At 43.4% G+C, this 72,089-nt stretch overlaps 4 protein-coding genes across 5 annotated transcripts in view; 1 reads left to right on the top strand and 3 right to left on the bottom strand.

The window, feature by feature from the left end:
- The window catches only part of LOC114510942 (zinc finger protein 235-like), a 20,297-nt gene extending 1,362 nt beyond the window's left edge, over positions 1–18,935 (bottom strand). Inside the window, exons 1-3 of one of the 2 annotated variants that reach the window (XM_036012992.1) lie at positions 18,896–18,925; positions 12,810–12,936; positions 5,562–6,273 (exon numbers count right to left, since the gene is read on the bottom strand). In XM_036012992.1, the coding sequence (XP_035868885.1) occupies positions 5,562–6,273; positions 12,810–12,936; positions 18,896–18,910 (854 nt within the window). In that variant the 5' untranslated portion in view covers positions 18,911–18,925. Of the gene's footprint in view, positions 1–2,119; positions 6,274–12,809; positions 12,937–18,895 lie in introns of those variants that run through there. The other variant, XM_028529482.2, reaches the window with a different exon arrangement.
- On the top strand, positions 13,786–14,230 carry LOC114510949 (60S ribosomal protein L32-like). The gene has a single exon (XM_036013026.1). The coding sequence runs from the start codon at positions 13,801–13,803 to the stop codon at positions 14,206–14,208; it is 408 nt and encodes a 135-aa protein (XP_035868919.1). The 5' UTR covers positions 13,786–13,800; the 3' UTR covers positions 14,209–14,230.
- A 10,908-nt stretch (positions 18,936–29,843) lies between the features above and the next one.
- On the bottom strand, positions 29,844–44,444 carry LOC114510944 (zinc finger protein 2 homolog). The gene is made up of 4 exons (XM_036012793.1): positions 44,349–44,444; positions 38,552–38,678; positions 30,590–32,023; positions 29,844–30,505 (listed from the first exon to the last, which is right to left on the bottom strand). Exons 1-4 carry the CDS (start codon positions 44,361–44,363, stop codon positions 29,844–29,846), a joined length of 2,238 nt encoding a protein of 745 aa, XP_035868686.1. The 5' UTR covers positions 44,364–44,444.
- Positions 44,445–54,261: 9,817 nt separating this feature from the next.
- On the bottom strand, positions 54,262–70,136 carry LOC114511414 (zinc finger protein 2 homolog). Its single transcript, XM_028530109.2, has 3 exons — positions 69,974–70,136; positions 64,504–64,630; positions 54,262–57,678 (listed from the first exon to the last, which is right to left on the bottom strand). The coding sequence occupies exons 1-3, from the start codon at positions 69,986–69,988 to the stop codon at positions 55,388–55,390; spliced, it is 2,433 nt and encodes an 810-aa protein (XP_028385910.2). The 5' UTR covers positions 69,989–70,136; the 3' UTR covers positions 54,262–55,387.
- Between the last annotated feature and the right edge of the window lie 1,953 nt (positions 70,137–72,089).

The following is a 72,089-nucleotide window of genomic DNA, read 5'->3' as shown; positions in this document are numbered from 1 at the left end:
CATGGCTCAGTTTTGTCCATGACATTCAGCAAGATCCTTCTGCTACACCATTTTATTTCAGAATACTGTCACACCTGGAAGGCCCAATTTCCCTTTTTTTCTTTAACACAGATTTTATTTATTTTCAGAGAAGTGGGGAGGGAGGAAGAGAGGGAGATAAATATCGATATTTGAGAGAAACATCAGTTAGCTGCGTATGACATGCTCTCGGCCAGGTACCCAGATCCCAACACAGAGATGTACCCTGACTAGGAATTGAACTGGCAACCTTTCAGTTCACTTGTCACTGCTCAACCCACTTACCCACACCATCCAGGATCATCCCTTTATTTTCCTAGAGAACTTTCACCTGTACTTCCAAACCCTCCTGAGTTGTTGCCTCCAAGAAGTCTTCAGTCATTCTCCTTGGATATCTTATTCATTAAATTTCTTTATGGCCTTAGAGGTGATGAATTCTTACTCCCTTCCTATGGCGAGTCCCTCAAACCCATGAAGGGCAGAATGCACAACTGGAAGAATGAACAAACCCACCACTGGACAGGTGTGGTGTGGTCTATGTGACAATGGAGGTTCCCAGGTCAGGGGACTTGGGCAGCAGCAGTTTCACTTTCTGAGCACTTCTTCTGGGCCTCTGACCTTACCTACTGTTCTCAGGCACCTGCAGGACATTCCTGGCATGACACTGCAGACAGCAGGCATTTCCTGCTGAAGCCCTGCTTGGCTGCCTCCCCCTCCCCGCCTTCTCTCCCACACATTCCCTCCTAGCTCTTCCTGTCCTGCCTTATGAAGAAAAGCACTTTCTGGTTCAATGGGCAGCACTTGCAGATTCTCAAATGGGAGCATCCTCCCTAACACAAGTCTTTTTGAATGCAGTCTCCCCTTATCAAGGTCCAAGTGTGTTTTGATCCCACAGACAGGGCTCCCAAGTTAGAAATTCGATCAGTGTGTGTGTTTAGTGTCCACCAGCTCAGGTTCAGATGATGCCACCAGACAATAAGCCCTTTATGGGGTGCTTCCAGGGCACCCACTGAACCCAGCTGCATCCATGATGGGTTATTTTTCCACTAATCTTCTTGCAGGTTTATTTGCCATAGGACATTTCGTTCAAGGGGTACAGCTTATTGATTTGATACATTTCTTACAATGTGATTGGCATTAGAGACTTAGCTAGTATTGCTGTTCATCCCAAAGTTTTCTTCATGCATTGCAATAATTAAGGTCTAGCCTCTTAGGAAACTTAATGTTTCTCAAGTTTGGTTGTGTATAATCACAATACCATGCAGTAGGTCTCCAGGACTTAATTATCTAGTAGTCACAAGTTTGTGCCCTTTAATCTCTCTCCCATTTCCCCACTTCCTGGTCACCACCATTACTCTCTTTTTGTGCCCTTTTAAAAATATTCCACATAAACACATATCATTAGGTATTTGTCTCTGTCTTATCTCACTTAGCATAACGCCAGTAGCATGTTGTTGCAAATGGCAGAATTTCCTTCTTTCTCGGGGCTGAATACTGTCCCATTATATATATATGAACTTCATCTTGATCCAGGATACACTTTCACATCGTTTCCATTTCTTGGCTCCAGGGAACATGAGGGTGTAGATATCTCTTTGGTAACATGTTTTCATTTCCTCCAAACATGCACCCACAAGTAGGAGCTAAATCCACAGTACTGACACTGTCTCAACCAGTTTCTTCAGGGAAGCATCTGACCCCATTGCAATTCAGCACAGCATGAGGGGGGACTGAAACAGCTCAGGCAGAATCTGGGATCAGCTTAAAAACAGATTCAGGACACTAGGATCTGTGATGCTAGAATTTAAAAAACAGCTGCAACCTGCCAGACAGCTGTGATCCCAGTCCAAACTCACAAAACAGTCACCTGGATGTAAAGAGCAGCACAGGTAATATAGTCAGTAATGTGGCACTAACTATGCATGGTGCCAGGGGCACACGGATGTACGAGGGGATCACTTCAAAAGCTATATACATGTCGAATCACTATGCTGTACACCTGAAACTAACACAATATTGTCAACTGTTAACTACAAATAAAATTTTGAGGAAAAACATGCTAGACATACACAAATGGCTCAAAGTCAGTCACCTATTTTTCCAAGAGTTCAGTAGCAACTAAAAACTGCTTTTGAAAACTCCAAAAGTGACCCTAGATGGCGTGCCTCAGTGGACTGAATGTTGGCCTGGCAACCGAAAAGACCAGCTGTTCAATTCCCATTCAGGGCACAAGCGTGGGTTGTGGGCCAGGTCCCCAACTGGGGGTGCATGAGAGGCAATAACATACTGCTGCTTCTCTCACTCTCTTCCCCCGCCTTCCTGTCTAAAAATAAAATAAAATCTCCAAAAGTGTATCTCCATTTCTAGATGGACTCTGTATTTATGTTGCCTCTGTTTATTCACAGGGAATCAGCAAAAATCATCAGTTATACAGACATCTCCTGTTCCTAAAACTCAAAGTTTAAGTATTTTCCTCACTGGAAGCACGATCCCAGGGAGCTGTGGCTCTGACACTCTCCACTGCAGCTTTCCCTCTTGGGGATCCCTCCAGTGTTTATGAAGTTGTGAGCATATAAACATTTATATCAATTTCTTATCATGCATCCAGGAGAAAAGGAACAAAACACAAAGCTACATTTTTAAAAGTCCCTTTCCCTTGCCCTGACAGATATGGTTCAATTGGTTGGGTGTTGTCCTCAGATGGAAAGATGGCCAGTTATGGGTTCGTTCCCTAATTGGGCTACATGAGGGAGAAAACCAATCTGTTTCTCTCCGTCTCTTTCTCCCTCCCTTCCCCTCTCTAAAAATGAAATAAAAGCTGTATTTTCCCTAATGTTTTATTTATTTTTCAGAGGAAAAGGGAGGGAGAATGAGAGGGAGACAAATATCCATGTGTGGTTCTCTCACACACCCCTCACTGCAAACCTCGCCCACAACACAGGCATGTGTCCAACACTGGGAATCACTTTCCTGTGCAGGGTGGCGCTAAATCCACTGAGCCAAACCAGCCAGGGATCCTTGAATTAAGTTTTAAGTTTCTTACACAAATCATTTTCCTACTACAACTTATTATTACTAGTTGAGGTTGGACTCATGAGAATTTTTGTCTAGTTACCCTATTTTTCACAGTTTTTCCTCTCCCTCATGTGAGACACTTCCAGGCACTTACTATTACTAAGGCACTGGTTTGCTGTCATGGACTAGCAGCAGTGAACAAACTCCCTGCTTCCAGGAAGCTGACATTCTCCTGAATGTCAATTTTGTCAAATCCATCAATCTACCTTTGTTAAGGTCCTAGGGGTCTTCACTTTTAAGTCTCTCTTCCATAGACTTTAGAAAGTGTGAAGGTTCTGACAAACTCATAGTATTGTTCTCATAGAGTTTCTCTGTTGTGCGTTTTCTGGATTTTGTGACATTTTCAAGTCAGCTGGAACACTGACCACAGTGATGTAAGATGGAGGTTTTTTCCAATGGAATTCACATGACTGTAGAAAACTAAGCTTATGCTGAATTCTTAACACACAACACTGTATAAACCATCTCATCTGTGTAGGTTCTCTAATGAAAGTCAAAAGTCTAAGCTCTGAAGAACACTTATACCACACACCCATCAGGAATGATGTGCTTACCAGCATTATGTATTCTCTCATCCACCTGCAGCTATAAATTCTCACTAAAGCCCTCATGGGAAATGAAACATGTGTAGACTTTCTGCCCAGTATGGACCCTATGATCACCTGGAAGACTTGAAACCTGGGTGAAGCCTTTACCAGATTTGCTACACTTATCACATATCTATATGTGGATCTCCTGATAAGCTTGAATTCCTAAGGTCCAATTGAAGCTCTTACCACACACAGCCCATTTGTAGAGCTTCCTTCCAGTGTGGACTTGCTGATGAACGTTAAGATGTGAACTTCGACTAAAGCTCTTCCCACACAGCACATTTGTAGGGTTTCTCTCCAGTGTGAACTCGCTGATGAACTTGAAGTCCGGAGTTGTAACGGAAACTCTTGCCACACACAGCACATTTGTAGGGTTTCTCTGCAGTATGGACTCGCTGATGAACTTGAAGTCCAGAGCTCTGACTGAAGCTTTTCCCACACAGAGCACAGTTGTATGGTTTCTCTCCACTGTGAACACGCTGATGAGCATGAAGACTGGAGGTATGACTGAAGCTCTTTCCACACACAGCACATATGTAGGGTTTCTCTCCAGTGTGGACTCGGTGATGAATTTTAAGATATGAACGCCTACTGAAGTTCTTACCACACACAACACATTTGTAGGATTTCTCTCCAGTGTGGATTCGGTGATGATCTTTAAGACATGAGCGCCTACTGAAGCTCTTCCCACACACATCACATTTGTAGGGTTTCTCTCCAGTGTGGACTCTCTGATGAGCATGAAGACTGGAGGTATGACTGAAGCTCTTCCCACACACAGCACATTTGTAGGGTTTCTCTCCAGTGTGAACTCGTTGATGAACTTGAAGATATGAACTCTGACTGAAACTGTTCCCACATGCAGCACATTTGTAAGGTTTCTCTCCACTGTGAACTCGCATATGAACTTGAAGAGTGGAGTAGTAAGTGAAGCTCTTCCCACACTCAGCACATTTGTTGATTTTCTCTCCATTGTGGACTCGCTGATGATATTGAAGTTTGGAGGAATGACTGAAGCTCTTCTCACACACAGCACATTTGAAGCGTTTCTCTCCAGTGTGCTTTTGCTGATGAACTTGAAGGTATGAAGTCCGACTAAAGCTCTTCTGACACACTGTACATTTGTAGGGTTTCTCTCCAGTGTGTACTCGCTGATGAGCTTGAAGACTGGAGTTCTGGCTGAAGGTCTTCCCACACACAGTACATTTGCACGGTTTCTCTACAGTGTGGTTTCGCTGATGAACTTGAAGGTATGAATTACGTTTGAAGTTCTTCCCACACACAGTACATTTGTAGGGTTTCTCTCCAGTGTGCACTCGCTGATGAGCCTGAAGACTAGAATTCTGACTGAAGCTCTTCCCACAAACAGCACATTTGTAGGGTTTTTCTCCGGTGTGGACTCGCTGGTGAACTTTAAGGTTTGAATTCCGACTGAAGCTCTTCCCACACTCAGCACATTTGTTGATCTTCTCTCCAGTGTGGATTCGCTGATAAGCTTGAAGACTACACATCCAACCGAAACTCCTGCAACAACCGGCACATTTGTAAAGTTTCTGTCCAGTGTGAACCTGCTGATAATCTTGAAGAAATGAACTACAACTGAAGTTCTTTCCACACACAGCACATTTGTAGCGTTTCTGTCCCACACGGACTCGCTGATGAGTGTGAAGACTGGAGGCATAAATGAAGCACTTCCCACACACAGCACATTTGCACGGATTCCCTCCAGTGTGAACTCGCTGATGGTCTAGAAGATATGAACTCCGACTGAACCTCCTACCACAAAAAGCACATTTGTAGGGCTTCTCTGCAGTGTGCGTTCGCTGGTGAACTTGAAGCTGTGAACTCTGACTGAAGTTTCTCCCACACACAACACACTTGTAGGGTTTCTCTCCAGTGTGGACTTGCTGATGAATTTGCTGATGTGAACCTTGACTGACATGCTCACCACACTCATCACTCCTTTTGCATTTCTCCTCTGTGTGAACACTTTGAGCAGTGCAAAGCTCTGAGCTATAACTCTCACCCTCCCCAAACTCATGATGTATATGAGTTTCTGCTCCCAGGTGCAATTGCTGATGGAGCTCAAGTCTGGGGCTTAGGCTGATGCCTTTTCCATTTTCGGTAGAGGTGTACTCTTCTGAGTGGATTACAGTATACTGCAATGATTCCTTCACGAAGTCTTTCCCACAATTATTGTGGCTATAAAATGTCTCAAGTTCCTGCACTTCCTGATCATCACTGTGGAGACCAGAGGTCCTTCTCCTGACACAATGCTCACACTCGCACACTTTACATCTGCCGTCACCCTCCTGCCACCTACTCTGATCATTGTGTGACTCTCTCAGATACACTTTCTTCATGGGAAACTCTTCTTTTCTTATAGATTCTCCTGGACACAACTGACAGGAGGTATCACCTTGGTTTGGCAAATCCAAAACTTTGCTTCGCAGGTTTATTATCAAGTCTTGCTTTCTGGTTAACTTACTCAGAAGTTGGTTCCATACTTGCCAGCACAAAATGTTTTCCAGTAAAAGGTACCTTAATTGAACTTTGTGAAGAGTCTCTATGTCATTTTGGTTCCAGTGTCCTAGAAAGATAAGGAGAATACAAACATGACAAGTAGGATGAGCAAATGTCTTCTCACACATAAAAAATATCTCAGAGGTCAACCACATTGGAAGACCTGATTCAATCAGCTTGGCTTTCACCACAGGCTTTCTCATGCCTAACGAAACACAGAGGAGATGAGTAGGCTCCTGTCCACTCAGTGTTAAGTTTGGAACTATACAAAGACTTATAATTAGGTCAAAAGTAGAAATACACGACTACAAAGAAGGTGACTTTCTCAGCAAAATGGTGAACGTTCTAAATGGAACAAACTAGAAAACTCATACCCGTGACTCACAAATCTCATGGCAGTAAAATGTCCCATGGTAACTGCTGTCATTTAATTTGGCTAAATGTTTGGATGATGACCAATGACTGACAACATCTTCCAGGTTTTGCACACTAGATATACATTTATACACATAAAACTATGCCATGGTAACCAGCATACAGAACAGTGTCCAATAATCCTGCCTGCTGATGTCCATATGGTATCAACCACCTTCCTGCAATGTGTGAAGATTACTCTGTGAAGCCAGCAGAATACGGCAGAAGTGCCATTGCCAGGTGGCTCAGTTGGTTGCAGCATCATCCCATACACCGAGATGCTGTGGGTTTGATCCCCACTCCAGGCACATACTGGAGGCAACACAGTGATGTTTTTTTCTCTCTCTCCCTAAAATTAATAAACGTATGCTCCTGAAAAGATTTTTAAAATTTCAAGAAGTGAAAATACATCACCTCCAAGGTTATCCCATAAGACATTGTGGTTTCTGCCTTCCACTATCTTGGGTCAAAGAAACCACCTGCCATGCCATGCTTTGAGGACAGCCATGAAGCCCATGGGACAGTCCCACTGGCAAGGAACTGAGGCCTTCTGCCAACACCCATGTGAATGAGTCCATCCTGGAAGCCAATACTTCAGTGCTATTAACCCTGCAAAGACATGGAGCTCTCGGGCACTCCTTAACATCAACTTGATGAGATCGTGACACACAATCACCCAGCGAAGCAGCCTCCAGATTTCTGACTGAAAGAATTATGAATACATGCTTGTTCTTGTAAGCTGCTAAGGTAAAGAGTAGTTTGTTACACAGGTAGAGATAGCTGCTGAAAGTACCATAAAAATTATAACTAGGGCAGACGTTCATCAGACGGCTACCAAGGTTCTCAAATAATTCTTCAGTGACACTGGCTTTTTCCTCCACTTGTGGCCTGTTTCCAGAAGGAGTGAAGACAGTGAGACCCACCTAGGACCATTCTCTTGATGGGTTGTTTACAAGACTCCTGGACGGAGAAGAAACCCTGTACTGTGAGCATCTGTGCAGTGTAACAAGGCCGCAAGGATATTCATGACAAGTGGAGCAAGGCAAGAAGGTAGACAGAACCCACAAAAGCTGGGGCTGTTCAGATGTTGCCAAAAGAACTTTCAAGAAGAGACATGTAGTTATGACACATCAAATGGCATACTAGCGATGTGTGTCTGTAAACGTTACCTGAATAAAAAGAACTGAAATATAAAGTCATTTTACTCCCTGAAAATTCATGAAGGTGTACTGCAGTCTTTTGTATATATTTCAATAATAACCTGGCCCTAAATTGCAAAACAAAAAACTTATTAAAAAACACAGAACAGCCATGACCAGGGAATTCAGTAGGTAGAGTGTTGTCCCGGAATGAAGGCAGAGGGTTCAATGCCCACTGAGGGCACACACAACAATCAACCAGTGAATTCATACATAAGGAACAAAACAGCATTGTCTTAATGTCTCTCTCCTTCTCAAATCAACCAATAAATAACAACAAAATAACAACAATTTCTTTTTCTTAAAGAAAAACAAAAAGAAAAACAACAACAAAAACACCCAACATGGCTGGGTCGCTCAGGTGGTTGGAATGACATCCTGAAACGGACAGGTTGTAGGATTGATTCCCAGTCAGAACACATACCAAGGTTGAGGGTTCAATCCTCGATTCATGGCCCGGATATGCATGGGAGGCCACTAAATGATGCTTCTCTCTGTCATCGATGTTTCCCACTCTAAAAGCAATGAAAAAATGTCCTCGGGTGAGGATAAAAAAAAAAAAAAAAAAAGGAAAAACACAAAGCCCTTGGAAAGCTTCTGGTAAGAAAAATCAGACACCAATTGGAACTGGGTTCATAATTCCCAAGGAAGGCAAGTCTGCACCAAAAAAAAAAGGAGCCAATCAAATGGAGCTGGCATCCAGCCTTCCTGAAAGTTTTCCACAGAACCTTCCTATAGCATGAAGACACCAGAACAGCAATTACAAAACAACAGAGAAAGCTAACCCCACTATTCACAACAGGCAGACCCTCATCTAGATTTTCCTGGGGTTTTTATCTGATACACTTCTTGATTTTTGGTACTTATATCCCATAGAGATGACTACAATGACTATTTTAGGCTGGGTTTACCTGAGGGATGTACACAATTAAGACAAATGTAGGAAGGAGGGAGTGAATAAAGGGACAATGAAGGAAAGGAGGAGAAAAGAGGCTGGCAGGGACGATGTTCCCAGGTAAATGGATGCAGCAGAGTTCACAATGGCAACACAGAGACCACTGGTTAGGATAAGCTGTGAGGGAGCATTGTCCCTACAATTGAAATGGTACACCAATCCATCCGTCCGTCCGTCCATCCATCCATCCATCCCCTCCTTCATCAAACAAGGAGTGAATGAACATACCCTATGCATTAAGTCTCTCAGAGGCACCTGGTACATAGCAATAAAGAAAACAGTTACAGCCCTGGTTCTCCGAACCTTACACAGTAATGGAGAGAGAAGCCATAAACAAGTGAACAAAATAGAATCCATTATTATATCAGCTGGTAATTAATGATGAGTCAGAAAACAAGGCAGAGGAGGGGGCTGGACTTTTTAAGCAGCCTGGTCAGAGCTGGCATCTGAGATGAGATGACATCGGAGCAGACATGACAGAGGCGGGAACCAGGACAGCCCACAGGGCAAAATATGGACGAGCAAGCGAGAGGACATGAGGCAGACGCACAGTCCCTAGGTCAGAAACACAGAAAGCGGCAAGATAGTGTCACGGGAAGGCTGAGGACAGGAAATCTCAACAGAGAGGGCATGGGTGGCCAGATCAGGCAGGACCCTGTGGGCCACAAAACGGATGTTGGACTGTATGAGTGGGATCGGCCATCCTGCAAGGGCAAACTGAGAAGTGACCTGACCTGCCTGCTGTTGGAGAATAGATGATAAGAAGGCACAGGCAGACGCAGGAGGCAGTGAGAAGCTGTTGTGAGTAAGTAGAGTCATGAAATCTGGAGGCATTGGTCAGGGCGGCCACCCTGGTGGCAGGGAGAAGGACAGCACCTGGCCTGGTCCCTGGGATACTTGAAGCTGCCTGCTTCTCAACTGAACACCAACCTCCTTGGGGTCTGACTCTGTCATCTAAAGCTTCTCCTTTCTCCCTTCAAATCCTATCCAATTTGAAGGACCGCTATCCCGTGAAAAATAAATATGGGATATATTTTAAAATTTTTGAATTAAATTACTATAACTGTCATGTGCTGTAAGGAGTGTTTCTTCAAACTCCAACTGCAACCAGCTGTTATGAATACAACAGGGAATCAAATGAGCATCCTTTATGGATTTACTCACCATTTTGGTTGCACGAATGCAGTCCCTACAAGAAAATTTACGCTATGTTATTCCAATAACGTTACAATAATGATGTAACTTACCAACCCATTTTAACACCAAGATATCGCAACTGCAATTTCCAAAAACCAGAAAATGTAAAGACAACACATGCAATACATCCAACAGGAATTAGGACATGTACATCTCCAGGTTTGGGGACATATTTCAAGAGTCCGAAACACTTAAACATTTGAAATCAAAATACTCCTGGGAACTACAGTCAAGATGGTGGCATAGCAGAGCACACCTCACCTCCTCTTGCAACCTCTTACAAAGTTACAACTAAACCATAAAACAAACATTACTCAGAATGATCAGAAATCGAGTTGAATGCAAGTCTGACAACTACAAATTAAAGAAACAATATCCATCCAGACTGCTAGAAAAGGTGGGGATGCAAAAAGGATTCCTCCCACACGAACATGGGAGGGACGAAATGATTTATGACAATCTTGGGAATAAGGAGTCCCACTTCCACTCTAGGCGCCCCCACCCAGGGTTCCTCTGCCAGGAAAATAAGACCCTGTAACTTCACATGCAAATCCCACCAGGGATTGAGTTGGTAGAAAAACTGCTGGATCCCCAATCAGTTCCTCTTCAAGAACCCACACATGACCTTACTCTATCAACTCCCTCTGAGATGTACCAGTGGGGTAGCAGACTCAAAGGCACCACAGGAATACAGGGACGAATGGAAGTGTCTGGCATCAAGGCAAGACCTGCGCCACAGATTTTCCCCCACAACAGAATGGTGGGGAGAGCCACAGAGGCAGCAGGCAGGTGCCATATCATAGACTCCATCAACCTGACTAACACTGTTTGCCCTGCCCTGGAGATCCCCAGAGCCTCGCTCCTTCCCAACTTACTTACAACTATTAACAGTAACTGTTCCATATGAATGGCTCCTCTTGGCTCATCCTTCAGAACTTCCTAAATCCCTTAAAACATGCAACTACTATCTCCAGTGAGCCCCTAGCCCCAGTCCCTTTTGCTAAGAGCCCCAGGCATAGCACCAGCAGCAGCCAGCCTAAATTCACAGCTTGGCTTTGCCTTGGAGTCTCCGAGCACAACACAAGTACTAGCCACCTCAGTCTGTTCCACAGTTCAGGCAGGGAGGCTGGAGGAAAAACACAGGTGTGGACTGACCTTGGCATACATCACCTAGGAAAACCCAGGACCACCACAACCAGTGCACAGCTATAGCCCATGTGGAAGCACCAACACTCCGCCTCTACACAGCTGGTACTCCACAAGTGCAGATGGTAGTGGTCAGTGGTCACAGCCAAACCTTGCCCAGGACTGGCCAGGGTAAATCCCTACCATTGACCTACAGCAACAACCAAGGCTCAACTACAAGACCAGGGCGCACTCAGCCCTCAGGAAGGGTGCATCTCAAGTAGCTAGCTGGGTGATAAGGGGGACTGTGCTACTGGACTCTAAAGGACACCTACTGCATAGGGCATAACACTAGGATACGGAAGCACAGCAGGTCTACCTAATGCACAGAAACAAACAGGGAGGCTGCCAAAATCAGGAGACAAAGAATCATGGCTCAAATGAATGAACAGCTCAAAACCTCACAAAAACAACTAAACAAAATGGAGATAAGCAATCTAGCAGATGCAGAGTTGAAGACGCTGGTTATAAGGATGCTCAAGAAACTTACTGAGGACCTCAACAGCATAAAAAAGATCCAGGCAGACTGATCACACAGTAATTGAAACACAGAACAATTTACAGTGTAACAAAAATAGAGTAGATGAGGCTGAGGATCAAGTCAATGATTATGGTACATAAGGAAGCAAAACAAGCAATCAGACAAGATGAGAAAGGAATCCAAAAAAATCAGGATAGCATAAGGAGCCCATAGGACAACTTCAAGCATTCCAACGTTTCCATCATATAGGTGCCAGAAAGAGAAGAGAAACACCAAGAAACTGCAAAACTATTTGGGGAAAAGGGAAGTAAACTTCCCTAAGTTGGTGAAGGAAATAGACATGCAAGTCCAGGAAACACAGATAGCGCTAAACAAAACGGAAATGAAGAGGTCCCCTCCAAGAACATCCTGTATTAAAATACCAAAGGTTAAAGATAAAGAAAAAATCTTAAAAGCAGCAAGAGCAAAGCAGTTACGCTGCCTCCAGGAGAGTTCCCATTAGACTTTCTGCTGGTTTCTCAAAAGAAACTTTGCAGGCCACATGGGATTGGCAAGAAATATTCAGAGTCATGAAAAGCAAAGAACTACAGCAAAGATTGCTCTACTCAGCGAAGACATCATTTAGAATTGGGGGGAAGATAAAGATCTTCCCTGAGAAGAAGAAATTAAAGGCATTCATCATCACCAAGCCACTCTTACAGGAAATGTTAAGGGGACTTAGAAAACGAAGATCAAAACTATGAACAATAAAAAGGCAAAAAATACATTATCAATCAATAATTGAATCTCAAAAGAAATTAAGTAGTCCTGGCTGGTATGGTTCAGTGGATTCAGTGCCAGCCTCAAAATCAGGGGGTTGCTACTTCCATTCCAGGTCTGGGGCAAATCCCTGGAATGTGGGTGGGGCCCCTAGTGCAGGGTACAAATAGGTAAAGAACAGCCATGGGGACGCAAAGTACAGTATAGGAAAGGAGTAGCCAAAGAACCTTTACACATGGCCCACAGATGTAAACAATGGTATGGCATAGCCTGAGAGACTGGTGGTGCTTGGTGGAGGGGAAAACAGGAGACAAATTGGGACAACTGCAAGACCACAATCAATAAAATATACTTTCCAAAAATAAAATACTGTTGTGAGGTGACATTCAGGTAGAGGGGGCACCTGTCCTCACCCACAGAGATCAGGTTCCTGAGGTTCTCCAGGGTCACGTCTTGGTACAGCATCCTTTGGGAAGGGTCCAACAGCCCCAGCTCCTCCTCGGTGAAGACCACAGCCACGTCCTTGAACATCACGGCCTCCTACAACACCAAACACAGACAATCTCAATGTCACAACCAACCTCCACAGGGATAAGGGCAGCACTGAGTGGGCAGGGAGGATGGGTGGGAAGTTACTCAGGATGTTGAGGGGCTTCAGTCTCCCTTATGTATGTTCCTCCTGTTCTAAATCCAGCATATCAATTTCATACATTACTTTCCCTAGTCCCATCAGTATATGTGCAATTGAAAAATAATCCTTTTTAACTTCATTTGGTGTCATCTGTGGGTATTCGTACAGTAAGCTCCCTGGAACTGCAACTCATGAATCACGGGGGCTGTACACCCTGTGTGCGCATTAATACTCGCAAACTGTTCCAGAATCGTTAGGTCAATTTACTCCCAAAGGGGTCTGGTAGATTTATCCTTCCTTTCTCACTCAAGCATTCAATGAGCCTGGTACTGTCACCTTGTTAAAATTTGACAAATAGGTGACCCCTCCTCAGGAGCTAAAACATTGGCCCTCTGTGCTCTCGAGGGACATGCCACCTATCTGTGACACTACTGATGATAGCATTCAAAGTGTCAAGGTGTACCCATTTCCCTGCCAGAATACTTTAGTTCAAATCCCAAGCTGTGTGCCCCTCAGAAGCTGCATGGTGTTAGACTAAAACACCCCTTCATCTACTTCCTCATCTGTGTGATACTACTCATCACAGGAAATTCTTACACCTACCAATGCATGAGTAGACATAAGGTTCCTATAACTGTTCTGTCCAACTCAGAGGCCAGTATTCACATGTGGCTATGGAAGTATAAGGTTAAAATTACATAAAATTAAAAATTCTCGCTCTCTTCCTCGGTGCTGCCTAAGGAGGTGGTGGCAGCCATCTCTTACTCGGCACCATGGCAGCCCTCAGACCCCTCATGAAACCCAAGATTGTCAAAAAGAGGACTAAGAAGTTCATTCGGCACCAGTCAGACCATTATGTCAAAATTAAGCGGAACTGGCGGAAACCCAGAGGCATTGACAATAGGGTGCGCAGAAGATTCAAGGGCCAGATATTGATGCCCAACATTGGTTATGGGAGCAACAAGAAAACAAAGCACATGCTGCCCAGTGGTTTTCGAAAGTTCCTGGTCCATAACGTCAAGGAGCTTGAAGTGCTGCTGATGTGCAACAAATCTTACTGTGCTGAGATTGCTCACAACGTCTCCTCAAAGAACCGCAAAGCCATTGTGGAAAGAGCAGCCCAGCTGGCCATCAGAGTCACCAATCCCAATGCCAGGCTGCGCAGTGAAGAAAATGAATAGACAGATTGTGTGCACATTGTATTTGTTAATAAAACCTTAAAATTCTGCAAAATAAAAAAATTCCCTCCTATGGTTGCTGCAGAACATCTCACATGCTCCAGAGCCACATGTGGCCTGTGGCTACCATGTTACACAGCACAATACAGAACACGTCAATCACGGCAGGAGTTCTGCTGCACAGCGCTGCCTCAGAGGCGGTACACCTGGCACACAGGAGGTCCTGGATGAGTGTCAGCTGTTCTCAATATAATTAGTATGGTAAGGACAGGATTACATTTGTATGTTTAGTCACATCTACTTTCTTTTCACTTTTGCACGATACATCCTTTTCCCTCCTATTTCTAACCTGTTTATATCACATTTAAAGTGAGTTTCTACTAACATATTGTTGAGTCACTTTATGAGGACACTTTTTGCATTGCTTTGAGAGAGAGAGAAGGGCAGAGAGAAAGGGAAACATCAACACGAGAGAAAAGATCCATCAGTTGCCTCCTATACACAGTCTACTTGGGACTGAATTGACAATCTGATTATGTGCTCTGAGCACGAATCAAACCCGCAACCTTTTGGTGTAGGACAATGCTCCAACCAAGCCACACTGGCCAGGGCCAGTTGGGTCATATTTTTTTAATCACAATGGCAATCCCTGTATTTTAATGGGCATATTTAGGCCATTTACGTTTAATGAATTACTTATCTTAGGATTTCAGTCTGCCATTTTATTTTTTCCCTTTCATTTCCCCTATTTTCCTGCATGTTACTTGACGATTTTTAAAATTGCATTTTGATTTATGTATAACATCTTAGAGGATATGTCTGTATGATTTTAGTGGTTGCTATAAGAATTAGATTGCTTACACATAACTCAGTCTATTGTTGTTACCAGTCTCAGTGAAAAGCAGAAATCTTACTTGTCTTTAAGTGCCTTTACCCTACCCCACTTATAACTGTCTTAAATTCAAGAGATTAACAGCTCTCAAACTATGTTTCTCTCCTCTCTCTCTATCCCTTCCACTCTAAAATAAAAATATCTAAAAAATACATCAGAAAATGCTGTGATTTTTGTTTCATTCCTTTAGCTATTCTTTTAGCTAAAGTCCACTAGTGACAAATACACTTGATTTCCTTCATCTACAAATGCCGTGATTTCCTCTGTATTCTCAAAGGATATTCTTACTGGAGAGAGAATTTTGACTTGAAAGTGCTTTTTGTTCAGCACTTGGAAAATACTCTACTTTCTGATAAGAAAATTCAATGTCATATGAATTGTTTTTCCCTTACTGCTTTCAAGGTTTTTGTCATTGTTAGTTTTCAGAAGTTAAACTATACAATGTCTTGATGTGATTGCTTTGGGTTTCCTCCATCCAGAGTTACTTAGTTTCATGAATCTGTAGGTTTATTTCTCTTCCAAGTTACCGATATTTTCCACCATATTTCTTGAAGAACTTCTTCAGTCCCATCCTCTTCTTCCTCTTCTTCTGGGACCCAGATAACAGGAATATTAGACCCCTTGTTATACTCCCATGGATCCCTGAGGTTCCGATTACTTTTTCTTAGTCTATTTATCTCTTTTATTCATATTAAATAATTTCTATTAGTCTATCAAGGCCTTTCCTCTTTCCCTTCATTCTGCTCTTGAGTCCATTGTTTTACTTTTTTATATTTCATTCAGTATATTTTTCAGTTCTAAAATTTCCATTTGGTTCTTCTTTGTATTTTCTATTTCTTTCCTAAGATTTTCTGGTTTTCATTTCTTGTCTCTCAGTGCTTGCTCAAATACTTTTATAATACCTGCTTTACAATCCTTCTCAGATGCCCTTGCTGGGTGGCTCAGTTGCTTGGAGTGTCCTCCCATATATCAAGAGGTTGGGGTTTCGAACCTCTGTCAGGGTACATGCAGGAGGCAATACGAAACACATCAGTGTTTCTTTCTCTCTCCTCTTCCCTTTGTCCCTCTAAGATAAATAAAATCACAGGCTCACGTGAGGATTAAAAGAAAATTTAAAAATGTCCTCCCTGGTGTTGCTCAATGATTTGAATGCCTGCCTGTGAACATAAAGGTAGCTGGTTCGCTCTTTGGTCAGGGTGCATGCCTGTGTTGCCAGATGAGTCCCTGGTTGGGGGCGTGTAAGGGGTAACCAAACACTGACGTTTCTCTTGCATTTTGATGTTTCCCTCTCTCATTCCCTCTCACTTTTCCTCTCTCTAAAAAAAATATAATAACAAAATAATTAATACAATAAAATACTACGTAAAATAATTCCTTGTCAAATGGATGGACCTGAAGACATTATGGCGAGTAAAATGAGCTACTCTCAAAAGGATTAGGTGTGTAATTCCACTTATATGAAGTACCTAGAATAGTCAAGTACATAGAGACAGAAAGTGAAACAGTGGTTGAAAGACACTAGGGACAGGGGGAATAAAAGTTACTGGGTAATGGGTATAGAGTTTCAGTTCAGGAACGTGAAAAGTGCTCTGGACATGTGGTGACAATTCACACACTGTGAATGCACTTAACCACACTGAATGGTACACTTAAAAACAATTAAAGTGGTAAATTTCATGTTATGTATATGTTACAATATTAAGAAAAAGTCCTTATCAGGTAATGAGTATCTGAATCTTCTGATGGTTCCTGCACTGTTCCTCTCTGTGGCATCCTATTCCTGACAGACTGGGGCTATTCTAAAAACTTGTTTTCTTGTTTTTAAAGATTTTATTTCTTTTTTAGAGACAGAGAGAGGCAGGTAGAAAGAGGAGAGAAACCTCAATGTGTGCTTGTCTCTCAAACACCCCCTACTGGGCCCCTGGCCTGCAACCCAGGCATGTGCCCTGACTGGGAACAGAACCAGCAACACTGGTCCACAGGCCTGCACTTAATCCTCTGGGGCACACCAGCCAGGGCTACAAGCCCATGTTTAAAATGGGCAAGTGTCTTCAACAAACTTCACAAAGGATATAGAGATGGTGAAAATCCACATGAAAAAGTATTCAACATCATTTTTATCAGGGAAATACAAATTACAATCACAGTGAGATGTCCTTTCCTTAGAGCTGACAAAATAAAAAAGATCTACATTAAACAATGAAAGATGTGGAACAACTGAAACACTCAGACGCTTTGGGGGGGTGGTAAAATGGTACCACCCGTTGGACAACTGTATACATTTATCTGCCCTACAAGCTGAGTCATTTCACTTCTAGATGTTCACCCAAGTGACATGAAAATACACATCCACAAGAAGACCTATACAAGAATGCTATTCACAGAACCTTTATGCGTAACAATCAAAAGCTATAAAACAACCTAAATCTCCTTTAAAAGAAGTTTGTCTATCCTTCCCAAAGATGGCTGTCACATACACACAAAATCTAATATATCTCAACAATAAAAAGGAATAACACACTGATATACACAATGTAGACCAATCTTGAAAACACTGTGCCAAGTGGGAGAATACAGGTACAAGATTATATACTGTACAGACTCGTTACTTATATTTAATTTCAAAACAAGTGAAGACAGATCAGAATAGCAGATGCCTCCCAGGAGGAGGAAACTGATTTGAAAGGTACAGGAGAGAACTTTGAGGGGTAAAAGAAATGTTCTATTTCTGGTTTTGGGTGGTGGGCTAATGTAGTTATTCAATTTTTGAAACAGGATACATTTCTAGCACTGACTTTTCACCTAAGATCTGTAATTTTAGTAAGTAAATTATATTTCATTTTTTAAAGGCCACGCAGAAGTTTGGGGAATCAGAACAAAATTTATTCACAAGCACAGTGGTGTAGATGCTTGTTTGTAGCTGCTGAAAGGTGCACAAAAAGTAGAACCCCTTCTGAGACAATGTGTGGTTGTGCAAACAGGAGCCCCTCCCCAAGCTCCAACCACACGGTCCACCCTGTGGAACACAGTGAAGGTCATCTGTGAGTGAACTGTGCTGTGAGACCTCGGGAGTCTGACCAGCTCTCTGCCAAGGTATTCTTTTCGGATGTGGGCCCACAGTATAAACATACCAGAGAAAACAGCCAGTGCTTTGAGCTTACAGGGCTTGTAAACAAGCACCCTGCATACCCTGTCTGCTTTGTTTTCTCTACTGTGTACCCCTGTGCTGGAAAAGCCTGGGTACAGGTGATTTGACCCACCCACTAAGTGTGCACTTCAAGTCCCAATAAACCCTTGTCTTTCACAGCCAGTCCTCTGGGTTCTTTCTATGGACTGGGCGAGGAATTTGCATAACAAAGTACATAAAAGAATGGCCAATCACCAAACACTGAAGTGATAGTACTAAGTGAAAAAAAAAAAAAAGACTGAAAAGTGAACATATAATGTGGTTGTAATTATATAAAATATAACACGGGGAAAACAGTTCACATGGCAGTGCAATAATGTGGTTTTTCAAACTTTTCTGATACCGAGGGATTCCTGCCCTACTACTTGTGAATGACGATGTTAACATGAAACTACAAGTAAAAACAAAACTTAAAAACAAAAATAGAACCAATATGAAAGCTACTAACAGGCACTTAAGACACACCTGTTTTTTAATCCTTCTCATGGAAGAGAAAAAAGATGTATCTAAGTTTTGATAAGAGATTTTAACAAGTAAAAATCAGAAAAAGTAATTGGGAAAACGGGAACAGAATAAACAACCAAATAGATAAAAGTCAAAACTCCACGCACCTGGAACTTGGTCATTTTCTTCTCCTTCTGAGCCAGTCCAAGCGACCTGTTGAGACAGGAGTGGCAAAGAAGAGGACAAGTGACACAGACCCTGGCAACCGCGGCGGCTCTGTGTAAGACCCCTCTGGCGCCAGGTCAGTTTGGCTCAGGGGTTGGGCGTTGTCTAAACCAATAGGTATAAGGTTACATCCCCAGACAGAGCATATGCCTGGGCTGCACGCCAGGGGGCCCCAGAGGATCGATGTTTCTCTATCACATCAATATTTCTCTCCCTTCCTTTTTCCCTCCCTCCCCCTCTGTCTGAAAATAATAAAATCTTAAAACCCAAACACACAAAAAAGAAGCACACACTACCAACCACCTGGAACCAGACTCTGGCCCACCTGTGTGGTGACATTACAACTAATCCTACTCTGGAGAGGAGAAACAGAAATTAAGTTGCTGTACAAACATATCTCTGCCCCGGCTGGTGTAGGTCAATGGATTGAGTGCTGCCCTGCAAATCAAAGGGTGTCTGGTTCCCAGCCAGAGCGCACGCCTGGGTTGCGGACTAGGTCTCCAGAAGGGGGCGCTCCAGAGGCAACCACACACGGATGTTTCTGTCCCTCTTTATCCCTCCTCCTCTCAAAAATAAATACGTAAAAACGTAAAAAAGGAAAAGATTATATCACTGGAAGTCGGCAGGCATGAGAACCCAAGGGAAACCTAGCACCTACAGACCCGCAAATCTGGAATCGTCACCACTCCCAGCCCCAATTCCAGGAGCCGACTACACGCAAAGACGCCTTCACCCCTTTCTCTTCCCCGAAAGCGAGACCGCTCCTGCGGGTCACAGGCTCACGACAGTTAGAGACTCGGGGGTTCTGCACTCACTCACTTTCTAGAAGGTACTGAACAGTCAGGAACCCCGTCCTCCTGCAGGAAATCGCTGGGACTCTACACAGCTTCAGACCGCGCTTAGAGTTCCCGACCGGAAAAAAGGCTACAGCTCCTCCCTCCCACAGCGGAAGTGGTTCTGACTGACGGACGCTTCCGGACTACACTCCCCAGAATCCTCGAAAAGGTATTGCTTACTTCGGGTTACTACTATCAAAAAAACCCCCCAAAACAAAAATACCACACACACAAAAAACCGTAATGGTTCCTTTCACTACTCCGACACTATTAGCACAAATCTCCCCTCTTTTCTTTTCCTTCTATCCTACCCCTCCCATTTTCGTTTTTTAAGAATCAGCGTGACTGAAAGTAAATATGGCTGGATACGACAAAAAGACCAACACAGCACCTCAAAGTCGTTTTCATGCTGTTGCTTTCCTTAGGATACTTCTGCCTCGATTTGTGATAGTTCATCTTGTGTGAGTTATTCATTCCGAAATAGGGAGGTCACACAAAAAGTTAAAGGAACCATTCGTTAACCCATGAAACAAATACCAAAAGTTTCCCGTTTCGTTTCAGTCCTAAATGCTTATTTTTGAAATTAGTTTTCTGGCAAATGAAGGAAATACCTAACTTTAAAACCCTAGAACAAGTGTTAAAAATGCTTTTTCTTAGTGTCTCTTTGACTGTATCATCATTTACATCCATCCTGCTCTTGACATAGTTTACTTTTCTACAAGGTGGTTGAAATGACCTATGATTATTCAAAACCTACATGTCGATGTAGAGGATTCTGTGCCAAAACACTAAAAAAGTCAACAGTTTAACAAAATACTCTATTTCTTTATTTTGAGAGAGAGAGGAAGGGAGGGAGAAAGGGAGAAACACTGGAGTGCGAGAGAAACAGCTTCTGTGAGCCTAGCCAGCCAGCCACTGAGCCACGAGCTCCAACAGGAGGCTGAACAAGGTTGGTTTGCAGGCACTGCCCAAGCCACTGAGCTGCAGCAGTCAGGGCTCAACAATTTTTTTTTTCAGCTTTCCTGAGGTAGAATTGACGAATAAAATGGTAATTAATTTAAAGTGTATCTGATGACTTCAAATATGTATAGTAAGTATATTGTGAAAGGATCCCCACAATGTAATAATTTAATACATGTATCACCTAACATTGGGAACTTTTTTTTATGGTGAGAAACAAGGATCTACTCCCTCAGCAAATGTCAACTACAGTCACCATGCTATACATTAGATCCTCGACCTTAATCATCTTATAATTGCAGGTTTGTATCATTCAACCAATCTCTCCAAATTTCCCCCATTACTCCATCCCCCAGGCAACGACAAGCATTCTAGTCTTTCTGTGACTTTCACTTTTTTCCTTAGATTCCACATATAATTCTATCATCCAGTGTTGTTACAGAATGGATTGGTAAGGGGACCCCAGAATACTATCAGCAAAGGACTGCACCCCATCCCCCAGAGTCCCCCTGAACGAACTTCGCCTTGCTCGCCATCAGGTGATTATAGATCTCAATGTTAGAGACTGGTGAAAAGGAAAGGAATTATTTATTCAAAAGCTATACAAGTTTAAGGGTAATGACTTAATGTCTTCTCTGAGATTCCAAAGTCCCTTAGAATACCCACAGACACACACAGTCCTTCCTTCCCCCTCTGCCCAGTCTGGGGAGCCTATCTCAGGAAAAGAAGTAACAGTCTGTGGCTAAGGTAGCTCCTCAGTTCTTTCCACTAATCCGAGCTCGGCTGGCTGGCCTCCCTCAATACCAAGAGCCATCCCCTCGGTGATCTCCATTTAATCCAAAAACACATAGTACTTTCTTATGGCCCACCACCAAGTCCTTTCACACCTTTTCTTCCCAACAAGGTTTCTCCTGCTTCCAAAGCCACGTGCCAAAACACAACAACTGAAAGCCCTGTGGCCCCAACTCTGCAGGGTGGTTGGGCCCAGGTTTAAATCCCAGCACCAGCCAATCTTCCTCTGTAGCCCCATTTCTGACTCCTGCCACAATTCGCCGATGTACCAGCGTTCCCTGACTTTCCCACCTTCTATGGGCTGCCATACAAAGTCCAGGTAGTGTGGCCCCTTGGCCTGGAGCCATTCATCTCCAAGCTCCCACACAGGCACAGTAACCAAGGGGGAGATGCCTCCAACACACATCTTAGTTTGAAGTCACTCCCAACTCCCCAGCTGAAAGAAAGCCACAGCTATTCAACATATCCATGAAACCAGTTAAAAGTTATAGATATGTTAAATGCTCATGCCTGAGATTAGTTGCAAAAGTGCTGCCATGCAAAACAGCTCACTGGCCCTGCTCCGTATGTCCCAATGCTCAGTTCAGACTTCTGGGGATGAGGACATCTTATTTATTTATTTATTATCTGGACACCCTGTGTTTTGGACCCCACTACAAATGCTTATTTGGGGGGACCCCAGCTGTACCCTGTACCAGATTTAGTCTTTGAATGTCTGCCTCCTTTCATTTAACTGAATGCCCTCCTGTTTCATTCATGGTGTCAAAAATGCTTCTCCATATTTTTTGTGAAGCAACTAGAGGATCAACTGGATTCATGGATTTAGAAATACTACATGGGTGGTTCTGGTTGTATAACCCGGAAGCTTCCAACATGCCCTGAAAGAAGACAGGACCTCTACAAAATACCAAGATTCACTGCAAAGTTAAGGTAACTGAAGCCCTGTAGTACTGGTGAAAGTATTGAAAAATAGACCAAAGTGGATTGAGAGAGAAGACGCACCTCTCATTGTGTATAGATTACTGATTTTCTATGAAAATGGTGCTGCAAAGTAGTGGGGAATGAAGAAAAAAATTACTAACTGGTATAGAAACAACTAGATAAATTTCAAAAACAGAACAAGGTAAGGAAGGAGGGAGAAAAGTGAGAGGGAGCAACAGGAAACACAATGAGAGACACTGATCAGTCAGTTAGAAAAAGGACATTCTTGCCCCAGGCCAGTTTCCTGATCAGGGTACAAGCCTAGGTTGCAGATTTGTCCTGGTTGGGACATGAAAGATAGGTAATCAGCCGCTGTTTCTCTCTCACACTGGGATTTCTCTCCTACTCTCCGTTGCCTCCCTTCTCTATTAATAAGCATAGCCTCAAGTGAGGATTTCTTTTTTAAAAAAGGAAAGAGAATGTAAATTATATGTACCTGTTAAGATGTTTGAAGGAAAAGAAGTGGAGTGACAATGGAGGTAGGCTTTCCCTGGACGTCCAGGCTTCTGTAATTATAATCACATTACAATTATGTCTGCATAAGTGGAGGACAAAGGGTTCCAGCGAGAGCTGAGGATGAAATGAAAGCAGAGACAGCCCCAGGACACCCAGTCACAAGAAATGGGGGCGACGTGGAGGATAGGGGTGGAGGAACTGATACAACAACCGCTGTTGACAGGAGAGTCCTGGCACTTCTTCCTAACACATATAAAGAATTGAAGATCAGCAAATCTATTAATGTGTAATCAGCTTATTAGTGGTCCATCCACATGGAAGAAAAGAGGACTGGGTAGAATACAGGGTGAAAGACAACGTTTCAGGACAAAGTAGGGCAGCAAAAGAGCAAGCAGCTGAAGACCAGGGTGGGAAGGACCTGGGCCGCCTGAGAATACGTGGCAAGAGGCCCAGTGGCCACAGAGCCAGGAGCACCACGGGCACCACAGAGAAACAGCATCCTTTGTTCTGGGGACTCACACAGTTGGTGGGCAGCAGAAAAATAAGTTACATACTGATTAATGGGTAAATGTGCCACCACCTTTCCTGGAGGAATGTGACTACCCAAACCTAGGCATGTGTGGAGGTATGTTAGCCTGAATCCTTCTCTTCCCCCAAACTCCGTTAGTTCATTTTCTGGAAAACAGATACGAGACAGGATGCAGTTAATTGAAACTGGGGAACTTCCAAAGGTCATTTATAGGCTCTTTCCCCAAGTATCAGAAAATCCCTGGTAAAACAGATAGTGACCAGAAGTAGACAATATACGGCAGTTGTCTTATAGGCTTCTTCTTGGGCATTGGAAACCCTTTCCCGAATGCCAGGCCCTGGGAGGAAAGCAGCTTCAGGGCTTTCTTCCCCAGAGTGTGGAAACGCTACACAGAATTCCAAAGACCTCCCTTCTTTCTTGCTAAGGTAGTGTTTGTTGTGATGTTGGAGCGGCTGACAATATTACCAGACCAGGCTCAGGCCTGCGGAGTTACCCTGTGAAAAATGTCTCCTTCCTTCTCCCTGCCTTGGTTTACTTATTCTACCTAAGTGGTAAAATGCATTTCCTGGCAAGCAGGATGCTAGATGCTGGCCGGTAATAGCACTGCAGTCCCAGAGTTCTTCCAGTGCTGGCTCCTGCCTCACCATGGCAACATCTGCCCCACCTCCCAGACTCAGTAAATTGTAAGATGAATGAAACATCTTTTGTCAGAAAAACATGGCACTGAGAGCTTTCCTTAGCACTGTGGACCAATTTTTTCATCTCAACGTCTTTTATAATTTTCCTATAACTTTTTCTTTCTTGCTCCATTGGCTTTTAAAGGTTTTCATTGCATGTAGTTCTGAACCACTGATTCACCTAAAATGTGCGGGTGTTTGGGCACAGGCATGACTCCATAGTTTCGACAAACATTACCTTCAATCATTCCCCAGGGATATTTTAGTGATTAACCTTCTGTGTTACCTGAGAGGTGATGAATTCTTGTCCTCCTATGGCCAATCCCTCAAGCCTATGAAGGGCAGAATGAATGACTGGAGGAATGAATGAACCCATTACTGGACAGCAGAGGCATGGTCGAGATGATGATGGAAGTTCCCAGGTCACGGGACTTGGGCAGCAGCAGTCTCCCTTTCTGAGCACTTCTTCTGGGCCTCTGACCTTACCTACTGTTCTCAGGCACCTGCAGGACATTCCTGGCATGACACTGCAGACAGCAGACATTTCCTGCTGAAGCCCTGCTTGGCTGCCTCCCCCTCCCCGCCTTCTCTCCCACACATTGCCTGCTAGCCCTTCTTGTCCTGTCTTATGAAGAAAAGCACTTTCTGGTTCAATGGGCAGCACTTGCAGATTCTAAAATGGGAACATCCTCCCTAACACACATCTTTTTGAATGCAGTCTTCCCTCATGAAGGTTCAAGTGTGTTTTCATTCCACAGACAGAGCTCCTAAGTTAGAAATGTGACCAGTGTCTTTGTTTACATAGTGTCCACCAGCTCAGGTTCAGGTAGTGCCACCAGACAATAAGTACATTTCTGGGGTGCTCTCAGGGGACCCACAGAACCCAGCTCCATCCACGATGGGTTATTTTTCCACTAATCTTGCAGGTTTATTTGACGTAGGACATTTGGTTGAAGGGATAAACTTACTGATTTGATACATTCCTTACAATGTGATTATCATTATACACCTAGCTAGCATTACTGTCTCACCTCAAGGTTTCCTCACGTGTTGGAAGAATTAAGGTTCAGCCTCTTAGGAAACTAAACCTTTCTAAAGTTTGGTTGTTTATATCAGTACACCATGCAGTAGGTCTTCAGGACTGACTCACCACAAGTTTGTGCTCTTAAATGCCTCTACCATTTCCCTACTTCTTGGTCACCACCATTACTCTGCTTTTATGCACTTTTTAAAAAATTCCAGAGATATCATATGGTATTTCTGTCTTATCTCACTAAGCATTAAGGCCTTAATATGTTGTTCCAAATAGCAGAATTTCCTTCTTTCTTGTGTCTGAATACTGTCCCATCATATATATGCACCCCATCTTGATCCAAGACTAAGCCTGAGGTCATTTCCATTTTTTGGCTCCAGTGAACAATGCTGCAGTGAACATGAGGGTGTACATACTTCTTTAGTAACATCTTTCCATTTCCTTCAAATATGCACCCAGAAGTGACAGCAACATGACATTTTGTAACAGTTTAGTGTCCCCCAGTGGGATGCCCTAAATCTCCAGCACTCCCATAGAGCCACTTTCTTGAGGGGGGCAATCCCAACCCACTGCAATTCAGCACAGCATGAGTGGGGACTGAAACAGCTCAGGCAGACTCTGGGGTCAGCCTAAAGACAGGTCCAGGCAACTAGACTCTGTGATGCTGGAATTTCAAAAAGAGCTGCAACCTGCCACACAGCTGTGTTCCCGGTCCAAAGTTACAAAACTGGCACCTGGATGTAAAGTGCAGCACAGGGAATATAGTCAGTAATGTTGCAGTAACTATGCAGGGTGCCAGGTGGGTACGAGAATTACCAGGGGATCACATGTCTAATCACTACGCTGTACTCCTGAAACGAATACATTATTGCATGTCCACTGTATCTGAAAAGTCAAAAAAATTCTAAGGAAGAAAACACAAATGGCTCAAGGTCAGGCACCTGCTTTTCCAAGAGCTGACTAGCAACTAAAAACTGCTTTTGAAAACTCCAAAAGAGGCCCTGGCTGGCGGGGCTCAGGGGACTGAGTGATGGCCTGTAAACCAAAAGGCCGCCTCTTCAATTCCCATTCAGGGAACATGTGTGGGTTGTGGGCCAGGTCCCCATCAGGGAGTGCATGGGAGGCAACAACATACTGATGTTTCTCTCACTCTCTTTCTACCTCCCTCCCACTGTCTAAAGATAAAATCTTGAAAAGAAAATCTCCAAAAGTGCATCTCCATTTCTACATGTCCTCTCTATTCATGTTGCCTCCCTTTGCCCCCACAGAATCAGCAAAAATCATCAGCTGTATACCCTTCTCCTTTTCCTAAACCTCAGAGTTTAAGTGCTTTGGGTACAGGGAGCAAAAACCCAGGGAGCTGTGGCCCTGACACTCTCCATTGCAGCTTTTCCTATTGGGGATCCCTCCAGTGTTTTGGAAGTGGTGAGCATATAAACATTTGCATTAATTTCTCGTCATGCATCCAGGTGAAAAGCAACAAAACACAAAACCACATTTATAAAAATCCCCTTCCATGGCCTGACAGATGGGGCTCAGTTGGTTGGGTACCGTCCACAGATGGAAAGATGGCCAGTTATTTGGTCCCCACTTGGGGCACATGATGGATAAAAGCAATCAATGTTTCTTCCCTTCTCTTTCTCCCTCCCTTCACCTCTGTAAAGTGGAATAAAAGCTTTATTTTCCCTACAGATTTTATTCATTCACTTTTTAGAGGGGAAGGGAGGGAGAATGAGAGGCACACAAATATCCATGTGTGGTTGTCCCTCACACGACCCCTAATGGAGACCTTGCCCACAAGGCAAGTGTCTGAGACAGGGAATTGAAGCAGCGACCCTTTATGCACATCCCAGCACTCAATCCAGAGCCACGCCAGCCAGCGCTCCCTGAATTAACTTTTAAAGGATCTTACAAAAAATCATTTTGCTACTACAATTTACTATTGCTAATTGAGGTTGGACTGATGAGAATTTCCATATAGGCACCCTATTTCTCACAGCTCTTCCTGTCCAGAAGGCGAGACGTTTCCAGGCTCCTATTAGTACTTAGGCACTGGTCTCCTGTCATGGTCATTGAGCAGTGAATATAATAAACTTCCTGCTTCCATGGCAGTGCCATTATCGTGCTTGTAGGTTTTGTCAAATCTGCAAATCAACCTTTTCTAAGGTCCACTGGTGTTTACTTTAAGCCTCTCTCCTGCACAGACTTTAGAGAGCTGGAAGGTTCATACAAACTTACACTATGGCTCTCATAGGGTTTTTCTGTTGTGCATTCTCTGAAGAACGGTCACATGATGAAGTCAGCCAGGACACTATCCACATTCCTGCAAGAAGGAAGTTTTTCCCATGGAATTCAGATGAGTGTAGAAAACCAAGCTCATGAGGAAATTTTTAAAAACTGTATTTTATTGAGTATTCTATTACAGTTGTCCCATTTCCCCACTTTAGTTCATGTGCATGTGTCGGAAGTTCTTTACCTTCTACAATTCCCATATTATTCTTGCCCTCCCCCTGTCTATTTTATCCCTACCACCTATGCGGCTTATTCTCTGTAACTTCTCCCCCTCTCTCCTTCTCCCACTCCCCTGTTGCTATCCCTCCATGTGACCTCCATTTCTGTGGTTCTGTTCCTGTTCTAGTTGTTTGTTTAGTTTGCTTTTCCTTAGGTGTGGTTGTTAATAACTGTGAGTTTTATGTCTGTTATGAGTTTTTACTGTTCATATTTTTTATCTTCTTTTTCTTGGATAAGTCCCTTTAACATTTCATAAAATAAGGGCTTCATGATAATGGACTCCTTTAACTTGACGTTCTTTGAGAAGCACGTTATCTGCCCTTCCATTCTAAATGAAAGCTTTGCTGGATAGAGCCATCGTGGATGTAGGTCCTTGTCTTTCATGACTTGGAATACTTCTTTCCAGCCCCTTCTTGCCTGTAAGGTCTCTTTGAGAAATCAGCTGACAGTCTGATGGGAACTCCTTTGTAGGTTACAGTCCCCTAATCTCTTGCTGCTTCTAGGATTCTCTCCTTAATTTTTACCTTGGCTAATGTAATTATGATGTATCTTGATGTGTTCCTCCTTGGGTCCAACTTCTTTGGGACTCTCTGAGCTTCCTGGACTTCCTGGAAGCCTATTTCATTTGCAAGATTGAAGAAGTTCCCTTTTATTATTTGTTCAGAAAAGTTTTCCATGTGTTGCTCTTCCTCTTCCCCTTCAGGTATCCCTATATTTTGGATGTTGGGACGTTTCAAGATGTCCTGGAGGTTCCTAAGCCTCTCCTCACTTTTAAAAAATTCTTATTTCTTCATTCTTTTCTGATTGTATGTGTTTTTCTTCCTTCTGGTACACTCCATTGATGTGAGTCCCAGGTTTCTTTCCATCACTGTTTCCCTGTGCATTTTTCTTCATTTCACTTAGTGTAGCCTTCATTTTTTCATCTACTTTGGGAACAAAATCAACCAATTCTGTGGGCATCCTGATCACCAGTGCTTTGAACTATGCATCTGATAGGCTGGCTATCACTTGGTAGCTTAAAAGTTTTGGCTCTGGGGCTTTGATGTGTTCTACATTTAAGCCATTTTTTTTTTTTGGTAGGGCGGGATCTGGTCTTGCCTGTTACCTACTGAGGGGGCAGAGCCTTAGGTGTTCACCAGGGCAGGGCAATCCAGTTGTTGGGTTGTGACGCTGTATGTGGGGAAGGAGTCAGATAGGGAACAATGGCACTTGCTCCACTCTTTGTCAGATTTCAGTCTCCTCTGTCGCCTCCCACAAGCAAATTGGGCCCTTCTGGTGCTGGTTGCTTGGTGGGTGGGCTTCTGTAAGTTCTGGGACCCTGTGGTCTCTCCAGTGAACTCTCCTGTGAGGCCGGGAGTCTCTCCTGGCACCTCAAGCTCCACAACTGTTTCCAATCAGTGCTTTCAGGCTTTATTTCCTGGACCTGGGGCCCTGGGCTGTGTGGTCTGTCTCCCTGCACTTTTCACCTGGTTTATCTACACCGGAATGTGTCCCTGTGGGCAGCCAGCTGACTTCTGTGCCTCACTGGGTCTGCCACCCGGGTCTGCTGGCGGCCAGCAGTGCCTGCATGCCCACCTCTGCCAGCCACCGCTTTTTTTTGCTGCATCCCCTTTTGGCTGGCCACTGACTTCACCCCTCTTACTGGTCTAAATAAATGGTTGTTGGAACTTCCGTACAGTTCAATTTTCAGTCTTTTCTGGTTGTTTTTCTGTTTCTAAATTCTTGTTGTCCTTAATTTTGGTTATACAAGGAGGCACAGTGTGTCCACCTACGCCTCCACCTTGGCTGGAAGTCATGATGAATTTTTTACACACATTTTATAGACACTCAGCTGTGTAGATTTCCTCATGAAACATAGAAGTCTAACCTCTGGGGAACACTTTTATCACACATCTATCAGGTGTGATGAGCTTACCAATATAATATACTCTCTGATAAAGGTGCAGGCACATAAGTCTTACTAAAGCCCTTACCACAACCAAAATGTTTGTACAGTGCTACACAGTATGGACTCTATAATCTGCTTGAAGACTTGAAATCTGGCTGAAGCTTCTTCGAGATTTGCTATATTTATACGGTTTTTCAATATGTGGAACTCCTGATGAGACTGAAGAGCTAAAATCCAACTGAAGCTCTTGCCACACACAGGACATTTGTAGGGTTACTCTCAAGTGTGGACTCACTGATGATCTCGAAGACTAGAGGTATGACTGGAGGTCTTCCCCCACATGGCACGTTTGAAGGTTTCCTTGCTGTATGGACTCGCTGGTGAACTTTAAGATCTGAACTCCGACGGTAGCTCTTCCCACACAGATCACATCTGTAAGGTTTCTCACCAGTGTGAACTGGCTGATGAAATGTAAGTCCTGAACGCCAACTGAAACACTTCCCACACACAGCACATTTGTAAGGTTTCTCTCCAGTGTGAACTCGCTGATGAAATTTAAGTCCTGAACGCCAACTGAAACACTTCCCACACACTGCACATCTGTAGGGTTTCTCTCCAGTGTGAATGTGCTGATGATCTTTAAGATGTGAACGCCTAATGAAGCTCTTACCACAGACAGCACATTTGTAGGGTTTCTCTCCTGTGTGCACTCGCCGATGAACTTGCAGATATGAACTCTGACTGAAGCTCTTCCCACACACAGAACATTTGAAGGGTTTCTCTCCAGTGTGATTTTGCTTATGAACTTGAAGGTGTGAACTCTGACTGAAGCTCTTCCCACACACAGGACATTTGTAGGGTTTCTCTCCAGTGTGCACTCGCTGATGATCTAGAAGATATGAACTCCAAGCGAATCTCCTACCACACACAGCACATTTGTAGGGTTTCTCTCCAGTGTGAATGCGCCGATGACCTTGAAGTTTTGAACTCTGACTGAAGTTCTTCCCACACACAGCACATTTGTACGGTTTGTCTCCAGTGTGGACTCGCTGATGAATTTGAAGTTTTGAACTCTGACTGAAACTCTTCCTACACACAGCACATTTGTAGGGTTTCTCTCCAGTGTGCACTCGCTGATGCACTTGCAGATATGAACTGTGACTGAACCTCTTTCCACACACGGCACATTTGTAGGGTTTCTCTCCAGTGTGCACTCGCTGATGCACTTGCAGATATGAACTGTCACTGAAGCTCTTCCCACACATAGCACACATGTAGGGTTTCTCTCCAGTGTGATTTCGAGTATGAACCTGAAGGTGTGAGCTCCGACTGAAGCTCTTCCCACATAATTGACATTTGTAGGGTTTCTCTCCAGTGTGGACTCGCTGATGAACTTGGAGTTTTGAATTCTGACTGAACATCTTCCCACACTCAGTACACTTGTACGTTTTCTTTCCACTGTGGAGTCGCTCATGAGATTGAAGACTGGACCTCTGACTAAAACTCTTCCTACACACAGCACATTTGTACAATTTCTCTCTCATGTGGACTCGCTGGTGAACTTGAAGTTGTGAACTGTGAGTGAAGATCCTCCCACACTCAGCACACTTGTAGGTTTTCTCTCCCATGTGGACTTGCTGATGAATAGTCTGACATGAACTCTGACTCATGTCCTCACCACACTCATCACTCCTTGTGCATATGTCTTGTGTGTGGACACTTTGAGAAGTGCAGAGCTCCGAGCTATAACTCTCACCCTCCCCAAACTCATGATGTATATAAGTTTCTGCTCCGAGGTACAACTGCTGTTGAAATTCAACACTGGGGCTAAAGCTCATGCCTTTCACATTTTCGGTAGAAGTGTGCTCTTCTGAGTGGATTACACTATGCTGCAATGATTCCTTCGAGAAGTCTTTCAGACAATTCTTGTGGCTATTAGATGTCTCCCTTTTCCTCATTTCCTGATCATCACTGTGAAGACCAGAGGTCCTTCTCCTGTCACAGTGCTCACACTCTAACACTTTACATCTGCCGTCACCCTCTTGCCATCTACTCGGATCATTCTGTGACGGTCTCAAATACACTTTATTCAGGCAACTGTGGTTGGTCTTCTTGGGAAACTCTTCTTTCCTTATAGTGTTGAAACTCTGAACTTCCCCTTGAGGCTTTCTTACATATTTCTTGCCTTCTGAAACCTGAGTAGATTCTCCTGCACACAACTGACAGGTGGAATCACCTTGTTTTAGCAAATCCAAAACCTTGCTTCCCAGGTTGATTATCAAGTCTTGATTTCTGGTTAACTTACTCAGAAGTTGGTCCCATATTTGCCAGCACACAAGGTCTACATGAAAAAGGTACCTTAAAGCAACTTCATGAACAATCTCTATTTCATTTTGATTCCAGTGTCCTGGAAAGATAAGGAAAATACAAACATGAGAAGTAGGATGAGCTAATGTCTTCTCACACATAAAAAATATCTCAGAGGCCAACCACACTGGAAGACTTTATTCAATCAGCTTGGCTTTCACCATAGGCTTTCTCATGAGTAAGGAAATAAAGAGGTGATGAGTAAGCTCCAGTCCACTCAGTGTTAAGGTGACTGATTTGGAACTATATGTAACTTATGTAATAGGTCAAAAAGTAGAAATACACGACTACGGAGCAGGTGATGTTCTCAGCAAAATGGTGAATGTTCTAAGAGGAATACACTAGAAAACTAATACCCCTGACTCACACAACTTATGGGAGTAAAATGTCCCATGATAATTGCTACCATTTAATTTAGCGACATGTTCTGATGAAGATGACTAACAACATATCCCAGGTTTTGCACACTGGATATGCATTTCTACACATAAAACTATGCCATGGTAACCAGCATACAGAACAGTGTCCAATGATCCTACCTACTGATGTCCATATGGTACTAAATGCCTTCCTGCAATGTATCAAGAGTACCCTGGTAAGCTAAAATAAAATGGCAAAGGTGCCATTGCTGGGTGGCTCAGTTGATTGCAGCATCATCCCACACACCAAGAGGTTGTGGGTTCGATCCCCACTCAGGATATGTACTGCAGGAAACCCAAAGATGTTTCTTTCTCTATCCCTAAAATCAATAAATGTATTCTCTTTGGAGGATTGTAAAAATCTGCAGAAGTGAGAGTATATCACTTCCAAGCTTGGGACATAAAAGATATTGTGGTATCTCCTTCCAATCTCTTGGGTGGAGAAACCCAATGCTATGCCATGCTTTGAGGACAGCCAGGATGCCCACAGGACAGGCCCACTGGCAAGGAACTGAGGCCTTCTGCCAACACCCATGTGAACGAGTCCATCCTGGAAGCCAATGCTTCAGTGCCATTAAGCCTGCAAAGACATGAAGCTCTCATGTACTCCTTGACTTCACCTTTATGAGATCCTGACACACAATCACTCAGCTAAGCTGCCTCCAGATTTCTGACTGAAAGAATTATGCATACATGCTTGTTCTTGTTAACTGCTAACTTTAAGAGTACGTTGTTACACAGGTAGAGATAGCTGCTGAAAGTTCCATAAAAATTATAATTAGGGCAGATGTTCACCAGATGGCTACCAATGTTCTCAAATAATTCTTCAGTTACACTGGCTTTTTCCTCCACTTGTGGGCTATCTCCAGGAGGAGTGAAGACAGTGAGACCCACCTAGCACCATTCTCTTTATCAGTTGTTTACAGGACTCCTGGACGGAGAACAAACCCTGTACTGTGAGCATCTGTGCAGTGTAACAAGGCCACAAGGATATTCATAACAAGTGGGCCGGGGCAAAGTAATAGAGATAGGACACAGAAAATGTGGGGATATTCAGATGTTGCCAAAAGAACTTTTAAGAAGATACCTGTAGGGACATATGCTATAAGATTTCTTCAGTTTTCCGAGGGGTGTAAGTTACAGAGGTGCAGCCATAGATACGAGTTATCAAAGGCCATGCTAGCAATGTGTTACCTCAATAAAAAGAACTGAAATATAAACTCATTTTACTCCCTGAAAATTGATGAAGGTGTTCTGCAGTTTTTGTGTATATTTCAATAACAAGGTGGCCCTCAATTGCAAAATAAAGGACTTATTAAAAAACACAGAACGGCTCTGACCAGGGAATTCAGTAAGTAGACGGCTGTCTCAAAATGAAGGTTGAGGGTTCAATTCCACTGAGGGTACATACAAGAATCAACCAATGAATTCATATATAAGGAACACCAAATCAATGTCTTAATATCTTTCTCCTTCTCAAATCAATCAATAAATAAGTAACAACAAAACAACAACAAAATTTCCTTTTCTTAAAGAAAAACAACAACAAAAACACCGAACATGCTCAGGCTGGGTCGCTCAGTTGGTTGGAGGGACATCCTGAAACTCACAGGATGTGAGTGGGATTGATTCCCAGTCAGAACACATACCAAGCTTCAGGGTTCAATCCCCGATTCATGGCCCAGATATGCATGGAAACCACTGACTGATGCTTCTCTGCGTCACTGATGTTTCCCATTCGAAAAGTAATGAAAAAATGTCCTCGGATGAGGCTCAAAAAAAAAAAAAAAAAAAAGAGAAAGAGAAAAAGGAAAAAAAAGGCAAACTGCTTGGAAAACTTCCTGATAAGGAAAAAACAGACGTCAGGTGGAACTGGGTTCATAATTCCCAAGGAAGGAAGTCTGCACAAAAAAAAGGGAGCCAATCAAATTGAGCTGGCATCCAGCCTTCCTGAAGGTTTTGCACAGAACCTTCCTGCAGCATGAAGACACCAGAACACAAATGACAAAAGGACAGAAAAAACTCTCCCCCACTATTCACAATAGGCAGAGCCTCATCTAGATTTTCCTGGGGGTTTTGTCTGATCCACTTCTTGATTTTTGGTACTTATACCCCAGAGGGATGACTATAATGACTATATTTTAGACTGGGTTTACCTGAGGGATATACACAGTGAACATAAATGTAGGACGGAGGGAGTGACCAAACAGAATGAGGAAAAAAATGGAGAAAAGCGGATAGCATGGAGGATGTTACTGGGTAAATGGATGCAGCAGAGCTCACAATGGCAACAGAGAGACCACAGGTTAGGATAAGCTGTGAGGGAGCATTCTCCCTGCCACTGAAATGGGACACCAATCCATCCGACCATCCATCCATGTATCCAAATTAATTCCCTCCTTCATCAAACAAGCAGTGAATGGACATACCCTATATGTTAAGACTCTCAGAGGCACCTGGTACACAGCAATAAAGAAAACACAACCCTGGCTCTCCCAGTGTTACACAGTAATGGGGAGAGAGGCCATAAACAAGTGAACAAAATAGAATCCATTACTATATCAGCTGGCAATTAATGAGTCAGAAAACAAGGCAGAGGAGGGGGCTGGAGTTTTGAAGCAGACTGGTCAGAGCAGGCCTCTGTGATGAGATGACATCGGAGCAAACACGGCAGAAGTGGGAACCAGGACAGCCCACAGGGTAGAACATGGATGAACCACCGAGAAGACATGAGGCAGACACACAGTCGGTAGGTCAGAAATACAGGAAGCAGCAACACAGTGTCACAGGAAGACTGAGGACAGGAAATCTGAACAGAGAGGGCATGGGTGGCCAGATCAGGCACCACCCTGGGGGGCACAAAAAGGATGTTGGACTGTATGAGTGGGATCGTACGTCCTGCAAGGGCAAACAGAGAAGTGACCTGACCTGCCTGCTGTTACAGAACAGAGGACAGGAGGGCACATGCACAAGCAGGAGGCAGTGAGAGGCTATTGTGAGTAAGTGGAGTCATGAAAGCTGGAGGCTTGGGCCAGGGCGGCCACCCTGGTGGCAGGGAGAAGGACAGCACCTGGCCTGTGCCCTTGGAGGACTTGCAGCTGCCTGCTTCTCAACTGAACACCCACTTCCCTGGGGTCCATCTCTGTCATCTAGAGCTTCTGTCTCCCCAAGGGTAATATCCGATGCAATTTGAAGGGCTGATATCCTGTGAAAAGTAAATGCTGGATACATTTGAAAAAAATTGAATTCATTACGATGACCCTCATGTGCTCTAAATAGTTTTTTCTTGAAACTCTGACTGGGACCTGCTGTTATGACTATAACAGGGGATCAAATGAGCATCCTTTATGGATTTAATCACCATTTTGGTTGCACGAATGCAGTCCCTACAAGGAACTTTATTTTATTCCATACAATAATGATGTAACTTACCAACCCATTTTAACACCAAGATATCGCAACTGCAATTTCCAAAAACCAGAAAAGGTAAAGTCAACACATCCAATAGCAATTAGGAAATGTACATCTCCAGGTTTGGGGACATATTTCAAGAGTCTGAAACTCTTAAACATTTGAAACCAAAATACTCCTGGGAACTACAGTCAAGATGGTGGCATAGCAGAGCACACCTCACCTCCTCTTGCAACCTCTTACAAAGTTACAACTAAATCATAGAACAAACATTACTCAGAATCCTCAGAAATTGAGTTGAATGCAAGTCTGACAACTACAAATTAAAGAAACAACATCCATCCAAACTGGTAGAAGGGGTGGAGACATGAAAGTAGTCCTCCCACATAAACATGGGAGGGACAAAATGATTATGATGGCAATCTTGGGAGTAAGGAGTCCCACTTCCACTCTAGGCGCCCCCACCCAGGGTTCCTCTACCAGGAAAATAAGACCCTGTAACTTCCAGATGCAAAAACCTCCAGGGATTGAGTTGGTAGAAAATTGTTGGATCCCCAATCAGCTCCTCTTAAAGAACCCACACATGACCTTACTCTATCAATTCCCTCTGAGATCCACCAGCTGGGTAGCAGAGTCAAAGCGGTCAGAGGATTACAGAAACAAACGAAAGAGACCTATATCAAGGCAAGAGCTGGGCCACAGCTTTTCCCCTCCCAGAATGGTAGGAAGAGCCACAGAGGCAGCAGGCAGGTGCCATATCACAGACTCCATCAACCTGACTAATACTGTTTGCCCGCCCTGAAGATCCCCACAGCCTCTCCCATCCTAACTTACTTACAACTGTTAACAGTAACTGTTCCATGTGAATGGCTCCTCTTGGCTCATCCTTCACAACTTCCTAAATCCTTTAAAACATGCAACTGCTATCTTCAGTGAGCCCCTAGCCCCAGTCCCTTTTGCTAAGAGCCCCAGGCACAGCACCAGCATCAGCCAGCCTAAATTGGCTTTGCCTGGGAGTCTCTAAGTCCAACACAAGTAGTAGCCACCTCAGTCTGTTCCACAGTTCAGGCAGGTTGGCCCAAGGGAAAACACAGGAGCAGACTGACCTTGGCATACATCACCCAGGAAAACCCAGGGCCAACACAACCAGTGCACAGCTACAGACCGTGTGGGAGCACCACATCCTACCCCTACACAGCTGGTACTCCACAAGTGCAGATGTTAGTGGTCAGTGGTCACAGCCAAGCCTCGTCCAGGACTTGCCTAGGTAAATCCCTACCATTGACCCGCAATAACAACCAAGGCTCAACTACAAGACCAGGGTGTACTTAGCCCTCATGAAGGGTGCATCTCAAGTAGCTAGCTGGGTGATAAGGGGGACTGTGCTACTGGACCCTAAAGGACACCTATTGCATAGGGCATAATACTAGGATAGCGTGTCACAGCAGATCTACCTAATGCACAGAAACAAACAGGGAGGCTGCCAAAATCAGGAGACAAAGAAACATGGGTCAAATGAATGAACAGGTCAAAACTTCACAAAAACTACTAAACAAATGAGGATAAGCAATCTAGCAGAGGCAGAGTTGAAAACGCTGGTTATAAGGATGCTCAAGAAACTTACTGAGGACCCCAACAGCATAAAAAAGATCCAGGCAGACTGATCATACAGTAATTAAAACACAGAACAATTTACAGGGTAACAACAATAGAGTAGATGAGGCTGAGGATCAAGTCAATGATTTAGAACATAAGGAAGCAAAACAACCAATCAGATAATAAGAGAAAGGAATCCCCCCAAAATAAGGACAGGATAAGGAGCCTCTAGGACCACCTCAAGCATTCCAACATTTCCATCATATGGGTGCCAGAAAAAGAAGAGAAACACCAAGAAACTGCAAAACTATTTGGGGAAAAGGGAAGTAAACTTCCCTAATTTGGTGAGGGAAATACATATGCAAGCCCAGGAAACAGAGACACTGCTAACCAAAATGGAAGTGAAGAGGCCCTCTGCAAGAACATCCTATATGAAAATACTAAAGGTTAAAGATAAAGAATCTTAAAAGCAGCAGGAAGAAAGCAGTTAAGCTACCTCCAGCAGAGGTCCAAAAGAAACTTTGCAGGCTACATGGGATTTGCAAGAAATATTCAGAGTCATGAAAAGCAAAGAACTACAGCAAAGACGTCATTTAAAATGGAGGGGCAGATAAAGAGCTTCCCTGAGAAGAAATTAAAGGAGTTCATCATCACCAAGCCTCTCTTACAGGAAACGTTAAGGGGATTAAGAAAAAGATCAAAACTATGAACAATAAAAAGGCAAAAAATACATTATCAATCAATAATTGAATCTAAAAAACAAATTAAGTAGCCCTGGCTGGTATGGTTCGGTAGATTCAGTGCCCGCCTCAAAATCAGGGGGTTGCTACTTCCATTCCAGGTCTGCGGCAAATGCCTGAGATGTGGTCCGGGCCACTAGTGCGGGGTGTAAATAGGTAGTTCAAGAACAGCCATGAGATGCAAACTACAGTATAGGAGAGGAGTAGCCACAGAACCCTTACACCTGACCCACAGATATAAACAATGGTATGGCATAGCCTGAGAGACTGGTGGTGCTCAGTCGAGCAGGGAACAGGAGAAAACTTGGGGCAACTGCAAGAGCACAATCAATAAAACATAATTTCCAAAGATAAAATACTCTTGTGAGGTGACATTCAGGTAGAGGGGGCACCTGTCCTCACCCACAGAGATCAGGTTCCTGAGGTTCTCCAGGGTCACGTCTTGGTACAGCTTCCTTTGGGAAGGGTCCAGCAGCCCCAGCTCTTCCTCTGTGAAGATCACAGCCACGTCCTTGAACATCACGGCCTCCTACAACACCAAACACAGTCAATCTTAATGTTGCACTGAAGGATAGGAGCAGCACTGAGTGGGCAGGGGGGATGGGCGGGAAGTTACTCTGGATGCTAAGGTGTTTGAGTCTCCCTTATTTATGTTCCTCCTGTTCTAAATCCAGCATATCATTTTCATACATTAATATCCTGAGTCCCATGAAAATATGTGCAAGTGAAGAATAATCCCTGTTAACTTCACTTGGTGTCATTTGTGGGTATTCGAACAGTAAGCACCCTGGAACTGCACCTCTTGAACCAAGGGCAATATACATTCTATATGATCATTAATATACTACCAAAGTGTTCCAGAATTGTTAGGTCAATTTACTCCCAAAGGGGTCTGGTAGTGTTTATCCTTCCTTTTTCACTCATGCATTCACTGAGCCTGAGTACTGTCACCCTGTTAAAATTTGATAAACCAGTAGGTCACCCCTCCTCAGGAGCTATGACATTGGCCCTCTGTACTCTCAAGGCACATGCCACCTATCTGTGACACTACTGATGACAGCATTCAAAGTGTCAAGGTGTACCCATTTCCCTGCCAGAATACTTCAGTTTAAATCCCAAAGCTGTGTGCCCCTCAGAAGCTGCATGATCTTTGATATTTATATCAGAAACCCCTTCATGTATTTCCTCATCTGTGTGATGCTGCTCATCACAGCAAATTCTTATACATACCAATGAATGAATAGACATAAAGATCCTGTAACTTCCTGTCCAACTCAGAAGCCAGTACTCACATGTGGCTATGGAAATGTAAGATTAAAACTACGTAAAATTACCAATTCTCTCCCATGGTTGCTGCAGAACATTTCAAATGCTCCAGAGCCACGTGTGGCCTGTGGCTACCGCGTTACACAGCACAATACAGAACATGTCAATCACGGCAGAAGTTCTGCTGCACAGCGCTGCCTCAGAGTCTGTACACCTGGCACACAGGAGGTCCTGGATGAGTGTCAGCTGTTCTCAATGTGATTGGTATAGTAAGGGCAGGATTACGTTTGTATATTTAGTCACCTCTACTTTCTTCTCTTGTTTGCATGATACATCTTTTTCCCTCCTTTTATTTATAACCTGTTGATATCATTATATTTAAAGTGAGTTTCTAATAATGTATTGTTGAGTCACTTTATGAGGACATTTTACCCATAGCTGAGAGAGAGAGAGAGAGACAGAGAGAGAGAGAGAGAGAGAGAGAGAGAGAGAGAGGGAGGGAGGGAGGCGGGGAGAAAGTGAAACATCAACACGAGAGAAAACATCAATCAGTTGCCTCCTGTACACACTTTCACGTGGGACTGAACTGACAACATGATTATGTGCCCTGACCACCAATCAAACCTGAAACCTTTCAGTGTAGGACAATGCTCCAACCAAGCCACACTGGCCAGTGCCAGTTGGGTCATATTTTTCTAATCACAATGGCAATCCCTGTATTTTAATGGGCATATTTAGGCCATTTACATTTAATGAATTACTTATGTTAGGATTTCAGTCTGCCATTTTATTTTTTTTCATTTCCCCTATTTTCCTGCACGTTACTTGATCATTTCTAAAATTGCATTTTGATTTATGTATAACATCTTAGAGGATATGTCTGTATGATTTTAGTGGTTGCTATAAGAATTAGATTGCTAACACATAACTTAACAGTCTATTGTTGTTATGTTACCAGTCCCAATGAAAAGCAGAAACCTAACTTCTCTTTAAGTGCCTTTACCCTACCCCACCTGTCACTGTCTTAAACACAACAGATTAATATCTCTCTCACACATCCATGTTTCTCTCCTCTTTCTCTGTCCCTTCCCCTCTCTAAAATAAATAAAAATATCTACAAAATACATCAGAAAATGCTATGATTTTTGTTTCATTCCTTTAGCTATTGTTTTATTTAGCCCTAGTCTGCTAGAGACAAATACACTTGATTAAATTCATCTACAAATGCCCTGTTCTCCTTTATTCCCAAATCATATTCGTACTGGACAAAGAATTCTGAGTCAAAAGTGCTTTCATTCAGCACTTGGAAAATACTCGTTTTTTCAGATAAGAAATTCACTGTCATTTGAATTGTTTTTCCCTTACTGCTTTCAAGGTTTTTGTCTTTGTTAGTTTTCAGAAGTTTAACTGTACAATGTCTTGGTGTGATTGCTTTGGGTTTCCTCCACCCTGAGTCACTTAGTTTCATGAGTCTGTAGGTTTATTTCTCTTCCAAGTTATGGATATTTCCCACCATATTTCTTCAAGAACTTCTTCAGTCTCGCTATCTTTCTCCTCTCCTTCTAGGACCCAGATAACAGGAATATTAGAGCCTTTGTTGTATTCCCATGGATCTCTGAGGTCCCGATTACTTTTTCTCAGTCTATTTTTCTCTTTTATTCATATTAAATAATTTCTATTAGTCTATCATCAAGTTCTTCCCTGTTTCCCTTCATTCTGCTCTTGAATCCATTGTTTTGGTTTTTGATATTTCCCTTACTATATTTTTCAATTCTAAAATTTCCATTTGGTTCTTTGTATTTTCTATTTCATTCCTAAGATTTTCTGGTTTTCCTTTCATGTCTCTGAGTGCTTGCTCAAATACTTTTATAATAACCTGCTTTAAAATCCTTCTCAGATGCCCTTACTGGGTGGCTCAGCTGCTTGGAGTGTCCTTCCTTCCATACACCAAATGGTTGTGGGTTCAATCTGCTGCCAAGGTGCAGGCAGGAGACAACAGGAAACAGATCAGTGTTTCTCTCTCTCTCCTTCCCTCCTCTAAGATAAATGAAAACATAGGTTCAGGTGAAGATTAAAAGAAAATTTCAAAACGTCCTGGCTGGTGTTGCTCAACAATTTGAATGCCCGTCAGTGAACGTAAAGGTGGCTGATTCGATGTTTGGTCAGGGTGCATGCCTGCGTTGCCAGCTGGGTCCCTGGTTGGGGACGTACAAGCGGCAACCACACACTGACAATTCTCTTGCATTTTGATGTTTTCCTCCCTCTCATTCCCTCTCCCTTTCCCTCTCCCTAAAAAAATACAGTAATGAAATAATTGATACAATAAAATACTAAGTAAAATAATTCCTTTTCATACAGATGAACCTGAAGACATTATGCTGAGTGAAACTAGCTAGTCACAAAAGGATTAGGTATATAATTCCACTTTTATGAGGTACCTAGAATAGTCAAGTACATGGGGACAGAAAGTAAAATGGTGGTTGCCAGACACTAGGAACAGGGGGAATAGAAGTTATTGGGTAATGGGTACAGAGTTTCTGTTCAGGAACGTGAAAAGAGTTCTGGACATGTGGTAACTTAAAAAGAAAGTTGTAGATTTCATGGTATGTGTATGTTACTATATTAAGAAAATGTCCTTATCAGGTAAGGAGCAACTGAATCATCTGACGGATTCCTGCACTGTTTCTCTCTGTGGTCTCCTATTCCTGACATACTCTCTGGGGCTATTCTAAAAATTTGTTTTCAGCCCTGGCTGGTGGAGCTCAGTGGATTGAGTGTGGACTTCGAACCAGGTATCGCAGGTTTGATTCCCAGTCAGGGCACATGCCTAGGTTGCAGGCCATGGCCCCTAGCAACTGCACATTGATGTTTCTTTCTCTCTCCCTTCCCTCTCCAAAAATAAATAAATAAAGTTTTTTTAAAAAAAAGAACCTTAGTGTTTAAAAAAAATAAAATAAAAATTTGTTTTGTTTTTAAAGATTTTATTTATTTGTTTTCAGAGAGAGGGAGAGGCAGGTAGAAAGAGAGAAACATCAATGTGTGCTTGCCTCTCACATGCCCCCTACTGGGGACCTGGCCTGCAACCCAGGCATGTGCCGTGGCTGGGAATAGAACCAACAACCCCAGTCCTCAGGCCTGCACTTAATCCACTGAGCTACACCAGCGAGGGCTACAACACCGTTTAAAATGGGCAAGTGACTTCAACAAACTTCACAAAGGATATAGAGATGGTGAAAATGTACATGAAAAAGTGTTCAACATTGTCTTTATCAGGGAAACACAAATTATAATCACGGTGAGATGTCATTCCAGAGCTGATGAAATAAAACAAATCTACATCCAACAATGGAAAGATATGGAGCAACTGAGACTCTGAGACGCTGTGGGGGGTGGTAAAATGGTGCCACCCCATTGGACCACTGTATACATTTTTCTACCCTACAAGGTCAGTCATTTAACTTCTACATGTAAACCCAAGTGACATGAAAATACACATGCACAAGAAGACCTGTACAAGAATGCTACTCACAGGACCTTTATGAGTAACAGTCAAAAGCTATAAAACAACCCAAACCTCCTTCAAAAGCAGAATTTTGTCTATCCTTCATAAGATGGCTGTCATATGCACACAAAATCTAATACATCTCAATGATAAAAAGGGACAACACATTGATACACACAACATACATCCATCTTGGAAACATTGTGCTGAGTGCGAAGACAGGTACAAGATTACATACTGTACAAATTCATTACTTATATTTAATTTCAAAACAAGTCAACCAATCGAATGATGACAGATCAGAATAGTAGATGGCTCCCAGGAGGAGGAAACTGACTTAAAAGGGAAAGGAGACAACTTTGAAGGGTAACAGAAATGTTCTATTTCTGGTTTTGGGTGGTGGGCTAATGTAATCCTTCAACTTTTAAAACACGGTACACCTCTAGCACTGACTTTTCACCTAAGATCTGTAATTTTAGTGTTATATTTCATTTTTAAAAGCCCATGCAAAAGTTTGAGGAATAAAAGCAAAATTTATTCACAGGCACAGTGGTGTATATACCTGTTTGTAACTGCTGAAAGGTGCACAAAAAGTAGAACCCCTTTTGAGACAATGTGTGGTTGTGCAAACAGGGGCCCCTCCCCAAGCTCCAACCACACCTCCCACCCTGTGGAACACAGTGAAGGTCATCTGTGAGTCAACTGTGAGACCTCAGGAGCATGACCAGCTCTTTGGCCAAGGTATTATTTTTCGGATGTGGGCCCACAGTATAAACAAGCACAGAGAAAAAAGCCAATCTTTGAGCTCACAAGGCTTGCATGCAAGCACCCTGCATACCCTATCTGCTTTGTTTTGTGTACTCTATATACCCCTGTGCTGGGAAAGCCTGGGCTCAGGTAATTGCACCCGCCTGCCAGGTGTGCACTTCAAGTCCTAATAAACCCTTGTGTTTCACAGCCAGTCCTCTGGGTTCTTTCTATGGATTGGGCATGGAATTTGCATAACCGAGTACATAAAAGAATAGCAAATCACCAAAAATTCAAGTGACAGTATTAAGTGAAAAAAAAATTGAAAAGCAAACATATACTGTGGTTGTAAGTATATAAAATATAACATGGGGAAAACAGTTCACATGGCAGTGCAATAATGTGGTTTCAAAAACTTTTCTGATCCCTAGGGATTCCTGCCCTAGTACTTGTGAACAGTGATGATAACATGAAAGCACAAATAAAAACAAAACGAGAACCACTATGAAAGCTACTAACAGGCACATAAGGCACACATGTTTTTTTATCCATCTCATGGAAGAGAAAAAAGATGTGTGTAAGCTTTGATAAGAGATTTTAACAGGTTAAAATCAGAACAAGTAATTAGGGCAACTGGAATAGAATAAACAACCAAAAAATAGATAAAATCAAAACTCCACACACCTGGAACTTGGTCATTTTGTCCTATTCCTTCCGAGGCAATCCAAGCGACCTGTGGAGACAGGAGTGGCAAAAGACAAAGAGGACATGAGACACAGGCCCTGGCACCTGCGGCGGATCTGTGTGTAAGACCCCTGCGGGGCCAGGTCAGTTTTGCTCAGTGGTTGGGCATCGTCCAAACCAATAAATGGGTTGCAGGTTTGATCCCCAGTCACAGCATATGCCTGGGCTGCAGGTCCGGGGGCCCCAGAGAATCGATGTTTCTCTCCCTCCCTCTTTCCCTCCCTTCCCCGCTCTCTGAAAATAATAAAATCTTATTAAAAAACCCACAGAAAAGAACCACACACCATCAACCACCTGGAGGCAGACTCTGGCCCACCTGTGTGGTGACATTACAACTAACCCCACTCTGGAGAGGACAAACAGAAATTAAATGACTGTACAAACATATCTCTCCCCCCGCTGGTGTGACTCAGTGGATTGAGTGCTGCCTTGCAAAACAAAGGGTGCCTCGTTCCCAGTCAGAGCGCACGCCTGGGTTGCGGGCGATGTCTCCAGTGAGGGGGCGCTCCAGAGGCAACCACACACGGATGTTTCTGTCCCTCTTTCTCCCTCCTCCTCTCTAAAAATAAATAAATAAAATCTTAAGAAAAGAAAAGGTTATATCACCAGAAGGCGGCAAGTGCGGAATCCAAGGGAAACCTAGCACCCACAGACCCTCAAACCTGCAATCGTCACCCCTCCCAGCCCCCACTCCAGGAGCCGACTAGACGCAAAGATGCCTTCGCCCCTTCCTCTTCCCCGAGAACGGGACTGCGCCTACGGGTCACACGCTCAGGAGAACTAGGAAGAGACGGAGGTCCCCCACTCACTCACTTTCTAGAACATATTGAACACTCAGTCAACCCTTCCTCATGCAGGAAAACGTGGAGACTATACACGACTCCAAGACGGCGCTTAGAAACGCCGACCGGAACAAGGGCTGCAGCTCCTCCCTCCCACAACGGAAGTGGCTCTGACTGACCGGCGCTTCTGGACTACACTCCCCAGGATCCTCCACAACGTGGTAGTGCCTTTGAGTTACAACAAACAAACAAACAAACAAACAAACCCGTAATGGTTCTTTCGCTATTCCGACACTATTAGCACGAAATCTGCCCTCTTTTCTATTCCTTCTTTCCTCCTACTCCCATTTTTTTTAATTTTTAAAAATCACGGAGCGTGACAAAAGTAAATGTGGCTGCGTAGGACCAAAAGCCCAACACAGCACCTCGAAGTCCTTCTGATGCTGTTGCTTTCTTTATCATACTTGTGCCTCCCTGCATGGACATCTGTGATAGTTTATCTTGTGTGAGTTATTCATTCCCAAATGGGGAGGTCACACAAAAAGTTAAAGGAACCATTCACCAACCCACGAAACAAATACCAAAAGTTTCCCATTTGGTTTCAGCGATAAGTGCTGATTTTTGAAATTAGTTTTCTGGCAAATGAAGGAAATACCACAACTTAGAAAACCCTAGAACAAATGTTATAAATGCTTTTTTTTTTTAGTGTCCCCTTTGAATGTATCATCATTTACATCTGTCCTGGTCTTGACATAAACAGTTTACTTTTCTACAAGGTGGATGAAATGATCTATGATTATTGAAAACCTACATGTGGATGTAGAGGATTCTGCCCAAAAACAATAAGAAAGTCAACAGTTTAACAAAAGATTCTATTTCTTTATTTTTAGAGATAGAGGAAGGGAGGAAGAAAGGGGGAAAGATTGGAGTGCGAGATAAACAGCAACCTGGGAGCCTGTCCAGCCACCCAGCCCCAAGGTCCAACAGGAGGTTGAACAAGGTTGGTCTGCAGGCACCGCCCAAGCCACTGAGCTGCAGCAGTCAGGGACCAACAAACTTTTTTTCAGCTTTCCTGAGGTAGAATTGATGAATAAAATGGAAATACATTTAAAGTGTATGTGATGACCTCAAATATGTATAGTAGGTACATTGGGAAAGGATCCCCACAATGTAATAATGTAACACATATGTCACTTCACACTGCTAAACTTTTTTAATGGTGAGAAGCAAGGATCTACTCCCTCAGCAAATGTCAACTATATTCGCCATGCTATACATTAGATCCTCAACTTTAATCATCTTATAATTGCAGGTTTGTATCATTCAACCAATCTCTCCCCATTTCCCCCATCCCTCCATGCCCCAGACAATGAGCAGCATTCTAGGTTATTTCTGTAACTTTCACTTTTTTTTCTTAGATTCCACATATAATTCTACCATACAGTATTATTACAGAACGGATCCGTAAGGGGCCCCAAAATACTCTTACTGAAAGGACTGCACCACTTCTCCCGAGGTCCTCCTGTACTAAGTTCACCTTGCTGGCCGCCAGGTTATTATAGATCTCAATGTCTGAGATTAGCATAAAGGAAAGGAATTATTTATTCAAAAGCTGTACAAACTTAAGAGTAATGACTTAATATCTTCACTGAGATCCCAAAGTCCCTTAGAATACCCACAAACACACACAGTCCTTCTTTCTCCCTCTGCCCAGTTTGGGGTGTCCTATCTCAGGAAAAGAAATGGAACACTGTGGCTAAGGTAGCCCCTCAGTTCTTTCCACTAATCCACACTCAACTGGCCGGCCTCCCTCCATACCCATCACCTTCAGCTGTGTGGGAGCAGTGATCTCCAGCTAATCCAAAAACACGTAGAACCTTCTCATGGCCCACCAGCAAGTCCTTTCACACCTTTTCTTCACAACAAGGTCTCTCCTGCTTCGAAAGCCATGTGCAAAAACACAACTGAAAGCCCCGTGGCCCCAACTCTGCAGGGTGGTTGGGCCCAGGTTTAAATCTCAGCGCCAGCCAATCTTCCTCTGTAGCCCCATTTCTGACTCCTGCCACAATTCGCCAATGTACCAGCGTTCCCCAACTTTTCCACCTTCTGTGGGCTGCCATGCAAAGTCCAGGTAGCCTGGCCCCTTGGCCTGGAGCCATTCATCTTCAAGCTCCCACACAGGCACAGTAACCAAGGGGGAGGTGCCTCCAACACACATCTTAATTTGAAGTCACTCCCAACTCCCCAGCTGAAAGAAAGCCCACAGCTATTCAACATATCCATGAAACCAGTACAAGTTATAGATATGTTAAATGCTCATGCCTGAGATTAGTTGCAAAAGTGCTGCCATGCAAAACAGCTCACTGGCCCTGCTCCATGTGTCCCAATGCTCAGTTCAGACTTCTGGGGATGAGGACATCTTATTTATTATTTATTTATTTATTATCTGGACACCCTGTGTTTTGGACCCCACTACAAATGCCTATTTGGGGGGACCCCAGCTGTACCCTGTACCAGATTTAGTCTTTGAATGTCTGCCTCCTTTCATTTAACTGAATGCCCTCCTATTTCGTTCATGGTGTCACAAATGCTTCCCCATATTTTTTGTGAAGCAACTAGAGGATCAATTAGATTCATGTCTTTAGAAATACTACGTGGGTGGTTCTAGTTGTATCTCGTGGAAGCTTCCAACATGCCCTAAAAGAAGACAGCACCTATACAAAATACCAAAACTCACTGCAAAGTTAAGGTAAATGAAGCCCTGTAGTACTGGTGAAAGTATTGAAAAATAGACCAAAGTGGATTGAGAGAGAAGATGCACCTCTGATTATAATATATTACTGAATTCTTTGGAAATGGTACTGCAAAGTACTGGGGAATTAAGGGGAAAAAATCACTAACTGGTATAGGAACAACTAGATAAATTTCAAAAACAGAACAAGGGAAGGAAAGAGGGAGAAACTGAGAGGAAGCAACAGGAAACACAATGGGAGACATTGATCAGTCAGTTTGAAAAAGGACATTCTTGCCCTGAACCAGTTTCCTGATCAGGGTAGAAGCCTAGGTTGCAGGTTTGACCTTGCTGAGAAACATAGGATAGGCAACCAGCCATTGTTTCTCTCTCACAATGGTGTTTCTTTCCTGCTCTCCCTCCCCTCCCCTATCAATAAGCATAGCCTCAAGTGAGGATTTTTTTTAAAGGGAAGAGAATGTAAATTATCTTATATTACCTGTTAAGATGTTTGAAGGAAAAGAAGTGGAATGACAATGGAGGTAGGTTTTCCCTGGAAGTCCAAGCTTCTGTAATTATAATCACATTACAATTATATCTGCATAAGTGGAGGACAAAGGGTTCCAGCCAGAGCTGAGGATGAAGTGAATCAGAGCCAGCCCCAGGACAGCCAGGGGCTAGCAATGATGGTGACTTGGAGGATAGGGGTGGAGGAACGGCCAGAAGAACCATTGTCGACGGGAGAGACTGGTTTTTCTTGCTGATGCGTGTAAACAGTTGCAGATCATCAAATGTATTAGCATGTAATTTGTTTAATAGTGATCCATCCACATGGAAGAAAAGAGGACTGGGTAGAGTGTGGGATGAAAGGCAATGTTTCAGGACAAAGCAGGGCAGGAATAGTAAGAGCAGCTGAAGGACCAGGGTGGGAAGGACCTGGGCCGCCTGAGGATGCGTGGCAAGAGGCCCAGTGGCCGCAGAGACAGGAGTACCCCGGGCAGCATAGAGAGAGACAGCATCCTTTGTTCTGGGGACTCATATAATTGGTGGGTAGCAGAAAAAAAAAAGTTACATATTGACTAATGGGTAAATGTGGTGGCAGATTTCCTGAGGGAATGTGACTACCCAAACCTAGGTGTGTGGGGGGCTCTGTTAGCCTGAATCTTCTTCCCCCAAACTCCATTTGTTCATTTTCTGGAAAACAGATACGAGATAGGATGCAGTTAATTGAAACTGGGGAAACTTCTAAGGGTCATTTATGGGCTCTTTCCCCAAGTATCAGAAAATCCCTGGTAAAACAGATAGTGACCAGAAGTAGACAATATACGGCAGTTGTTTCATGGGCTTCTTCTTGAGCATTGGAGCCCCTCTCCCGAATTCCAGGCCCTGGGAGGAAAGCAGTTTCAGGGCTTTCTTCCCCAGAGTGTGGAAACGCTACACAGAATTCCAAAGACCTCCCTTCTTTCTTGCTAAGGTAGTGTTTGTTGTGATGTTGGAGCGGCTGACAATATTACCAGACCAGGCTCAGGCCTGCGGAGTTACCCTGTGAAAAATGTCTCCTTCCTTCTCCCTGCCTTGGTTTACTTATTCTACCTAAGTGGTAAAATGCGTTTCCTGGCAAGCAGGATGCTAGATGCTGGCCGGTAATAGCACTGCAGTCCCAGAGTTCTTCCTGTGCTGGCTCCTGCCTCACCATAGTAACATCTGCCCCACCTCCCAGACTCAGTAAATTGTAAGATGAATGAAACATCTTTTGTCAGAAAAACATGGCACTGAGAGCTTTCCTTAGCACTGTGGACCAATTTTTTCATCTCAACGTCTTTTATAATTTTCCTATAACTTTTTCTTTCTTGCTCCATTGGCTTTTAAAGGTTTTCATTGCATGTAGTTCTGAACCACTGATTCACCTAAAATGTGCGGGTGTTTGGGCACAGGCATGACTCCATAGTTTCGACAAACATTACCTTCAATCATTCCCCAGGGATATTTTAGTGATTAACCTTCTGTGTTACCTGAGAGGTGATGAATTCTTGTCCTCCTATGGCCAATCCCTCAAGCCTATGAAGGGCAGAATGAATGACTGGAGGAATGAATGAACCCATTACTGGACAGCAGAGGCATGGTCGAGATGATGATGGAAGTTCCCAGGTCAGGGGACTTGGGCAGCAGCAGTCTCCCTTTCTGAGCACTTCTTCTGGGCCTCTGACCTTACCTACGGTTCTCAGGCACCTGCAGGACATTCCTGGCATGACACTGCAGACAGCAGACATTTCCTGCTGAAGCCCTGCTTGGCTGCCTCCCCCTGCCCGCCTTCTCTCCCACACATTGCCTGCTAGCCCTTCTTGTCCTGCCTTACGAAGAAAAGAGCTTTCTGGTTCAATGGGAGGCACTTACAGATTCTGAAATGGGAGCATCCTCCCTAACACACGTCTTTTTGAATGAAGTCTTCCCTCATGAAGGTTCAAGTGTGTTTTGATTCCACAGACAATGCTTCCAAGTTTGAAATGTGACCTGTGTCTGTGTTTACAGTGTCCACCAGCTCAGGTTCAGGTAGTGCCACCAAACAATAAGTACATTTCTGGGGTGCTCTCAGGGGACCCACAGGACCCAGCTCCATCCACGATGGGTTTTTTCCATTAACCTTGCAGGTTAATTTGACATCAGACATTTGTTCAAGGGGTAAGCTTACTGATTTGATACATTTCTTACAATGTGATTATCATTATACACTTAGCTAGCATTGCTGTCTCATCTCGAAGTTTCTTCATGCATTGCAATGATTAAGGTCTAGCCTCTTAGGAAACTAAATGTTTCTCAGATTTGGTTGTCTATGATCACTATGCTGTGCAGTAGGTCTCCAGGACTGACTTACCACAAGTTTAGGCCTGTAAATGTCTTTCCCACTTCCCACTTCTTGGTAACCACCATTACTCTGGTTTAAGCCCTCTTTAAAAAACTCCACATACAGACATCATATGGTATATCTCTCTGTCTTATCTTACTTAGCATAAGGCCCTTAGTATTTTATTCCAAATTATAGAATTCCTTTCTTCTTCTGTCTGAATACCATCACATTGTATACATGCCCCAAGTCATGATCCATGACAGAGCCTGAGGTTGTTTCCATTTTTTGGCTCCAGTGAACAATGCTGCAGTGAATATGAGGGTGTACATACTTCTTTAGTAACGTGTTTCCATTTCCTTCAAATATGCACCCAGAAGTGACAGCATCATGACATTTTGTAATAGTTTAGTGTCCCCCAGTGGCATGCCCTAAATCTGCAGCATTCACATAGTCTGAGCCACTTTCTTGAGGGGGGCAATCCCAACCCACTGCAATTCAGCACAGCATGAGAGGGGACTGAAACAGCTCAGGCAGACTCTAGGGTCAGCCTAAAGACAGGTCCAGGCAACTAGACTCTGTGATGCTGGAATTTCAAAAAGAGCTGCAACCTGCCACACAGCTGTGTTCCCGGTCCAAAGTTACAAAACAGGCACCTGGATGTAAAGTGCAGCACAGGGAATATAGTCAGTAATGTTGCAGTAACTATGCAGGGTGCCAGGTGGGTACAAGACTTACCAGAGGATCACATGTCTAATCACTATCCTGTACACTTAAAACTGATATAATATTGCATGTCTACTGTGACTGAAAAATGAAAAATGTTTTAAGGAAGTACATGCTATACACATACAGATGGCTCAAGGACAGGCACCTGCTTTTCCAAGAGTTGACTCGCAACTAAAAACTGCTTTTGAAAACTCCAAAAGAGGCCCTGGCTGGCGGGGCTCGGTGGACTGAGTGATGCCCTGTAAACCAAAAGGCCGCCTCTTCAATTCCCATTCAGGGAACATGTGTGGGTTGTGGGCCAGGTCCCCACCAGGGAGTGCATGGGAGGCAACAACATACTGATGTTTCTCTCACTCACTTTCTACCTCCCTCCCACTGTCTAAAGATAAAATCTTGAAAAGAAAATCTCCAAAAGTGCATCTCCATTTCTACATGTCCTCTATTCATGTTGCCTCCCTTTGCCCCCACAGAATCAGCAAAAATCATCAGCTGTATATCCTTCTCCTTTTCCTAAACCTCAGAGTTTAAGTGCTTTGGGTACAGGGAGCAAAAACCCAGGGAGCTGTGGCCCTGACACTCTCCATTGCAGCTTTCCATGTTGGGGATCCCTCCAGCATTTTGGAAGTGGTGAGCATATAAACATTTGCATTAATTTCTCGTCATGCATCCAGGTGAAAAGCAACAAAACACAAAACCACATTTATAAAAATCCCCTTCCATGGCCTGACAGATGGGGCTCAGTTGGTTGGGTACCGTCCACAGATGGAAAGATGGCCAGTTATTTGGTCCCAACTTGGGGCACATGATGGATAAAAGCAATCAATGTTTCTCCCCTTCTTTTTCTCCCTCCCTTCACCTCTCTAAAAATGAAATAAAAGCTTTATTTTCCCTGCAGAATTTTAGAGGGGAAGGGAGGGAGAATGAGAGGCACACAAATATCCATGTGTGGTTGTCCCTCACATGCCCCCTAATGGAGACCTTACCCACAAGCAAGGCTAGTGTCTGAGACAGGGAATTGAAGCAGCGACCCTTTATGCACCTCCCAGCACTCAATCCACTGAGCCACACCAGCCAGCGCTCCCTGAATTAACTTTTAAAGGATCTTACAAAAAATCATTTTGCTACTACAATTTACTATTCCTAATGGAGGTTGGACTGATGAGAATTTGCATATAGGCGCCCTATTTCTCACAGCTCTTCCTGTCCGTAAAGCAAGACATTCCCAGGCAACTACTATTGCTTAGGTACGGGTCTGCTGTCATGGTCATTGAGCAGTGAATAAACCTCCTGGATATATGGCAGTGACATTCTCAAGCTTGTAGATTTTGTTAAATCTGTGAATCAACCTTTTCTAAGGTCCTCTGGTGTTTACTTTAAGCCTCTCTCCTGCGCAGACTTTAGAGAGCAAGAAGGTTCATACAAACTTACACTACGGCTCTCATAGGGTTTTTCTGTTGTGCATTCTCTGAAGGACAGTCACATTTTGAAGTCAGCTGGGACACTATCCACATTCCTGCAAGAAGGAAGTTTTTTCCCATGGAATTCAGATGACTGTAGAAAACTAAGCTCATGAGGAAATTTTTTAAAAATATATTTTATTGAGTATTCTATTACACTTGTCCCTTTTCCCCCCTTCAATCCCCCCTCCCACATTTCCTTCCTTTAGTTCACGTGCATGTGTCAAAAGTTCTTTAGCTTCTACAATTCCCATACTATTCTTGCCCTCCCCGTCTCTTTTCTACCTATAATCTATGCTATTTATTCTCTGTACCTTTTCCCCCTCTCCTCCTCCCACTCCCGTTGCTATCCCTACATGTAATCTACATTTCTGTTTCTGTTCCTATTTTAGTTTAGTTTGCTTTTGTTTAGGTGTGGTTATTAATAACTGTGTTTTCTGTCTTTTTATTGTTCAAATTTTTTATCTTCTTTTTCTTAGATAAGTCCCTTTAACATTTCATAAAATAAGGGCTTCATGATGATGGAGTCCTTTCACCTGACCTTCTCTGAGAAGCACTTTATCTGCTCTCCCATTCTAAATGAATGCTGTGCTGGATAGAGCCATCTTGGATGTAGGTCCTTGCCTTTCATGACGTGGAATACTTCTTTCCAGCCCCTTCTTGCCTGCAAGGTCTCTTTTCAGAAATCAGCTGACAGTCTGATGGGAACTCCTTTGTAGGTGACTGTCCCCTTATTTCTTGCTGCTTCTAGAATTCTCTCCTTCATTTTAATCTTGGCTAATGTAATTATGATGTGCCTTGGTGTGTTCCTCCTTCAGTCCAACTGATTTCGGACTCTCTGACCTTCCTGGACGACTATTTCATTTGCCAGATTGGGTAAGTTCTCTTTTATTATTTGTTCAAATAAGTTTGCCATGTGTTGCACTTCCTCTTCCCCTTCTTGTACCCCTATAATTTGGATGTTGGAATGTTTCAAGATGTCCTGGAGGTTCCGAAGCCTCTCCTCATTTGTTTGTATTCTTATTTCTTCATTCTATTCTGATTGTATGTGTTTTTCTTCCTTCCTTCAGGTACACTCCATTGATGTGAGTCCCAGGTTTTTCCCATCACTGTTTCCCTGTGCATTTTTCTTCATTTCATTTAGTGTAGCCTTCATTTTTTCATCTACTTTGCGACCAAAGTCAACCAACTCTCTGAGCATCCTGATTACCAGTGCTTTGAACTGTGCACCTGATAGGTTGGCTATCTCTTGGCAGCTTAAACGTATTGGCTCTGGGGTTTGATGTGTTCTCCATTTGAGCCATTTTTTTGCGGGGTGGGGTGTGCTCATGCCTGTTACCTAGTGAGGGGGCGGAGCTGTAGGTGTTCACCAGGGGAGGGCAAACCACTTGCTGGGTTGACGCAGTATGTGGGGTTGGGATCAAAGGACGAACAATAACACTTGCTGTACTGTGTGTCATATTTCAGTCTCCTCTGCTGCTTCCCACAAGCAAATTGGGCCCTTCTGGTGCTGGCTGCCTGGTGGGTGGGCTTCTGTAAGTTCTGGGACCCTGTGGTCTCTCCAATGAACTCTCCTGTGAGTCTGGGAGTCTCTCTTGGCACCTCAACCTCCACAACTGTTTTCAATCAGTGCTTTTAGGCTTTATTTCCTGGAACTGGGGCCCTGGGTTGCGTGTTTTGTCTCCCTGCCCTTTTCACCTGGTTTATCTGCACCTGAATGTCTCACTGAGGGCAGGCAGCTCCCTCCTGCGCCTCACTGGGTCTGCTAGTTGCCTCCCTGCGCCTGGGCCTTGGGTCTGCCACCAGGGTCTGCTAGCGGCCGCCTGCGGCCTGCGTGCCCACATCTGCCACCCACCGGTTTTCCTGCTGCAACCCCTCTTGGCACGCCTCTGACTCCGCCCCTCTTACCAGTCTAGATAAATGCTTGTTGGGACTTCCCTACAATTCCATTTTGTCTGTTCTGGTTGTTTTTCTGTTTCTAAATTCTCGTTGTCCTTAATATTGGTTATACGAGGAGGCAAAGTGTGTCCACCTACCCCTCCACCTTGGCTGGAAGTCATGATGAATTCTTAACACACAATATTTTATAGACACTCGGCTGTGTAAATTTTCTCATGAAACGTAGAAATCTAAGCTCTGAGGAAAACTTTTATCACACATCTATCAGGTGTGATGAGCTTACCAATACCATATACTCTCTGAAAAAGGTGCAGACATGAAAGTCTCACTAAAGCCCTTACCACAACCAAAATGTATGTCCAGTGCTACACAGTATGGACTCTACAATCTGCTTGAAGACTTAAAATCAGGCAGAAGCTTCCTCCAGATTTGCCACATTTAAACGGTATTTAAATATGTGGAACTCTTGATGAGCTTCAAGAGCTAAGATGCAACTGAAGCTCTTACCACACACAGCCCATTTGTTGGGTTTCTCTCAATTATGGACTGCTGATGATCTCGAAGACTGGAGGTATGACTGAAGGTTTTCCCAGACATGGCACATTTGTAGGCCTCTCTGAAGTATGGACTGCCTGGTGAACTTTAAGATCTGAACTCCGACTGAAGCTCTTCCCGCACACAGCACATTTGTAGGGTTTCTCTCCAGTGTGAACCGGCTGATGAAATGTAAGTCCTGAACGCCAACTGAAACACTTCCCACACACAGCACATTCATAGGGTTTCTCTCCAGTGTGGACTCGCTGATGAACTTGAAGTTGTGAACTCCAACTGAAACTCTTCCCACACATAGCACATGTGTAGGGTTTCTCTCCAGTGTGGATTTGCTGATGAATTTGAAGCCCGAAATTCTGAGTGAAGCTCTCATCACACGCAACACATTTGTAGGGTTTCTGTGCAATATGGACTTGTTGATGAAGTTGAAGTCCAGACCTCTGACTGAAGCTTTTCGCACACATAGCACATTTGTAGGGTTTCTCTCCAGTGTGGACACGCCGATGAGCTTGAAGATAGGACATACGAATAAATCTCCTGCCACACAAATCACAATTATAGGGTTTTTCTCCAGTGTGGTTTCGCTGATGAATTTGAAGCCCGCATTTGTGAGTGAAGCTCTTACCACACACAGTACATCTGTAGGGTTTCTCTGCAGTATGGACTCGCTGGTGAACTTGAACTCCAGACCTCTGACTGAAGCTTTTCCCACACAGAGAACATTTGTAGGGTTTCTCTCCAGTGTGAACTCGCTGATGTACTTGAAGTTTTGAACTCTGACTGAAGCTCTTCCCACACACAGCACATTTGAAGGGTTTCTCTCCAGTGTGCACTCGCTGATGATCTTGAAGATGTGAACGCCTAAAGAAGCTCTTAACACACACAGCACATTTGTAGGGTTTCTCGCCAGTGTGCACTCGCTGATGAACTTGGAGATATGAACTCTCACTGAAGCTCTTCCCACACACACCACATTTGAAGGGTTTCTCTCCAGTGTGATTTCGCTTATGAACTTGAAGGTGTGAACTTCTACTGAAGCTCTTCCCACACACAGGACATTTGTAGGGTTTCTCTCCAGTGTGCACTCGCTGATGCTCTAGAAGATATGAACTCCGAGCAAATCTCCTACTACACACAGCACATTCATAGGGTTTCTCTCCAGTGTGAAGTTGCTGATGAACTTGAAGTTTTGAACTCTGTCTGAAGCTCTTCCCACATACAGCACATTTGTAGGGTTTCTCTCCTGTGTGCACTCGCTGATGAACTTGTAGATATGAACTCTGACTGAAGCTCTTCCCACACACAGGACATTTGAAGGGTTTCTCTCCAGTGTGATTTCGCTTATGAACTTGAAGGTGTGAATTCCGACTGAAGCTCTTCCCACACACAGGACATTTGTAGGGTTTCTCTCCCGTGTGGATTCGGTGATGAATTTGAAGATGTGAACTCCCACTGAAGCTTTTCCCACACTCACCACACTTGTACTTTTTCTCTCCCATATGGACTTGCTGATCAATTTTCTGATATGAACTCTGACTCATGTCCTCACCACACTCATCACTCCTTTTGCATTTCTCTTCTGTGTGAACACTTTGAGAAGTGCAAAGCTCCAAGCTATAACTCTCACCCTCCCCAAACTCACGATGTATATGAGTTTCTGTTCGCAGGTGCATTTGCTGATGAAATTCAACACTGGGGCTAAAGCTCATGCCTTTCACATTTTCGGTAGAAGTGTGCTCTTCTGAGTGGATTACACTATGCTGCAATGATTTCTTCGAGAAGTCTTTCAGACAATTATTGTGGCTATAAGGCGTCTCCCTTTTCCTCATTTTCTGATCATCACTGTGAAGACCAGAGGTCCTTCTCCTGTCACAGTGCTCACACTCTAACACTTTACATCTGCCGTCACCCTCCTGCCACCTACTCGGATCATTCTGTGACCATCTCAAATACACTTTATTCTGGCAATTGTGGTTGGTCTTCATGGGAAACTCTTCTTTCCTTATAGTGTTGAAACTCTGAACTTCCCCTTGAGGCTTTCTTACATATTTCTCGCCTTCTGAAACCTGAGTAGATTCTCCTGCACACAACTGACAGGTGGAATCACCTTGTTTTAGCAAATCCAAAACCTTGCTTCCCAGGTTGATTATCAAGTCTTGATTTCTGGTTAACTTACTCAGAAGTTGGTCCCATATTTGCCAGCACACAAGGTCTTCATGAAAAATGTACCTTAAAGCAACTTCATGAACAGTGTCTATCTCATTTTGATTCCAGTGTCCTGGAAAAATAAGGAGAATACAAACATGACAAGTAGGACGAGCAAATGTCTTCTCACACATAAAAAATATCTCATAGGTCAACCACACTGGAAGACTTTATTCAATCAGCTTGGCTTTCACCATAGGCTTTCTCATGAGTAAGGAAACAAAGAGGTGATGAGTAAGCTCCAGTCCACTCAGTGTTAAGGTGACTGATTTGGAACTATACCAAGACTTATGTAACAGCTCAAAAAGTAGAAATACACGACTACAGACCAGGTGATGTTCTCAGCAAAATGGTGAATGTTCTAAGTAGAACAAACTAGAAAACTCATGCCCTGACTCATACTCTTATGGGAGTAAAATGTCCCACGATAATTGCTGTCATTTAATTTGGCTGCATGCTCCGATGAAGATCAATGACTAACAACATATTCCAGGTTTTGCACACTAATATCCATTTCTACATATAAAACTATGCCATGGTAACCAGCATACAGAACAGTGTCCAATGATCCTGCCTGCTGATGTCCATATGGTATCAAATGCCTTCCTGCAATGCCTCAAGATTACCCTGGTAAGCTAAAACAATATGGCAAAAGTGCCATTTCCAGGTGGCTCATCTGGTTGGAGTATCATCCCATATACCGAGATGCTGTGGGTTCGATCCCCACTCAGGGCACATACTGGAGGCAATGCAACAGTGTTTCTTTCTCTCTCCCTAAAATCAATAAATGTATTCTCTTTGGAGGTTTGTAAAATCTGCAGAAGTGAGAGTACATCATTTCCAATCTTGGGTCATAAAAGATATTGTGGTTTCTCCTTCCAATCTCTTGGGTGGAGAAACCCGCTGCCATGCCATGCTTTGAGGACAGCCAGGAAGCCCACAGGACAGGCCTGCTGGGAAGGAACTGAGGCCTTCTGCTAACACCCATGTGAACGAGTCCATCCTGGAAGCCAATGCTTCAGTGCCATTAAGCCTGCAAAGACATGAAGCTCTCGTGGACTCCTTGACTTCAACTTGATGAGATCCTGACCCACAATCATCCACCTAAACTGCCTCCAGGTTTCTGACTGAAAGAAATATAAATACATGTTTGTTCTTGTTAGCTGCTAAGTTTAAGAGTAGATTGTTACACAGGTAGAGATAGCTGCTGAAAGTACCACAAAAATTATAATTAGGGAAGATGTTCACCAGATGGCTACCAATGTTCTTAAATAATTCTTCAGCCACACTGGCTTTTTCTTCCAGTTGTGGGCTGTTTCCAGAAGGAGTGAAGACAGTGAGAGCCAACTAGCACCGTTCTCTTGATCAGTTGTTTATAGGACTCCTGGATGGAAAAGAAGCCCTGTACTGTTAGCATCTGTGCAGTGTAACAAGGCCGCAAGGATATTCATGACAAGTGGAGCAAGGCAAAGAGATGGAGAGAGAACACACAAAATCTGGGGCTGTTCACATGTTGCCAAAAGAACTTTTAAAAAGGGACATGTAGGTACAAACGCTATAAGATTCCTTCAGTTTTCCAAGGGGTGTAAGTTACAGAGGTGCATCATAGTCACGAGTCTTCAATGAGCAGTTGAAGTTGTGTGTAGTTGAGATGTGTGTTTGTAAATGTTATCTCAGTAAAAGGAACTGAAATATAAAGTTGTTTTACTCCCTGAAAACTCATGAAGGTGTTCTGCAGTTTTTTGTGTATAATTCAATAATAAAGTGGCCCTCAATTGCAAAATAAAGGACTTATTAAAAAACACAAAACAGACGTGACCAGGGAATTCAGTAGGTAGACTGTTGTTCCAAAATGAAGGTTGAGGGTTCAATCCCCACTGAGGGCACATACAAGAATCAACCAATGAATTCATACATAAGGAACAACAAATTAATGTCTTAATGTCTATCTCCTTCTCAAGTCAACCAATAAATAAATAGCAGCAAAACAACAAAATTTCCTCTCCTTAAACAAAAACAACATCAAAAACACCTAACATGCTCAGGCTGGGTTGCTCAACTGGTTGGAGTGACATCCTGAAACAGACAGGTAGTGTGTGGGATTGATTCCCAGTCAGAACACATACCAAGCTTGAGGGCTAAATCCTCAATTCATGACCCGGGTATGCATGGGAGGCCACTGATTGATTCTTCGCTCTGTCATCGATGTTTCACACTCCAAAAGCAATGAAAAAATGTCTTTGGGTGAGGATTTTTAAAAAAGGGGGGGGGGAGGGGCAAAGCACTTGGAAAGCTTCCTGGTAAGAAAAAAACAGACACCAGTTGGAACTGGGTTCAGAATTCCTAAGGGAGGCAAGTGTGTGCAAAAAAAAAGGGCCAATAAATGGAGCTGGCATCCAGCCTTCCTGAAGGTTTTGCACAGAACATTCCTGCAGCAGGAAGACACCAGAACACAAATGACACTAGGGAAGAAAAAACTCTCCCCCACTATTCACAGCAAGCAGAGCCTCATCCAGATTTTCCTGGGGATTCTGTCTGATCCACTTCTTGATTTTTGGTACTTATATCCCATAGGGATGACTATAATGACTATTTCAGGCTGGGTTTACCTGAGGGATGTACATAGTAGAGATAAATGTAGGACAGAGGGAGTGAATAAAGGGACAATGAGGGAAAGCTGGAGAAAAGAGGCTCTCAGGGAGGATGTGACGGGTAAATGGATGCAGCAGAGCTCACAATGGCAACACAGAGACCACTGGTTAGCATAAGCTGTGAGGGAGCATTCTCCCTGCCACTGAAATGGGACACCAATCCATCCGACCATCCATCTGTCCATCCATCCATCCATTAATTAATTCCCTCTTTCATCAAACAAGCGGTGAATGAACAAACCCTATCCATTAAGTCTGTCAGAGGCACCCGGTAAACAGCAATAAAGAAAACAGTTACAACTCTGGATCTCCCAATGTTACACACTAATGGGGAGAGAGGGCATAAACGAGTAAACAAAATATAATCCATTACTACATCAGCTGACAACTAATGATGAGTCAGAAAACAAGGCAGAGGAAGGGGCTTCAGTTTTGAAGCAGACTGGTCAGAGCAGGCGTCTGTGATGAGATCACATCGGAGCAGACACAGCAGAGGCGGGAAGCAAGAAAGCTCACTGGGCAGAACATGGACGAGCAAGTGAGAGGACATGAGGCAGACGCACAGTCTGTAGGTCAGAAACAGAGGAAGCACCAAAACAGTGTCACGGGAAGGCTGAGGACAGGAAACCTGAACAGAGAGGGCATGGGTGGCCAGATCAGGCACAACCCTGGGGGCCACATGAAGGATGTCAGACTGTATGAGTGGGATGGGACGGCCTGCAAGGGCAAATAGAGAAGTGACCTGACCTGCCTGCTGTTGGAGAACAGACCACAGGAAGGCACACGCACAAGCAGGAGGCAGTGAGAAGCTGTTGTGAGGAAGTGGAGTCAGGAAAGCTGGAGGCTTGGGCCAGGGTGGCCAACCTGGTGGCAGAAAGAAGGATAGCACCTGGCTTGTGCCCTGGGAGGACTTGCAGCTGCCTGCTTCTCAAGTGAACACCCACCTCCTTGGGGTCCATCTCTGTCATCTAAAGCTTCTCCTCTCTCCACAAGGGTAATATCCTATCCAATTTAAACAACTGTTATCCTGTGAAAAATAATTGCTGGATACATTTAAAACATTTTTGAATTACATTACTATGACCGTCATGTGCTCTAAGGAAGTATTACTCCAAACTCCGACTGCAACCTGCTGTTAACCAATACAACAGGGGATCAAATGATTATCCTTTATGGATTTAATCACCATTTTGGTTGCACGAATGCAGTCCCTACAAGGAACTTTACTCTATTTTATTCCATACAATAATGATGTAACTTACCAACCCATTTTAACAGCAAGATATCGAAACTGCAATTTCCAAAAACCAGAAAACATAAAGACAACACATCCAATAGCAATTAGGAAATGTACATCTCCAGGTTTGGGGACATATTTCAAGAGTCTGAAACTCTTAAACATTTGAAACCAAAATACTCCTTGGAACTACAGGGAAGATGGCGGCATAGCAAAGCACACCTCACGTCCTCTTACAACCTCTTACAAAGTTTCAACGAAATAATAAAACAAACATTACTCAGAATCATCAGCAACTGAGTTGAATGCAAAGTCTGACAACCACAAATTAAAGAAACAACATCCATCAGACTGGTAGAAGGGGTGGGGATTTGAAAAGGACTCCTCCCACATAAACATGGGAGGGACAAAATGATTACGACACCAATCATGGGGGTAAGGATCCCACTCTAGGCGCCTCTGGCAGCGTTCCTCTGCCAGGAAAATAAGATCCTGTAACTTCCAGATGCAAAACCCACCAGGGATTGAGTTGGTAGAAAAACTGCTGGATCCCCAATCAGTTCCTCTTCAAGAACCCACACATGACCTTACTCTATCAACTCCCTCTGAGATCTGCCAGTGGGGTAGCAGACTCAAAGGCACCACAGGAATACAGGGACGAATGGAAGTGTCTGGCATCAAGGCAAGACCCACGCCACAGATTTTCCCCCACAACAGAATGGTGGGGAGGCAGCAGGCAGGTGCCATATCACAGACTCCATCAACCTGACTAACACTGTTTGCCCTGCCCTGAAGATCCCCAGAGCCTCCCTCCTTCCCAACTTACTTACAACTATTAACAGTAACTGTTTCATGTGAATGGCTCCTCTTGGCTCATCCTTCACAACTTCCTAAATCCCTTAAAACATGCAAGTACTATCTTCAGTGAACCCTAGCCCCAGTCCTTTTTGCTAAGAGCCTCAGGCACAGCAGCAATCAGCCTAAATTTACGGCTTGGCTTTGCCTTGGAGTCTCCAAGTCCAACACAAGTAGTAGGCATCTCAGTCTGTTCTACAGTTCAGGCAGGGTGACCCAAGGAAAAACACAGGAGCAGACTGACCTTGGCATACATCACCTAGGAAAACCCAGGGTCAGCACAACCAGTGCACAGCTATAGACTGTGTGGGCGCACCAACACCCTGCCCCTACACAGCTGGTACTCCACAAGTGCAGATGTTCATGGTCAGTGGTCATGACCAAGCCTTGCCCAGGGCTGGCCTGGGTAAATCCCTACGATTGACTCGCAACAACAACCAAGGCTCAAATACAAGACCAGGGTGTACTCAGTCCTCATGAAGGGTGCATCTCAAGTAGCTAGCTGGGTGATAAGGGGGACTGTGCTATTGGACCCTAAAGGACACCTACTGCATAGGGCATAACACTAGGATAGTGAGTTACAGCAGGTCTACCTAATGCACAAAAACAAACAGGGAGGCTGCCAAAATCAGGAGACAAAGAATCATGACCTAAATGAATGAACAGCTCAAAACTTCACAAAAAGAAGTAAACAAAATAGAGATAAGCAATCTAACAGATGCAGAGAAGAAAACGCTGGTTATAAGGATGCTCAAGAAACTTACTGAGGACCCCAACAGCATAAAAAAGATCCAGGCAGACTGATCATACAGTAATTGAAACACAGAACAATTTACAGTGTAACAACAATAGAGTAGATGAAGCTGAGGATCAAGTCAATGATTTGGAACATAAGGGAGCAAAACAACCAATCAAACAAGATGAGAAAGGAATCGAAAAAAATGAGGACAGCATAAGGAGCCTCTAGGACCAACCACCTCAAGTATTCCAACATTTCCATCATACGGGTACCAGAAAGAGAAGAGAAACACCAAGAAACTGCAAAACTATTTGGGGAAAAGGGAAGTAAACTCCCCTAATTTGGTGAGGGAAATAGACATGCAAGACCAGGAAACAGAGATAATGCCAACCAAAATGGAAGTGAAGAGGCCCCCTTCAAGAACATCCTATATGAAAATACCAAAGGTTAAAGATAAAGAAAGAATCTTTTTTTTTTAGATTTTATTTTATTTATTTTTAGAGAGCGGAGGGAGGAGAAAGAAAGAGAGAGAGAGAGAGAGAGAGAGAGAGAAACATCAATGTGGGATTTCTGGGGGTCATGGCCTGCAACCCAGGCATGTACCCTGACTGGGAATAGAACCTGCGACACTTTGGTTCGCAGCCCACGCTCAATCCACTGAGCTACGCCAGCCAGGGCTTAAAAAAAGAATCTTAAAAGCAGCAAGAAAAAAGCAGTTAAGCTACCTCTGGCAGAGTTCCCATAAGACTTTCAGCTGGTTTCTCAAAAGAAACTTTGGAGGCTACACATGATTGGCAAAAATATTCAGAGTCATGAAAAGCAAAGAACTACAGCAAAGCGTGCTCTGCCCAGCAAAGCCATCATTTAAAATGGAGGGGCAGATAAAGAGCTTCCCTGAGAAGAAGAAATTAAAGGAGTTCATCATCACCAAGCCTCTCTTACAGGAAATGTTAAGGGGATTAAGAAAAAGATCAAAACTATGAACAATAAAAAGGCAAAAAATACATTATCAATCAATAATTGACTCTAAAAAACAAATTAAGTAGCCCTGGCTGGTATGGTTCGGTGGATTCAGTGCCAGCTTCAAAATCAGGGGGTTGCTACTTCCATTCCAGGTCTGGGGCAAATGCCTGAGATGTGGTCCCGGCCACTAGTGTGGGGTGTAAATAGGTAGTTCAAGAACAGCCATGAGATGCAAAGTACAGTATCGGAGAGGAGTAGCCAAAGAACCTTTACACATGACCCACAGATGTAAACAATGGTATGGCATAGCCTGAGAGACTGGTGGTGCTTAGTGGATGGAGGAACGGGAGAAAACTTGGGGTAACTGCAAGAGCACAATCAATAAAACATAATTTCCAAAGATAAAATACTCTTGTGAGGTGACATTCAGGTAGAGGGGGCACCTGTCCTCACCCACAGAGATCAGGTTCCTGAGGTTCTCCAGGGTCACGTCTTGGTACAGCTTCCTTTGGGAAGGGTCCAGCAGCCCCAGCTCCTCCTCGGTGAAGACCACAGCCACATCCTTGAACATCACGGCCTCCTACAACACCAAACACAGACAATTTCAATGTCACAACCAACCTCCGCAGGGATAAGGGCAGCACTGAGTGGGCAGGGAGAATGGGTGGGAAGTGACTCTGGATGCTGTGGGGCTTCAGTCTCCTTTAGGTATTTTCCTCCTGTTCTCAATCCAGCACATCAATTTCATATATTAATTTCCCAAGTCCCATGAAAATATGTGCAATTAAAGAATAATTCCTGTAAACTTCATTTGGTGTCATTTGGGGGTATTCCTACAGTAAGCACCCTGGAACTGTTAACTCTTGAATCATGGGAGCTATACACTCTATGTGCTGATTAATGCTACCAAATTGTTCCAGAATTGTTAGGACAATTACCCCGAAGAGGGTCTAGTAGTGTTTATCTTTCCTTTCATGCTCATGCATTCCCTGAGCCTGGGTACTGTTCACTTTGTTAAAATTTGACAAACCAATAGGTCACCCCTCCTCAGGAGCTATGACATTGACCCTCTGTGCTCTCAAGGCACATACCACCTATCTGTGACACTACTGATGACAGCATTCAAAGTGTCAAGGTGTACAGATTTCCCTGAAAGAATCCTTTGGTTTAAATCTCAAAGCTGTGTGCCCCTCCCAAGCTGCATGATCTTTGATATTTATATCAAAAACCCTTCATCTATTTCCTCATCTGTGCGATGCTGCTCATCACAGCAAATTCTTATACATACCAATGAATGAATAGACATAAACTGTACATGTACATAAACTAGACATGTAACTTCCTGTACAACTCAGAAGCCAGTACTCACATGTGGCTATGGAAATACAAGGTTAAAATTACATAAAATTACCAATTCTCTCCCATGGTTGCTGCAGAACATTTCAAAAGCTCCAGAGCCACATGTGGCCTGTGGCTACCATGTTACACAGCACAATACAGAACATGTCAATCATGGCAGAAGTTCTGCTGCACAGCGCTGCCTCAGAGGCGGTACACCTGGCACACAGGAGGTCCTGGATGAGTGTCAGCTGTTCTCAATGTGATTGGTATGGTAAGGGCAGGATTACATTTGTATACTTAGTCACTTCTATTTTCTTCTCATGTTTGCATGATACATCCCCCCCCCTTTATTTGTAACCTGCTTGTATCATACATTTAAAGTGAGTTTATTGTAACATATTGTTGGGTCACTTTATTTGTCTTCATCTGAGGATACTTTATTCATTGGTTTTATAGAGACAGAGAGGGAGGAAGGGGCGGGGAGAAAGTGAAACATCAATACGAGAGAAAACTTCCATCAGTTGTCTTCCATACACAGTTTGACTTGGGGCTAAACTGACAACATGATGATGTGACCTGACCACGAATGAAACCTGCAACCGTTCAGTGTGGGACAATGCTCCAACCAAGCCACACTGGCCAGGGCACGCTGAGTCATATTTTTCTAATCACAATGGCAGTCCCTGTATTTTAATGGGCATATTAGGCCATTTACACTTAATGAATACTTATGTTAGGACTTGAGTCTGCCATTTTATTTTTATTTCTTTTCCCTTATTTTCTTGTGTGTTACTTGAGCATTTCTAAAATTGCAGTTTGATATCTCTATAATGTCTTAGAGGATATCTTTGTAGAATTTTAGTGGTTGCCATAATTATTGCAGTACTTATACATAACTTAACAGTATATTGTTGTTATGTTACCAGTTCCAATGAAAAGTACAAATCTTACTTCTCTTTAAGTGACTTTACCTTACCACACTTATAACTGTCTTATATGCAGGAGATTAACATCTCTCTCACACATTGATGTTTCTCTCCCCTTTCTGTCCTTTCTCCTCACTCTAAAAGAAATAAAAACATCTAAAGAATACATTAGAAATTCCTATGATTTTTGCTTCATTCATTTAGCTATTCTTTTAGCAAAAGTCCACTAGTGACAAATACACTTGATTTCCTTCATCTACAAATACCCTGATTTCCCCTTTAATCCCAAAGGATATTCTTACTGCACAGAGAATTCCAAGTTGAATGTGCTTTTCATTCAGCACTTGGAAAATACTCTACTTCTTTCTGATAAGAAATTCAATGCCATACGAATTGTTTTTCCCTTACTGCATCAAGGTTTTTGTCTTTCTTGTTAGTTTTCAGAAGTTTACTATACAATGTCTTGGTGTGATTGCTTTGGGTTCCTCCACCCTGAGTCACTTAATTTCATGAATCTGTAGGTTTATTTCTGTTGCAAATTATGGATATTTTCCACCATATTTCTTCAAGAACTTGTTCAGTCCCACCATCTTTCTCCTATCCTTCTAGGACCAAGATAACAGTAATATTAGACCCTTTGTTATACAACCATGGATCCCTGAGGTCCCGATTAGTTTTCCTCAGTCTATTTTTCTCTTTTATTCATATTAAATAATTTCTATTAGTCTATCAAGGGCTTTCCTCTTTCCCTTCATTCTGCTCTTGAGTCCATTATTTTGGTCTTTTACATTTCATTTACTTTATTTTTCAGTTCTAAAATCTCTATTTGGTTCTACTTTATATTTTCTATTGCTTTCCTAAGATTTTCTGGTTTTCATTTCATGTCTCTGTGTGCTTGCTCAAATACTTTTATAATAGCTTTTTTGAAATCCTTCTCAGATGCCCTTCCTGGGTGGCTCAGCTGCTTCGAGTGCCCTCCCATACACCAAGACGTTGAGGGTTTGATCCTGTCAGGGTATGTGCAGGAGGGCTAGAAACCAATGTTTAAAATGGGCAAATGACTTCAACAAATTTCACAAAGGATATATAGATGGTGAAATAGCACATGGAAAAGTATTCAACATCATTTTTATCAGGGAAATACAAATTATAATCACAATGAGATGTCCTTTCCTTAGAACTGATGAAATAAAAACAATCTACATCAAACAATGGAAAGACATGAAGCAACTGAAACTCTCAGATGCTGTGGGGGCAGTAAAATGGTGCCACCCATTTGGACAACTGTATGCATTTATCTACCCTACAAGGTCAGTCATTTCACTTCTAGATTTAAACCCAAGTGACATGAAAATACACGTGCACAAGAAGACGTGTACAAGAATGCTACTCACAGGACTTTGATGTATAACAGTCAAAAGCTGTAAAACAACCCCAATCTTCTTCAAAAGGAGAATTCTGTCTTTCCAAAAGATGACTGTCATATATTCAGAAAATCTAATACAACTCAACAATAAAAAGAGACAACACATTGATACACACAACATAGACTGATCTTGAAAACACTGTGCTCAGTGGAAGAAGACAGGTACAAGATTATATGCTGTACAGACTCATTACGTACATTTTATTTAAAAACAAGTCAACTAATCATGTGATGACAGATCAGAATAGCAGATGCCTCCCAGGAGGAAAAAAATGACTTGAAAGGCACAGGAGAGAACTTTGAGGGGTAACAGAAATGTTCTATTTCTGGTTTTGGGTGGTGGGCTAATGTAATCATTCAACTTTTAATACAGGGTATACCTCTAGTACTGACTTTTCACCTAAAATCTGTAATTTTAGTAAGTAAATTATATTTTATTTGTAAAAGCCCATGCAAAAGTTTGAGAATAAAAACAAAATTTATTCACAGGCACAGTGGTGTATATGCCTGTTTGTAGCTGCTGAAAGGTGCACAAAAAATAGAACCCCTTCTGAGACAATGTGTGGTTGTGCAAAGAGGGGCCCCTCCTCAAGCTCCAACCACACTTCCCACCCTGTGGAACACAGTGAAGGTCATCTGTGAGTGAACTGTGAGACCTCGGGAGCCTGACCAGCTCTTTGGCCAAGGTATTATTTTCAGATGTGGGCCCAGAGTATAAACATACGCAGAGAAAACAGCCAGTGCTTTGATCTCACAGAGCTTGCAAACAAGCACCCTGCATGTTCTGTCTGCTTTCTTTTCTGTACTGTATTTACCCCTGAGCTGCGAAAGCCTGGGCTCAGGTAATTTCACCGGCCCGCCAGGTATGCACTTCAAGTCCTAATGAACCCTTGTCTTTCACAGCCACTGTTCTTGGTTCCTTCTTTGGAGTGGGCAAGCAATTTGCATAGCAAAGTACATAAAAGCATGGTGAATCACAAAAAACTCAACTGATAATACTACGTGAAAAAAGATTCAAAAACGAACATATGCTGTGGTTGTAAGTATATAAAATATAATATGGGGAAAACAGCTGACTTAGTGGTACAATAATGCGGCCTTTAAAACTTTTCTGATACCTTGTATTTTCTCCCCTAGTGATGCGTGGGTCACCGGCCAGCAGTGATCACGAACGCTGTTGAAAGTCAAGAAAAAACATGCACAGAGACAGACCAGTTTCTGTGGAGAAGTAGGGATGGAACGGCCACCCACTCTAGTGGGAAGCGCGCAAATTTACCGTCCAAACCGGCTTTTATTGGGTTTGTTTTTCATAAGAATTCAGGTAAAGCACATTACTCATTGTGAGGAAGTAAGGATCAAAGGATAGGTAACAAGGAACTCTGATGGTCTATTTTGAGTCAGGGTCAAAGAGCTGTAAGACTTTAAGGAACAAACTAACTTCCTCCTTGGACCCTTCTCATTCAGCTGAGAGCATTCTAAACAAAGAAGGTTTCACGGGAATTTACAAGTTCTTTCTTAGGCCTCATCACCCCGGGAATCTGCCCTTTCCAGCACAGGGCTGCACCACCCCATCATTGTTTCAGGCTTAGGTGGAGCAAGGGAAGTAAGGCAGCCAAGAGATTAAGAGATTTTCTTGCAGAGCAGGAGGACTCCGGCTTTGTCAAAGACAAAGGGCAAGAATCCATCACCCTCTTTTGCTGTAGCCCCCGAAGTCCTTCTTTTGGGGGCCTGCCACGTGATCGTGCCTGTCTTAGGTCGTTCCCCCCCTTGGGGAATCTTACCCATCATTGGCTAACCGACCAAGCACTGGGGTCCAGGCAGGGTGAGGTATGAAGGAGCAGAAGTGGAGCTCCTGTCAGGGATAAGCTTGCCTCCTTGCTGGCTTATGGTTCCAAGGGCGTTCCCTTGGCCTTAGCCTTAGCCTAGGTAGGGGTTACAGCTTCTGATACCAGGCAGGGTGGTTCCCAACACCCTAGCACTTGTGAAATGAAGATGATAAAATAAAACCAAAACTAAAAATAGAACTAAAAGCAAAAACAAAAGTAGAACCACTACAAAAGCTGCTAACAGGCACATAAACACCTGTTTTTTATCCTTCTCACAGAAGAGAAAAAAGATGTGTCTAATCTTTGAGAACAGATTTCAACAGGGAAAAATCAGAAAAAGTAATTGGGACAACTGTAACAGAATAAACAACTAAAAAATAGATAAAAGTCAAAACTCCACTCACCCGGAGCTTGGTCATTTTCTCCTGCTCCTTCTGAAGAAGTCCAAGTGTCCTGTGGAAACAGGAGTGGCAAAGGACAGAGAGGACATGAGACACAGGCCCTGGCACACACGGCTGCTCTGTGTGAATTTTTGAAAAGAGACCCCTCCCTCACTCAGTCAGTTTGGCTCGGGTTCGGCCGGCGGCGTTCAAACCAATAGGTGGCAGGTTTGATCCCCAGTCAGGGAATGCCTGGGATACAGGTCAGGGGGCCCCAGGGAATCGATGTTTCTCTCCCACATCAGTGTTTCTCTCCCTCCCCTTCTTCCTCCCTTCCCCTCTCTCTGAAACTAAGTAAAAATCTTAAAAAAAAAAAAAGATAAAAAAGAACCAAACACTATCAACCAGCTGGAGGTAGACTCCTGTCTGGTGATATTACAACTAACCCCACTCTGGAGAGGACAAACAGTGAAATTAAATACTCTACAAACATAATATCTCTGCCCCGGCTGGTGTGACTCAGTGGACTGAGTGCTGCCCTGCAAATCAAAGAGTGTCTCTTCCCATCAGAGCACACGCCTGGGAGGCGGGCCAGGTCTCCAGTAAGGGGGCGCTCCAGAGGCAACCACACACGGACGTTTCTGTCCCTCTCTTTCTTCTTCCCTTCCTCTCTGAAAATAAATAAATTAAATCTTAAAAAAAAAAAAAAAATGACATCACTAGAGCCGGCAGACGAGAAAACGCAAGGGAACGCTAGCACCGACAGACACTCAAACCTAGAACCGCGACCCCTGCCCCGCTGCAACTCCACCACCAGTCGACCTAACGCAAAAATGCCTTCCGCCCTTCCTTCTCCGAGAGCTAGACCGCACCAGCGGGTCCTAGCTAGGAAGACACCAGAGGTTCTGCACTCACTTACTTTCTAGAAGACATAGTACAGTCAGTCGTCTCGCCCTCCCGCAGAGCAGCCCTGGGACTGTACATCGCTCTATCCCCGCGCTGAAAAATCCCCCACCGGAACTACCGCCAGAGCTCCTTCACTGCACAGTGGAAATGGATCAGAAATGCCTGGCGCTTCCGGACTACACTTCCCAGAATCCTCGAAAAGGTAGCGCTTACATTGCGTTGCCACTTTAAAAAAATGCGTAATGGTTCCGTTTTGTCCTTAGATTCTATTTTTTTCTGTTTCTCTTTTTTTAAATATAGCTTATTAATTATGGTATTACAGTTGTTCCATTTTTCCCCTTCACTGTCCTCTGCCCTACTCACCCTCTCCCACCCACATCCCCCCCCCCCCTTTAGTTCATGTCCATGTGTCATAATTTTAAGTTTTTGGATTCTACATTTCCCCTACTATTCTTACCCTCTCCCTATCTATTTTCTACCTACCATCTATGCTACTTACTCTCTGTGCCTTTTCCCCCCTCTCTCCTTCTCCCACTCCCCTATTGATAACCCTCCATGTGATCTCCATTTCTGTGGTTCTGTTCCTCTTCTAGTTGTTTGCTTAGTTTGTTTTTCTTTTTGTTTTAGGTGTGGTTGTTAATAATTGTGAGTTTGTTGTCATTTTACTGTACATGTTTTTTATCTTCTTTTTTATAGATAAGTCCCTTTAACATTTCATATAATAAGGGCTTGGTGATGATGAACTCCTTTAACTTGACCTTATCTGAGAAGCACTTTATTTGCCCTTCCATTCTAAATGAAAGCTATGCTGGATAGAGTCATCTTGGAGGTAGGTACTTGCCTTTCATGACTTGGAATAGTTCTTTCCAGCCCCTTCTTGCCTGTAAGGTCTCTTTTGAGAAATCAGCTGACAGCCTTATGGGCACTCCTTTGGAGGTAACTCATTTTGTCCTGCTGCTTTTATGATTCTCTCCTTATCTTTATTCTTGGGTAATGTAATTATGATGTACCTTGGTGTGTTCCTCCTTGGATCCAACTTTGGAAGTCTCTGAGCTTCGTGGACTTCCTGGAAATCTATTTTCTTAGCCAGAATGGGGAAGTTCTCCTTTATGATTTGTTCAAATAACTTTTCAACTTGCTCTTCCTGTTCTTCTTCTGGTACCCCTATAATTCAGATGTTGGAAAGTTTAAAGATGTCCTGGAGGTTCCTAAGCCTCTCCCTTTTTTGAATTCT

Source organism: Phyllostomus discolor, chromosome 12 (genome assembly GCF_004126475.2).
Source record: "Phyllostomus discolor isolate MPI-MPIP mPhyDis1 chromosome 12, mPhyDis1.pri.v3, whole genome shotgun sequence".
Taxonomy (NCBI): domain Eukaryota; kingdom Metazoa; phylum Chordata; class Mammalia; order Chiroptera; family Phyllostomidae; genus Phyllostomus; species Phyllostomus discolor.
This window is presented reverse-complemented; position numbering and strand designations above follow the sequence as displayed.

Excerpts from the sequence above, each read along its gene's own strand:
- LOC114510944 (XM_036012793.1), bottom strand. Across the intron at positions 32,024-38,551 it reads CAGGAACCTGATCTCTGTGG|GACACTGGAATCAAAATGAA; the intron begins GTGAGGACAGGT and ends TTATCTTTCCAG. Across the intron at positions 30,506-30,589 it reads TCAGAGTTCAAAACTTCAAG|ATCATCAGCGAGTGCACACT; the intron begins GTCATCGGCGCA and ends CATATCTTCTAG.
- LOC114510949 (XM_036013026.1), top strand. The coding sequence starts at position 13,801 with ATGGCAGCCCTCAGACCCCTCATGAAACCCAAGATTGTCAAAAAGAGG.
- LOC114511414 (XM_028530109.2), bottom strand. Across the intron at positions 57,679-64,503 it reads CAGGAACCTGATCTCTGTGG|GACACTGGAATCAAAATGAG; the intron begins GTGAGGACAGGT and ends TTATTTTTCCAG.